Source organism: Mesocricetus auratus, unplaced genomic scaffold, assembly GCF_017639785.1.
Source record: "Mesocricetus auratus isolate SY011 unplaced genomic scaffold, BCM_Maur_2.0 Super-Scaffold_100021, whole genome shotgun sequence".
NCBI classification, from domain to species: domain Eukaryota; kingdom Metazoa; phylum Chordata; class Mammalia; order Rodentia; family Cricetidae; genus Mesocricetus; species Mesocricetus auratus.
The window spans coordinates 8,059,788-8,130,351 of NW_024429202.1; the positions used below are offsets into that span (position 1 = coordinate 8,059,788).

General features: G+C 50.8%; 3 long non-coding RNA genes across 3 annotated transcripts in view; 2 read left to right on the plus strand and 1 right to left on the minus strand.

The window, feature by feature from the left end:
• The window catches only part of LOC110341295, an 8,857-nt gene extending 1,539 nt beyond the window's left edge, over positions 1-7,318 (minus strand). Inside the window, exons 1-2 of the long non-coding RNA XR_002383181.2 lie at positions 7,117-7,318; positions 5,430-5,501 (exon numbers count right to left, since the gene is read on the minus strand). This is a non-coding gene — a long non-coding RNA (uncharacterized LOC110341295). The remainder of the gene's footprint in view (positions 1-5,429; positions 5,502-7,116) is intronic.
• A 9,254-nt stretch (positions 7,319-16,572) lies between these two features.
• Positions 16,573-20,006, plus strand: LOC121133304. Its single transcript, XR_005870126.1, has 2 exons — positions 16,573-16,773; positions 18,207-20,006. It is a non-coding gene; the product is annotated as an uncharacterized LOC121133304 (long non-coding RNA).
• Positions 20,007-24,130: 4,124 nt separating this feature from the next.
• LOC121133347 lies at positions 24,131-37,551 on the plus strand. The gene is made up of 5 exons (XR_005870184.1): positions 24,131-24,365; positions 33,540-34,203; positions 35,349-35,443; positions 35,539-35,675; positions 36,608-37,551. It is a non-coding gene; the product is annotated as an uncharacterized LOC121133347 (long non-coding RNA).
• The last annotated feature ends 33,013 nt before the right edge of the window (positions 37,552-70,564 follow it).

Here is a 70,564-nt window from a genome sequence, read left to right on the forward strand (position 1 = left end):
AGGCATGTGCTACCATACTTGGCCTTGGTTTGTAATTTTTGTTTTTGTATTTCAAGACAGGGTTTCACTACATATTTCTGGCTGTCCTGGAAATCATTATGTAGACCAGGCTGGCCTTGAACCCTCAGAACTCCACCTGCCTCTTGCTTTCCAAGTGCTGGGACTAAAGGCATGTACTGCCATACCCGGCTTCCCCAGTATGCATTTTATACTTATAATGTATTGAAATTGATAGTGGCTGCATCTTAAGTGGCCACATCTGATAATCTGGTATACATACGTGCCTGGCTTGGGTCTACCACTCTGGACTGTGTGGCTCTAAAGTTCACTCTTCTCTTTGCTTGTACATACATACACACACACACACACACACACACACACACACACACACATACACACAGCTTTGGTCTGAAGATAGACTTTATTCCAAGACTGTGGCAGTGATGTTCTACAGAGACGCCAGGAGAGGTTGGTGGGGACTTGCTGGTTAGGTGGGCAGTGGGGGCTGGGATCAGAGACCGTATTCCTGATGCCAGCTATTGTCAACTTTTAATCGCCCTAGTGATGGAGCTTGTTACTATTGCTGAGCAGAGGAGATGCTGGAGGCCCAGGGAAGGTAAATAACTTGCCTGAGTTTTTATACAGCTAATAAACATCCTAGCGAGAATTTAAGCCAGCTTTCTTGACTCCAATTCTAGTGCTCTTCCCACCCCACCACAGCTGCCCCCGGCTAGGGCAGGACACCAACAAATAAAAGCAAATCGTCTAGACTGAATACAAACAGGCAGAAGGAAAGTGGGACGCTGGGAGGATGTAGTGGTGGCCAAACCCAGGGCCGAAATCCAACTTCCCTATGCATGGTAAGGCTAGGCTAGGCGAGCAACGTCTCCAGGGGCTGGGGCCCGCCAGTTGAAGATCGGAAACCTAAGCACGCAAGGGGTTGCAACACTCAGCCTTGGACAGAGGAGTGGAGAAATAGACCATGGAGAAAAAGAGGAGAAAATAAAAATGCTGTCTTCCGATTCTCCCAGGGGCCCACAGAAGACCTGATCAAGGCTAAGACCTGCCCCACCCTGAACTCTGTTTCTATACTTTCCCTTTGTCCAAAGGAGCTCTGTGCAGTCACAGTCCCCTTTCCGGGGCCATGGGCCCACTCACCTCCCTCCCACAGAACCGGGCCATCCTGGGCACACATTGCCTGTTAGGACTATCATGGTGATGTGTCAAGAATGCTTCCTTTCCTCACGCTGTCTCCCAACAGCAGTCCGTCAGCCCTGCCTTTTCAGTCTGTGATGGCGTTTAGGCCTTGCTTTGATGAAGGCCCTGAACATCAGAAGACACGTTTCAGTACTTGTGGGAGTAGGTTTCACAGACATTGAACCTTCTGATTTTACTCTCTTGGAAGGCAGCTACTCCGCCAAGAGAGGGGAGAGGCAGAAGGAAGGAGAGAAAGGGTCTCCAGCCTCCAGTTGCTCCTACCACCCCAAGCCCAGGTCCCAGACATGCAAATGAGGTCACTGGGATTCTTTAGTTCTGGGGACCCACTCTAGTAAAGCCACCCTCTGCCCAAATATACAGCGATGAGCTAAGTGTGTGGGCTGCAGGTAGCCCACGTTTCTAGAATGAGGTGAGTAATTTGGTTCCGGTGATGTCTTTCCAGGAGAACATGGGTTTCACCTACAGATAGAGGATGAAGATGGCCAGAGAGAAAACAGCAAGCAGGCTGCAGGAAGAGGCTGTGGAATCTTTCCTACCCATGTTCCAGCATCTACTGAATGCCAGCCATGTGTACTGTGCCTCGGTAAGGCGCAAACACTCATGTGCTACTGTGGCTTTTGCCTATGCTAGCCCGGAGATGAAGGCTGGGTGAGGCAACCTTTGGAAGGTACCCAAGCTGGTTTCGGTCACCAGGGTTTGTTCTACTGTACCCACAGGACATTATCTGTCAGGATGGGGATTACGGGTGGCCAGGAGAGGAGACAGTAAATATTTATAATCTTCCAGATATGGGGAATGCAAGACAAAGACAGCATGGGTGAGGATAAACAGTGGTAGGTACAGAAGATGCAACTCTGAAGGGACAGAGTTAGAATTGAGGGGTTCATTGGGCAAGAGCACCTTCGGGAGCAAGGCTGGGCCTGGGTCTCCCTCCCAGTATGGAAGGGCTGGACCTGAAGACTTGGAGAGACTTGGTCTGTTTGTGAGGGAGGCTCCCTGACTGAAATGGGGCAAGCTCCGTGTCTTCCGGCTGCTCCTTGGTCTCAGAACCGCTAGTCTGAGAGAGGAGAAACAGCTGCCACCAGACACTTCTTTGACCATTAAGATGAAAACCAAAGGTTTGGGGATGTGGCTCAGGGGTACAGCATTGACGTAGCCTGTGCAAGGCCCTACATTTGATCTCTAGGACTGCAAAGAGGAATAAACAAAAAGGTACAAATTATATGTGGGAGGCAGAGGCAGGCTGGTCTCTGTGAGTTCAAGGCCAGTCTGATCTACACAGTGAGTTCCAAGACATCCAGGGCTTCTTAGAGAGATCTTGTCTTGATAGATAGATAGATAGATAGATAGATAGATAGATAGATAGATAGATAGATGGATAGATAGGTAGGTAGATGTATAGATAGATATTAAATAGATGAAGAAAGAAAGGAAGGAAGGAAGGAAAAAAGAAAGAAAGAAAGAAAGAGAGAGAGAAAGAAAGAAAGGACACAAACTAGCTTGGAGAAAATAACCCTGCCTTTGTGTGGCTTCGAAGATGGCCTTGGACACCACTGCATGCTGGTCCCAGAGGTGCCCTCTCAGAGCCTTCAGTCCCATCCTCCCGTCTCTCACACATTCACAGTTCCCATGGGACTCTCTGCATTTGTCATGAGCCACATAGTGCTCTGATTTCCCCGCACTTCCCCTGAAGGTTCTCCATCTGGCCTCTAAGCAGGGCAGATGCCAGCATGTGCCCATCCCCCCTGGGGTTTCACCTGTCCTCCTAAGGTCTGAGGACCTCATTTGCCATCTCAGGCTTCCTGTAGGAAGACCATACCCCTGCACCCCACCTCCCTTGTAGCTAGCCTAGCTATCCTGGCCCTAGATGTCCCCCAAGTGATGGCCTGATGGTCCCCCCCACAGGGACCTTACCCCAGCTGCCTCACCTATCACTACCAAGAGTGCGATTCAGGTCCCCCTAAGTTCCACTGAGACTTCTGATCCAGGTTGGAATCCTGAGTCTGCCACTGGGTCCTTTGTCCCCCTGAGCCTTGGTTTCGGGGAATAGATGTAGGAAGTGGACACAATAACACTTTCCCCGTGAGCCCGAGGGGATGAAGTGGTGGGCATGTCAGTGCTGTGGACACTGTCATTCCACTGTCCTAGTTCCCATGACAACCTCTTCTCCTCGGAGCGCCACTCTATTACATTTGGGCTGTTTGTTTTTCTCACTTTCTTCTCCGACTGAAATACTCTCACTGGGTCTGACAGCCATCTTTGCAAGTACGCAGCCTTCCTCTTGCTGGGGAGGGAGCCAAGTCGGGCTGGCTTGGACTCTGGAGCCCAGGACAGCAGAAGAGGGACAGTTGCATGTAGAGGAGTATCCTTTTTTTTCTTTTTTTTTTTTTTTTTTTTTTTTTTGCTTGTCGAGGCAGGGTTTCTGTACTGTTTTGGAGACTGTCCTGGAACTCGCTCTGTAGACCAGGCTGGTCTTGAACTCACAGAGATCCGCCTGCCTCTGCCTCTCAAGTGCTGGGATTAAAGGCATGCACCACCAACGCCTGGGGCACATGTAGAGGAAGAAAGGGATGGAGCAGGTCCTCCTGGGAGCAATGCTGGGTTTGAGCTGGGCTGGCGTGAGTGTGCATGGAATTAGTGAGCAAACAAAACAGGTCCAGGACACACACAGGTCTCTTCCTATCCCGACAGACATGCCAGGAGTGTCCACCCTGACAGGCAACACCCCGTGTCCACCCCTACACACACTGTCAACCCCCTCCCCCCCAAGAATCCTTTGTGGTCTCAGCAGACCTCGCAGGGCTGAAGTGGAGGCCTGCAGGGGTGAGTCCTGTATCTTTCAGGGGCTGGAACTTGCAGACAGGCTTATGGCACAGATATAGGGAAGGCCTTGAGATCTGGACTGGGGAGAAGGCTTTCCCTGGGACTTTAGGAGGGGTTATGTCCTAGGAGGGAGCTGGAATATTCTTCTGAGGGAAATGTGAAGTGTGTCTCCTCTTCCTTCCTCTCTCCTGGGTTTCCTTCCCAGGTCTGCCTTGTGTCTTGATCTCCTGAAATCCAGGCCTGCAGAGCCCCTGAGGCTGGCTGGGCTAGTGGGGAAAGTCTGCTTCTGGCAGACACCCTCAAGAGGTGTCCTCCCTCCCCCACAAGACTCCTGGTCATGGACCTTCCACATGAGAACGTCTGCACGAGCTTGCAAGCACACAAGTGTGACAGGGGTCACTGTTCTAGTCACGGGGTGGCTGCCTGGTTGGGTAAGGGCTCCCAGGGGCAGGCCAGGGCCCAGCAGGGAGTCAGCTTCTTGGACAAGCCCCCATGGGGCTGGGGGTGGGGTAGGGGCTGACCTGGCCGAAGTCCCATGACCCCATGCTGCCCTCTGGGAGCTGCTGACTGCTCAGTAATAAACACCTCGGGGCTATTAATAACCCTCTATCTGGAAGGGACTGAGTTGATAGCACGGAGGGTACTCTGGCCCTGCTCACCTGACTGCCCAAGTTCAAATCCTGGCTGCTGTTTCTAGATCCCGAGGGCTCAAATTCCCAAGTACAGCCACAATTTTGTCTCCAGGCAAAACTGCCTTTCTGAAACTGTCTCCATATGCAAAAGAGAAGCTATGATATCTGTTTCCTAGTGTTGTGTGTGCCCAGGGTCACTTCTTCCCCGCCCCAGACACGGACAGCGGTGCTCCCATTTTAGAGATGAACGCTGATACCTAGGCAGATGTGGCTAGGCCACAGGGTGATGGTTCACGCAGATGACTAGAGAGAGAGGCAGGGACAGAATTAGAAGTCCGACAGACCTGAGCTACTCATAGAGTTTTCTGACTGTGTGACTGTCTGCAAGTTGGCAGACCTCTCTGGACCTCGCTGTGACACTGTGTATAACTACACGACACTAACTACCGCCTAAGTGTAGGCGTGTATTCAATTAGCTAACGGACATAGAGGGGTCCAGAACCAGGAATGGCGGGACGTGCCTGTAATCTCAGCACTCGGGAGGCTGAGAAAGAAGGATTTTGAGAGTTTCAGGCCAATCTGGGTTACACAAAGCATTTGAGGCTATCCTGAACTATATAGTGAGATCCTGCCTCAAAAACACGCACCCACTCACAAAAGAAACCCCAAACCAAATCAAAACCTCAAATAGAAAGAAAACAGAGCAAAGGAGGGTTTACTAGTGTTGGTTGTATGGTTCAGTGGTAGAGTGCTTACCTAGCATACGTGACATCCTGGGCTTCATCCTTGGCAAGAAAGAGGGGCCTCAGTAAATACAGCATCTGTTGACTGATGGATGGAGAGACAAGTGGGCGAATGGGCGAGTGAATAAATGGACCTTGGCTGGCTCCTGTGTCCCAGACTGCAGAGTAGGGCTGTGCTGTGTCAGCCGTACTCTTGCTCCCTGAGGTGAGGGGAGGCTCTGCCCTCGTTCCCTGCAGGCTGACCTACAGAGCCAGAAAAGGCTCACCGGTCTAGATGCTTCCTTCCCCTGGTGTGACAAATGCCGGGGCAGGAATGACACAAGGAGAGATGGGGGTCATTTTCCCCTTTCCTCTCGGTATTGAGGGGCCATCAGGGCCTGGGTCAGGGGACCCTGCTTCGCAACTGAGCATCTCCCAGGGTGTGGCTCCAGGGTGCGGCTCCAGGATGTGGCAGGCAGGCTACTGGTACCCTGAGCCTTCTTGGACTGGGGAAGGGGTTTACTGCCTATATATCCTTGGAGTCTTTCCTCCTGGCTAAGACCACCCGGGTCATACCCTGAGCATCACCTGATGCAGCAGCCACATGAAAAGCACAAAATGAAGGGTGCAGGGAGAACAGGGGGTCCATGGGGAGAGGGAAGCTCAGTCCCACATGCAAGGCCCTCTAGACCATGACTGTGGAGGAATGGGCGTCCTTCTCCCACCACGGACCCCAGATGCCAGGGGTATGACGGTCCTTGGCAGTTGCCAAGGGAAAATTCCAGGAAGACTGGCCTGTTTTGAATGGCCTGCTATGGCTTCTGGGAAGGGGCAAAGTGGTTATTTGCACTCTTAGCCTCCATTACTTATCTATTCAAAAGCCTTCTGTGGTTGTCCCTGTCACAGGCCTTATTTCCTCCCATTTTTGAGTAGAGGGGACAGCTACTTTACCAGGGGACATCTATGACCTCACAATTACTCCACGGAGGCTGGGGCTGTGTGCTAGTCCCAGAGACCTTAATTCTGCCACACCACACCCTGGATCAATATTGAGTATCTAGAAAGTTCTTCCTCATACGTGACCTGAGTTCCTTCCTCTGTCTCTTGCGTAGTTCAACCTGGGCCTCAGGGCTCCCTGAGAAGCCGGCCCTTCTAGGTCTGAAGAGTGAAGATCCTGGAGGCACTTGCCAGATACAGCAAATAAAAACACAGGCTGCCCAGTAAATGTTCAATGTTTATCTGAAATTCAAGCTTAACCATGCATCCTGTATTTTGTCTAGCAATGCTCCTGGCTCCTGGTGGGAGTGCCTGAGCCTTCCTCTGAGGTAAATTTCTCAGGCACTTTGATGCTCTTCCCCCTGCTGTGAGGTGAAGGTACCAGTGTAGGCAGGCAGCCCCTGTTCTGGGTATGGCTTCAATTTCTGCCGCACCAGAGATCGGAGACCAACTGGGAGCTCTTCCCTCAGACTGGGAACCTCCTAAGCACCAAGTCTGTTACCCCTCAGACTAGCAGCTTCCTACTGCCTTCAGGGTGTGTCCCGGGGAGCTTCAGGAACCCCGTGGACCAGTGTGCTCCTCCCTTCTCTGCCCTCTTTCTGTAGTCAGCCATCTTGAAAAAGCCCTTAGGCTCTGGAAATATAAAGTGAAGTAGTTCCCTGGGAACCATGCTGCCTGAGCTCTGGCAGAGCCTTGTCACCCACGAGAGCTCAGAGAACTCTTACCTGCTCCCGGGGCCACAGTGTCTCTGCTGTAAAATAGCAATATGTTTAGCCTGCTAATCTAGGGGGTAGCAATTTCCAAATTGCAAATGGGATCTGTTGGTGGGTCAGGAAGTCAGGAGTTTGTAACCACTGCACCCTTCCATCCTGTTCCCTTTTGTGAGACAAGAGCTTGCTATTGTAGCCAGGTGGGCCTCAAACTCTAGATTTGCCCTGCCTCAGCTTCCTGAATGTGGATATTATAGGAGGCACCTGGCACACTTTTTCTTTAACCCTGTCTGTTCTGGAACTCACTCTGCGGTCCAGACCGGCCTTGAGCTCAGAGATCCGCCTGCCTCTGCCTCCTGAATCCTGGAATTAAAGGCGTGCTCCACTGCTCTTGGCTTATGGTATACTTTTTCTTTTCTTTTTTTCTTTCTTTCTTTTTTTTTTTTTTCTTTGAGACAGGGTTTCTCTGTGGCTTTGGAGGCTGTCCTGGAACTCACTTTGTAGACCAGGCTGGCCTCGAACTCACAGAGATCCGCCTGCCTCTGCCTCCAAAGTGCTGGGATTAAAGGCATGTGCCACCAACGCCCGGCGGTATACTTTTTCTTAAAGGCAAAGGAAAGCTGTATGGAAGGTTCTCCGAGAGCCTCAGAAGAGTGAGGAAACTGTTGTGGAAGGGGTCCCATGTGGAGTGTGTTCTTCAAAACATCTGGAAGACAGTATCTCGGTGGCAGGGGCAGCTGTAACCCCTAAGGTGGGACTCCAAGTTGAGGATGCAGACGCCTGGGCACTGTCCTCTCCCGAGCCTCTCTTCTAAGATGAGACCTGTCTTTCTGCTCTGCCTCTGCCTCTGCGGGTCTGTGTCCTCACTCTCTTTGGGCTGGACCCTCATGGGTGAGGGCCGCCAGGGGCCGGTCTGGTTTTATGGGCTACTGCAACAGGAGAAGGTTCTAGGATCCAGCAGAGAAGGTTCTAGGATCCAGCAGCCTGCCTGGCTGTGCCGGTCTGACTTCACCAGTAATCACATGGATTGGGAAACCACCACTGAGGCCAAGTGGAGAAACATACTCTCCCTTCCTGGCTTTCTCAATCCCCTCCACGCTGGGAGGCCAGGAGCCGCAACCCCTCCCGAGAAATGGAGGAGGTGGCACTTAGCAAGAGTTCCGGGGTCTGGGTAAGGGGGGGCTGAGGACCACAGCTGTAAACCTCTGGTTCTTACGGCCGGTCTTTTTCCTGGGGTCTATCATGTGTGACCCTCATCACTTCAGAGGGCCTGAAGATGAAAGAGACCCAAAATGGCAAGGAGCCAATAAAGACAGCTCCTTAGGTAGTGTTGTCACCTTCCCTGTGGGGCTGTTACTACGAGAGTCTGAAGTAGAGACAGCCCGGCTTAGGGAACCCGGTCTGAGGGAGACACACCTGTCTCCTGAGATTCCCAGTCTGAGGGAGACATAGCCCTCAGACTGCCCTCGAAGAAGCCCAGTTGGATGGTACCCATAGAAATTCATCCTCTTAGTCCTTACCTGGAGATGGTTGCTCTAGTGGGACTTGGAACATCTTCCAGGGCCCTCTGTCTTACCCTTTGCTGCCTAACTGTAGTTAGAAGTGCAGTCATGTTGGGACTGGGGGGTGGGGCATGCTCCCAGCCTGGCTGTAGTTAGAAGCAGTGATGTCTGGGGGGGGGCATGATCCCAGCCTGGCTGTAGTTAGAAATGCAGTGATGTCTGGGGGCATGCTCCCAGCCTGGCTGTAGTTAGAAGTGCAGTGATGTCTAGGGGGCGGGCATACTCCCAGCCTGGCTGTAGTTAGGAGTGCAGTGATGTCTGGGGGCATGCTCCCAGCCTAACTAGTTAGAAGTGCAGTGATGTCAGGGCTGGTGGGGGGGGGCATGCTCCAAGCCTGGCTGTACTTAGAAGCAGTGATGTCTGGGGGGCGGGCATGCTCCCAGCCTGGCTGTAGTTAGAAGCAGTCGTGTCTGGGGGCATGCTCCCATTTTCCTTCCTCCACTTTCACGTTGCCATCACACTCCTGAGTTTCTTGTCCCTGATAGATTACAGGTGTGTAAACACCTTATTAAAATCCCTGCTTAGTGGCAGAGAGATGGCTTAGTGGGTAAAGGCACTATTTGCCACTAAGCCTGATGACCTGAGTCTGATCCCTGCAACCCACATAGTGGAAAGAGAAAACTGTGCACAGGTGTGCACACACACACACACACACACACACAAGTGGGGAGGGAGGGAGAGAGAGAGAGTAAATAAATAAATGTAGTTTAGATTAAGGACTAGAAGGGATCTTAGCCCCTTGAGGCCCAGGTCAGAGGAAGAGATTGAGGCCCAGAGAAGGATTGTGTGTGTGAGTGTGTGTGAGTGTGGTGAGTGTGTATGAGTGTGGTGAGTGTGTATGAGTATGTGAGTGTGTGAGTGAGGTGAGTGTGTGTGAGTGTGTGTGTGAGTGAGGTAAGTGTGTGTGAGTTCACATGGTTAATAGCAGAGTCTAGTCCTACCCTGGCGGGTGGGACTCAGGAAGACTTGGGGACCTGGGGTCTTCCAGCACAGGTGTGGGTGGCACCACGGTTCATCATGGTGGGTACACACCTGTGTTCGGTCCTCTGTGGGAAGTTGCGCTCACTTCTATTCTCGTGTCTGGCTGTGGGAGAGAAGGCCAGGCTTGTGCCAGGGACATCAGGCTGGTCTTATTCATTCAGAGCTGAGTCCACTTGGCCCATCCCTCTTGAGCCAAGGGTAGAGGGCAATGAGTCACAGATGACTCAGGTGCTGGAGGCCACAGCCACACATGGCACGTGACAGCTGAAGGCAGCCAGGTCTGTTCCCGGACAGACAGGTGACCCAGGGAGCTGACACGGAGCCTTTGTTCCTAGAGAACAGGAGGAATTGGTCACAAGCTGGCATGGGGGGACAGGGAGCAGGGGGCTTGCCTGTCCTCTGGCATTATGATGCGTGGCCTAGCTAGGTGGGAAAACATGGTTCTGACCAAACCTCTCTCTCTCAGACAATCGGGTCATCATCATGGGAAAGAATTTTCCAGGCCCTTTGGAAGCTAGCATCTGACAGTCAGCTATATGCATATTGCCTTGTCACAGGGCAATTCCTCTTATTGGCTTGAGGTGGGGACTAAAAAGCCTTGCCCTATTGACTGAGTCCAAGGCCTGACCTGGAAGAAGCAGCATCTGTGGTTGGACAACATCCTGGGTTCGAATACTCTGTGTGCTCTGGACAGCATCGCTTCCTGTTGGGAACCTCCACACCTTGGGGTACCCTTTAGGCTTCTCTCATATGGGCTGGGCCCAGCGCCTCCACAGTGCCGTCTGCCTCCTCTTTGCTTTTGTGAGGCATCAGGACGGTGTTGCGGAGGACCGCAAGTGCTGGCCCTGCGGGGGTGTGGTCCAGGGTCCCGTCCACCTGCAGCCTGTGATGATTACAGGGTGAGCAGCTGGGACCAGACACTGTAATCTGCTGTTCTCCTCATGCCGGGCCCACTGTGACTTTCTTCTATCATGCTCGCTATTTTCTGAGAGTTCTCTGAAAGTAGGGCTGCCCCACTGTGTGGGCAGAGCTGACGGCGAAAGGAGAGTTCTGACAAGCAGGGTCATGGGGATGGAGAGAGGAGGACCGGGGCATGAAGGGGAGGCGGGAGACAGGTTACCTCAGAAGGCTCTGCAGACTGGCAGACTAAAAGGAGCATGCCCCGCCCCTCCCAGCCCAGTCCACCCTGGCCACCTCCTTGTCCTGTCACTTTCCGTCACGAGGAGTGGTGGGTCACATTGGGCCACCTTGTTCTCAAACCCTGGCAATGTCTCTTGGTTTTCCTGAGAGTAAAAACCAAACCCTTATAATGATGACATCAAGGCCCCTACACGATCCCTTCCAAGAGCAGCTGGTGTATCTACAGACACAGTTGACCCGCTCCTGCCCCAGGGCCTTTGCACAATCTTTCTCTTGGCCTGGTATGTCCTGTCTGTAGATATCTGAAGAACCTATTTCCTCATCACCTTACGGCGATGCCTACCCTGGAAACATTCTGTGTGCACGCATGTGTGTGTATGCATGTGTGCAAGCCATAGCATGCACGTGTCTCTGTTCTACCTGGTGCATCTCAGCTCCATAGTAGGTGCTCATTTTGTTCTGCGAGTAGAAGTCCTCTGCTCCTAATGGCTTCTTCCGGGCCTAAGGAGTCCTGCAAGCACAGTGACTCAAGGTCAGCCTGGTTTATAGACTGAGTTCAATGCCAGCTCTGGCAACTTAGCAACACTCTGTTTCCAAATAAAAAGTAAAATGTGGGCTTTGGTGGGTAGGTGGTCAGCTCTCACCCAGTCTGTGCAAGGCCTAGCATGGGGGTCACGTGTGGTGGAGAAGGATGCGATGAGGGTCTGGCTGCGAGGGTCAGACGGAGGATGTGTCTGTGGTTGGGAGCAGCAGAGAAGCAGATCTGAGGCTAGCGGAAGCCCAGACCTGGGCTGGAGGTTCCTATGTGGTGTCCTCATTTGTTTTCTATTGTGACAAACTAGGATCAAAAGCTACTTAGGGAAGGGAAGAGTTTTGTTGTTGTTGCTGTTATTTTGATTTTGGTTGTTTTTGGTTTTGGTTTTTGGAGGCGGAGTTTCTCTATGTAGTCCTGGCTGTCCTCGAACTCACAGAGCTCTGCTGCCTCTGCCTCCTGAATGCTGGGATTAAAGGTGTGCGCCGCCACTGCCCCACGTACTCTTCTTATACAACTCTGGGCCATCAGCCCTGCTGAGGGATGGCGCTCCCCACAGTAGGCTGGGTCCTCCCCTATCAGTTAGTTAGTAACTAGATGATGCCCCACAGTCACGCCCGCAGGCCAAGCTGGTCTAGGCAATTCTTCAGGGAGCTTCCCTTTTCCAGGTGAATTTGGTTGTGTCGATTTGACATAAAAAGCTAACTGCCCAGGTAGGGCCCTCACAGGATGTGGGGCTGGAGGAAGAGGCTCACTTTGTCTAGTGGAGTCCCTCTGTGGCTGCTGACAGACAGGCAGACGGGCTGGGTTATCCTGTTGGAAGTGCCTAGCGGAAGCGTGCCTGCAGGGTCTGATGCCTACGACTACCCAGAACGTAGTCCTGGGAAGCAGTGTTGCATGTGATCCCAGCTGGGACGTTTGTTCCAGGAAGAAAGAACTCCTTCTTGAGTTAAAAAAAATAAGTGAACAACATCAAAATCCAATGGTATGGATCATCGGAAGACAAGAAGGTGGGAGTCTCAGGAGGGCAGGGACAGCTGCCTCCGTGGCCTTCTCCTGGCCACACTGACTTGTGTGCGGAGAAACCCAACCAGCTGCACACAGGCTGCAAAACCCAACGGGAGCCACTGTGGTCATTTACCTGGGAGTGCTCCACCTCTGCACATCCTCCTCCTCCTCCTCCTCCTCCTCCTCCTCCTCCTCCACATACAGCACCCTCTGCATTCCTTCAGGGGTGTGTATGTGCATGCGTTTGTACGAGTGCAGATGCACATGCGCATATATGATCTGGAGGGCAGAGGTCAAGACTGTTACTCTCCACATATGCCTTTCAACAATTATTTTCATTTTAATGTTATGCTTACCGGTGTTTTGCCTGCATGTATGTCTGTGAGGTATGAGGGTGTGAACTAACTGAGTTGCAGACAGGTGTGAACTGCCATTGGGTGCTGGGATTGAACCTGCTTCCTCTGGAAGAGCAGCCAGGGCTCTTAACCAGTGAGCCATCCCCACCCCTCCTTTTTTTTTTAAAGAAAGCATCTCCCTTCATAGCCCTGACTAGCCTGGAACTTACTATGTAGTCCAGGCTGGCCAAAGCCCAGAGCTCTGCTGCCTCTGCCACCACAGTACTGGGATTAAAGGTGTGCGCTACCCCATGTGGCTGTCCGCTTTCTCTCACACGGAACCCAGCATCGCTGGTTGGCTGCACTCGCTGGCCAGTGTGTGTCAGGGATGCATCTCTCTAACCCCCTCCTCCAAGTGGTATGCTTAGGACCATGCCCGACTGTTATGTGGGTGCTGGGGCTCTTAGCTTGGCCTCATGTTTTCGAGACAGGCGGTTTGTTCATTGAGTTACCTTTCTGGCCCCAGGACAGGTTCTGTAAACAAACGGCATGTAGAACTTTCCCCTTGGGGCAACTTGTCCGGCTTGGTGTCCCTCAAATACCTGTGGCCCTCCCGCACCTTCAATGCCACTATCATCTGCATGGTAGTGCAGGGTGAAGCTTCCACGGGAAGCATTTTCATGGGGAATGTTCCTTTTGCACTGCCCCCTATAAGCAAAGCCACCAGCAGTCCCCGGGTCTGCTCTGCTTCAAAAATAATTTCAAGCCGGGCGTTGGTGGCGCACACCTTTAATCCCAGCACTCAGGAGGCAGAGGCAGGTGGATCTCTGTGAGTTGGAGACCAGCCTGGACTACCAAGCGAGTTCCAGGACAGCCTCCAAAGCCACAGAGAAACCCTGTTTCGAAAAACAAAAAAAAATTTCAAGTTGGTTGTGGTAATGGTGTGTTCCTATGGTCCCAGTTCTCAGGAGGTGGAGGAAGGAGGATTAGAAGTTCGAGGTCATCTTTAGCTACATAGCAAGTTTGAGGCCAGCCTTGGCTGCTTGAGGCATGATCTCAAACATCCTCCCCCTCAGATAGATAGATAGATAGATAGATAGATAGATAGATAGATAGATAGATAGATAGATAGAGATAAACAGGTGATAGATAGATTGATACATAGATGATAGATAGATGGATCTATAGATAGATGATTGATGGATGGATGTATAGATAGATGATGGATGATGTATAGATAGGTAGTTATATAGATAAATAGATGATAGGTGATAGATACACAGAAGATAGATGGATAGATAGATGATAGATGGGTGGAAGGATGGATGGACAGAGAGAGAGAGTTCATGCTTTGTCCCTTTCTTGTTACCATCTGGCCTGAGCTCTGTGGCTTTTTCGTTCCCTCTGGCTTGCCTGGCCCTTGCTCCTCTCAGCAGCGGCAGGCTGACAGCACTGGGCTTTTCACTCATGATGGACTGTCCTTCCCCACAGGGTATCAAGAGGCCCTGAACATCAGTACCTGTCTTTGGGGATTTGGGATAATGTTTGAGATGCTCTCTTCATGTAGTCCAGGCTAGCTTTGAGTTTATGATCCCCAAATCACACATTGGTGCCACCAAACCTGGCTGAGGTGATTGACTGAGAGTCAGGAAATATTTGCTAAATGCACCCTGCGTCTCCTGAACTTCCCTGGAATTCGTTCCTCTCTCACTGCAGAATCAGTTGTCACCTGCTACATGGCCAGGCCAGAGCCGCCCTCACGCTCGCTTCAGCTTTCTTAAGGGCTCACTCACACCCTTGCCCAGCTCATGCTTCCTTGAACCAATCTGTTTCACATCTGCCTTGGGAACTTCCCTTCTGGAACATTCTGCCTCCACACTCTTGCACAGATCCCTTCACTGTGCTTTTTAGAATGAGTTAAAAGAGGCCCTTGAGCACCTCCTTCCCCACAGCCTAGCATCACCAGGGCTCACACTCAAGAGCCTGACTGCTTCTCCCAAAGTCCTGAGTTAGGTTCCCAGCAGCCAGAGCTGCCTGTAGCTCCAGCTTCAGGGGATCAAATGCTGCTTCTGGCTTCTGTGGGCACTTATTCTCTCTCTCTCTCTCTCTCTCTCTCTCTCTCTCTCTCTCTCTCTCTCTCTCACACACACACACACACACAAAACTTGATTTGTTTAAAAATCAGCTTTTCTTTTTGGGATTTTCTGGAGGCAGGAAACTTGTCTGGGTGATTGTCTTGGCTGTTTGTCCCCACGGGTGCTAGGGGCATAATCATTTGATGAATGAATGCATGGATGGATGAATGAATGAAAGCTCCAACTCTGCCTTTGCTGAGCTTCTGGCTATTTTGAAATGTCTTATGTAACCAGGAGCTTGGTGACCCTGTTTGCACTTCTCATTCCAAGGATTTTCGACGCGCTTGGGCCATTTATAACCGAAGCTCATTTAGTCCAGGTGACTCCTCTTCTCCCTAGTGAGGCCCTGCAGGGGTGCACAGTAGGTCCACTGCACACTCACACGCGACTGGGATAGAGTCAGGCCAGGCCACCTGACTGTATTCTGATTATCTCAGTGACTTTAAGTGAGTCAGCATTACCTCGGGTCATTTACAGTTCTCATCAGAAAAGATAATGAGGTGTGTACAGATGGTCTCTAAGATTCTACTTGACTTTCGAAGACCAGAATGGAATTCACCAGCTCAAGGCATTGCTGTGGACAGGAGTTGAGATGGGTGACGGAATGGAGAGGGTAGCAAAAGGGGCCTCAGGGAAAGTCACAGGAGTCTTTCTGCTGGGGCCTCAGGGATAGAACTCTGCAAGATTCTGAGTAAGGTTTGGTTTTGGAAGTCCAGGCTATACCTGGGGCTGTGACCATGAGACACATAATCTAAAGGTTGTGGCTGCCCTCTCTAGTTCAGCTGTCTGACCCCCTGAGACAGTCTGCAGTCTTGGCGGTATGTGAAAGAATGCTCTTTGGGGGAACGTGTCCTTAGTTCGTGAGTCTCTAAGGAATCTGCATCCCCAACACTGAGGAACTCATGTGTAGAAGGCTGGGCTGACCTCATAGGATGAGTTAAAAGAGGAAGGTGAGCCGAGGGAGCCCCCGCTTCTGTCTCCCTGACTTCCACGGACCTTCATCTCTTATCAGTGACCTGCAGAAACATTCACCACCAAAATAAAGAAGGCTGCCCTTATGTCGCAAATGTTACCTCCTTGTAGCAGTCCTGCACAGGTGCTTCTCCATTTTTCAGTGACGCCTGGGAGTGGCAGAGAGTGGAGTCAGACTGCTGGCTGGGGAATTCCGGGGCTTCCCTTTGAAGTATCCAGCAGGAGGACAATCCGGCAAGGCTGACGCCCTTCCCCCACTCCTCCACAGCATGAGTCTGGGGTGCCGGGAGGAGTGTCTCCTGCCTGCAGGTGCTGTTGATTCTAGAGCAGGGTAGACACAAGAGGAAACGCAGTGCCCAGGCAGGACTCCCGGCTGCTTCCAGGCCTGCTGCACAAGGGGTACTTGGGGCTGTGGGAGTGAGCATTGGGGCATTCTCGGAGGTGGAGGCATCCTAAACATGGGTAATCCCTGAACAATGGAGTGTTTATAGCATTGTCTGCGACTGCAACGCAAGTGTGTGTTCCCTGATGGACTTTGGGCTTTACTGCAGGCCTCAGGCTTGGGAGACTTTTTGGAATGTGCCCCTTGCCTTCTAGGGCCACCTTTGGCCTCGGCTGCTGTTTACCTTCCTCTTGGAGTCTCTTTGCCGCCCCCCCTCCCCTTTGGCAGACTGAGCCAGTGCCAGGAAATTGTTGGTCAAAGGTGAGGTCACTAAGAGCCTAGAAAAACAACAGGTCACCATTAACCTTGTCTGCCTGCCAGGTGTCTTCTGCTTCACCCAAACTCCTCCCTCTCTCCCTCTTCTTGTTCCTGGAGAAGAGATCCTGGCAGATTTGGGGGTGTGCCTGGGGTGGAGAAATCCTGTAGGACTGACCGACTTGAGACAGGAGACACTCCTCACTACAATTTCTGGCTTGTGAGCTACAATCTGACTTCGAGGCCACCAGAGTTTAGATACTGGCTACCCAGTAAGAACAATTATGCTCATTTGTCAACATATTATCAGGTCAGACTTTTGATAATGTCAAAAGTTTTTATGGATGGGTGGATGGATGGGTGGATGATGGATGGATGGGTAGATGATGGATGGATGGATGGATGGATGGATGGATGGGTGGATGATGGATGGATGGGTAGATGATGGATGGACAGGTGGATGGGTGGATAGATGGATGGATTAGTGGATGGGTAGATAGATGGATGGATGGATGGATGGATGGATGGATTAGTGGATGGGTGGATGGATGGATGAATGGATATGTGGGTGGATGATGGATGAATGGATGGGTGGGTGGGTGGATGGATGGATGGATGGATTAGTGGATGGGTGGGTGGATGGATGGATGGATGGGTGGGTGTTGGATGGACAGGTGGGTGGATGATTGAGTTAGGTTGATAGGTGCATGAGTGGACCTATGCAGGAGCAGATGGGTAGATGGATGGGTGTGTGTTTGTGGATGCATACATGAATGCTTCAGTGGACTGGTGGGATGGATAGGTGGATGTATGGTTGGATGAATAGGCAGATGTGGATAGTTGGGTGTTTGGATCGTTGGGTGAGTAGATAAGCAGATGTGTGGAAGGTATAGATGGTTAGTTGGTAGGAAAGGTAAATGAGTGTGTGAGTGGGTAGATGGGTGGATGTATGATAGGTGGATGGGTTGCTTAACAGACTGATGAATGAATATGAACTGCTGGGTGGTGGATTGGATGGGTGGGTGGATATGTGATAGGAAGATGGATGGTTGAAAGGATAAATGAATGATTGGGTGAGTGGTAGATGGGTGAACTGGTGGCTAGATGTATGTTTGGATTGTTGGACAGGTGGATGAGTGAGGATGGATGGATTGATGGTCAGTGGGTTGGTAGATTGGAAGATAGGAAGATGGAAGGCTGGGAGGATAAGTGGTTGGGTATATGGGTAGACTGGTAGGTAGCTGGATAGGGTGTCAATGATGGGTGGATGGCTAGGTAGGTATTTTGGTGGATAAGTGGATGGATGGGACTAATGCCCTGGCTCTATAGTTGAGAACTCACATCCTCTGGAAACCCCCTTAAGAATATTCTATTGTATATATATTCCCACGTCCATCTTTGGTGTGTTAATATGATTTTGGTTTCTTTACTGATCCTCTTAGATGGTTTCAGATGACTGTGTTCAATCACAGCCAAAACAGAGACCAAGCCTTCTAACGCTCACCCCAGAATGCACAGTGGGATGCTGATCAGCCTGTGGGATCTGGACCGAAGGGACAGGGGAGGGGGCAGCTTATTTTTTACAAGATGATTCATTCTTTGTGTGTGTGTGTGTGTGGAAACTAAGCTCTCCATCCCCCTTGGCAAATCCCAAATGCTGTGCCTCAGGCCTGGGATTTCCTTCTATGCAGATCTGGTCATTCAAAACAGTTGACGCTCATTTGTTTATTCTCTCCAAAACAGATCGCTGTGTGCCTCCAACATGTCAGACTCCAAGCCTGATCTGACTCTAAGGTGAAGGTGGTGTCAGAGATATCGGGGCGGCACCCAAGCACTTAGGATTCCAGAGAAGAACTCTCAGAGAGGCAGCGGCACCTGAATACCTTGACAAATCCTTATTTGACCTTTTGTGGGGAGAGCTTGAGTTCATCTCGGTTTGTCAAGGCCTGCCTGGTGACCCTCTCATGTGCCTTCTCCAGCCCTGCTCCCATAGTTGTCAGAATCACGAATACTGACTCACCATGAGAGGTCCTTTCCCTGGAGACAGATGTGCAGGGCTCAGAGCCGGAGCAAGGCACAGTTAAGGCTCCGCCACACCCCTGGGGGCTGAGCCTACCTGTACTCTCTCATTGATTGCCTACCTGTCTGTCAGTCCCTTTGCTAGCCCAGAGCTCTTTTTTGTCACCTAGCACCTGGGAGTCTGGGGTGGATACTTAGCATAGCTGGGATGTCCCTCCTTGACAAGGCTCCCCTTTTCACAGTGACTGGAAACATGCCCAGGCTGAGAGCCTTGTTGGAGAGAGGGAAGGTGTGAGCATGGCCTGGTCAGTGGGCAGAGAGGGTGTCCAGGGAGAGCTCATGACTCTGGAACTGTGGAAAGCTGGGTTACACCCACCCTCCTTTGCAGGGCAACCGTGTAGAGGCAGTAGGATGAAGAGTCTATACAGCTGCCCTTCCTCTCGGAGTGGGCCTCAAGCCTTCCCAGCAGGGCTCTCAGGCCCTGTTGCCCCACCAGCCTCAAGGCACAAAGTCCAGTGGGGTGATTTTGTCATCTCTTCCCATGGCAGCCTTAAAGGGCCAGTGCTTTCCAGAGGGTTAATAATTACCTGTTAGGTCACCAGCAGCCCCAGAAGGTGGTATCCGTGAAGATGAGTGTGTGGGTGGGTATAAGGAGGTGACAGAGCAGTCGCCTGGCCCTAGGCAAGGCTGGAGGCTTCCTTGGAATTCATCCCCTCAGGGGCTATCTCTACCCCAGAGCTGTGCTCTCTGGCCGTGAGCCATGAAGAGGATTTCGTGTGTTTAATGGCAGAGAGCCCAGAGAACTTGTGAGCTCCGAGGGAGAGTAAAGTCTAGGGTGCCGCCCCTCACTCTGACAAGAGAGCAATCCAAAGAAAAATCGTGCCAGGCCTGGGATGCGCACCATGGAAGGGTGATGCCCAGGCAAGTGGGGTTGTATCTTAGGGCCCGAGGAAAGTAGGCATTGCTACTTACAGCCTGCATTCACACCATCGCTAGGCTCGGAGGTCCCCTGTCTCCCGCTCACCTCACAGGCTCCTCTTTTCCCTGCTCTCCATCTCCGGTCCTTAGCCTTAGGAAGCAGGGTGACAAGGACTAATAGTGCTGGGCATGTTATGTAGCCCATACAGTAGGTTTGTGGAGAAGGTATTCCTCTCAACGCTTTGGTCACTGTGATGAGCCCTGTCCTTCCCATGTCCCCAACAGGACCGGCTCGGTTGACCTTCCAGTGAGCTTTTGAGGGCTATCACATCCAGCCCACATCCCCTTCTCTTCCTCCTCGTAAGAATCTGGCCGCTCTGAGCTCATCCAGTCTGGACCATCAGCCCCTGCCTGGCCTGCTATGTCCATAGCCTCTCTGTAGTCAGACCAAGGCCTCTGACAGCCCTGGAGGAGGGGAGGGGATGGAGAGGGTGACATGAACAAGAAGGCGGGCACGAGAAGGATGTCAGTCTCAGGCCCTTTCCTGCTTTTGATCGAGAGAGTTCATCACAACGTCTGAGTGTTCAAATAAAAATATTGCTGCAAGCTGGGTGTGATGGCGCACGCCTTTAATCCCAGCACTCGGAGGCAGACACAAGCAGATCTTTGTGAGTTCAAGGCCAGCCTGGCCTACATGGCAAGTCCAGGATAGCCAGGGCCACATGGTGAGACCTTGTCTGAAAAAACAGACAAAGCTTTCCTAGAGTTAGGTGTCCTGTCTGGAGCACACTTATCCCAGCGCTAAGACTGAGGCAGGGGTGTATTGACAATGAGTTTTGAGACCAGTCTGGGTTTCATAGCAAGATTCTGTCTCAAAATAGCTAACTAAGTAGCGAAATCAATAAACAACTAAATAAATAAAACATTTCTCCCTCAATTCCAAGAGTGGCTTCTATCTCCCTAGCACAAGCCAGGACACCAAGGTTACCCAGGATAAAATTCATGCCCTCAGGCTTACACTTGGCTATCTCCCCAACTTCTGATGCATGTGTGCGCCTGTGGGTACTTGTGCATATGTATCCGGTGGGGGTGGAGCAGAGGTTGTTGCATCCTTGATCATTCTCATCCCACCCCACCAGTGTGTGTGTGTGTGTGTGTGTGTGTGTGTGTGTGTGTAGACTAGAGATCAGTGTTGGGTATCTTTTTCTCAATCGCTTTTTTCTTTTAAAACATTGATTAATTATTAACTAACGTATAAGTGCATATACGTTCCCAGGATCAAACTCAAGTTGTCAGACAGTGGCAAGGGTCCCACATCAGCTGAACCATCTCACCAGTCCTCCATCTTTATTTTCTTATTTATTTAGATACAGGGTCTCACGATGTAGTCCTGGCTGACCTGGAACTCTCTTTGCAGACCAGGCTGGCCTTGAATACACAGAGATCTGCCTGCCTCTGCCTCCCAAGGGCTGAAATTAAAGGCATGCACCACCACCATGCCTGGCTTCAATTTTATTTTTTCTGTGGAGTCTCTCATTGGACCTGAAGCTCTTCCTTCTGCCAACGATCTTCAAGGATCTGCCTGTGTATCGGTGCCTCTCTCCACGAGCTTTTTGTTTAGGTTATTGGGATTTGAACTCAGGTCCTCATGCTTGCATGGCAGGTATTTTCTGAGCCATCTTTCCAGCCTCTATTTTTCAAATGGTGTTCACCTCTTGTCTTCCCAGCTGGGAACACACAGTTTTGATGGGCTTGGAAGGGCAGGTTTTATTGGCCCCACTAGGCAGGTGAGGAATGGGTTCCCCAAGTGGGGATGTTACATCCACCGCCGGGTGTAATTACTGAAGCCAGCTCTTTCTCAGGCTTTCCCTGGTGTTGGCTTGTCCCTTGCCTCAGTCTTGTCCCTGCCCCAGGGAGTTGTCTCCTTTGAGCCTGTCTGGTTTTGGAGTTACAGTTTGCCCTTCGCTTAAAAACAGTCTTTTTTATTGTGGTTAAGTACACATAACAAAATTTGCCAGGATAACCATTTTCAAGTGCATGGTACCAGTGGTAATCAGCATGTTCATACTGTGTTAACCCTTATTGTCCGTCCTCCATTTCCAGAACTCTCCGTCTTATGAAACTGAAACTTTACCCATTCAACACACCTCTCCTGCAGCCCTGGAAACCCTCTGCCCTTCCGTTTGCCTCTGATCCCCACTAGTCCAGTTCCAGTTGTGGAAGCGCTCAATATTGCCTGCGTGTGAGCAGCTTGCATTTGTGGCGCACTGCCCTCAAGGCTGCCCTGAGTAGTGGCTGGAGTTGGAAGTCCACGCCTTTTAAGGCCGAGGAACATTTCCCTGTATGGAACGAACCAAGGGTTGCTTATCCGTGCATTCTTCTGTGGACACTGGAGTTTCATCTACTTTTCTACAATTGTGGATGATATTGACTGAACCCAGGTGAATATACAAACATCTCACTGAGATCTTGATTCTAATTCTTGGGAGCCATAGAGGCCAGGAATGGATTTCCCGAGTTACTTGGCGGTTCTGTTTTGAGTGATAACCACCACACTGCTTCCATGAAGGGTACCATCTCACTTTCTTACCATTTGCATGCAGGGTCTGATTCCACAGACTCACACCAGTGCTTGTTTGGGGCCAGCAGCCACTTATTCACCTCACAAAGGCTTTGGATACGCATTTTCCTGATGACTAGGAATAGCCAAGACCTTTACATCTTCTTCGGAGAAATGTCTCTCAAGTCTTTTGCTTGTCTTTGAATGAATTTCATTTATTTCTTGTCTTGTTGAGATTTAGGAGTTTTCTCTATGGGGTCAGTGAAATGATTCAGTGGGTTTAAAAAAAAAGTTTTCTAGTCATGCAAGCCTGAGGTCCGGAGTTCAATCCCTGGGACCTACGTAAAAGTGAAAGGGAACATCAAGCTTGCAGTCCTCTGACTTCACATCACACCATGACATGTGCTCCCCGTCACAGAATTCTGTCTTCAAAATCAATCCTTCATCTGCCATGTGATTTGTAAGGTAACCTCTTCTCCCCTTCTCTTTCAGGGTCTCCTGTAGCCTAGACTTACTTCAAATTCAGTATGTTCAATATGACCTTGAATTCCTGTCTTTCTGCCTCCAACTCCTGAGTGCTGGGGTCACAGGCAGCATCATACCCTGCTTGCCCATGTCCCCCTATTGTTTGAGTTGCCTTTCTGCTCTATTGATGGTGACAATTTGTCTTTTATTGACTGATTTGTTTTTATTTTTTGTCTGTGAATGTTTACCTGCATGTATGTGCTTGTATGTGATTTCCTGGTGACATAGAGGCCAGAAAAGACTGTCAGATCTCCTGGAACTGGAGTTACAGTCAACTGTGAGCCTCCAGGTGGGTGCTGGGAATTGAACCTGTGTTCTCTGCAAGAGCAGCCAGTGCCTTTAATATCTGAGCCATCTCTCCAGCCCTCTATTGACATCAGTGTAGTTCCTTCCCTTGAAACTCAAAGCATCTCACGTGGTTTCTAGATAAGTCTTCTTATGAGTGACATCTTTGTGCTTGGATGAGGTCACTCACTGGTCAGAGAGCTTCTTGGATCAAGACCCCAGCCTCACTGATGGTGTATTTCCAGTCCCAGCAAGATGCTCAGTTTGGTTTCACAGTGAACTTAACCTAAGTTTGAAGAGTGGTCATCTAGGGCTTCCATAGCCAGGGGGGATGGGCATTCAGGGACCCACTATCACTAGATGGGAGCCTTATTCCCTCGCCATGTGGTGTTGGGCAGGCTACTCACCCTTTCTGTGTTTCCAGGTCTACCATCTTTGAAATCAGAGTGGTAATAATATATAGTTTAGAATGTTGACTTCAAGATCAAATGACTCGTAAAATTCTGAGAACAGGGCTCAGCACATCATAAACATGATGTTGGTGCTGGCTGTTATTGTTATAATTTCATTATAGTGTCAGCTCTTTGGAGACAGAGAACACATTGCTTGTGTCTCTGTCACCCTGGCACCCGGCACAGTGCAGATGCAGGGTCAGCCCTCCGCTGATTCTTGTTGCTTGAATGAAATTGTCTTTTATGGGGCGGGCTGATCTCCTCCCTCCGCCCAAGGCATCTCTCCCATCGCAGTCCTGGCCACTTCTGCTCACTGCACAGTTGGGCCTGCCCCCCCCCCCCACTGCACACTGGTCTCCAGGCAGCAAACTGCCACCTTCAGCTCCACAGACCATCCTCTGGCAGGGCTGGCTTGGGGACTGGGCAGGCTGTGGCAGCAGGTCTGTAACCTCAGGTCTGACCACACCTCGTCCCTGTAAATAGTCACCTCTCAAGGGATGGACCTGGGTGGAGATGACAGGTCAGGGGGTGGGAACAGATACTCTCGTTTTCTTTCTTCTCCATGGCCCCATCTCACCCCGAGCCTGAGGTTGATGGCCTCAGGGCTGCTCAGCCTTGGTGTCTGCCCTGGCAGGGATCTGCTGACTGGTTCCCTTAATTCCTGGGGTTCAGAGAGAAGAGAAGCTACCAAGATCCTCAGAGGTGGAGGGATGCTGGCTTTGATTGACTGCCTTTGTTTTGTTTTGGGAGGATGACCTTCTTATTTGCCTGCCTCAACTTCCCAAGAGTGGGATCCAACCTAGGGCTTGGTGCATGCCAGGCAAGCACTCTACCAACCGAGCTGTGTCCCCAGCCTCTCAGACAGGATTCTCCATTGGTTCCTTGGCCTTGTCACCGGGAGAGCAGCAGAAATCAAGCTCTAAATCCAGGACAGAGGACATCTTTGCTCTCTCCTCACGTCCCACGGCAATGGGAGACTCTTTTGTGGGCTGCCCCAATGCCCTGCAGCCGCAGTCATTGCTACCAGAGCCAGCTGTGCCTCAGAGGTGCCAGGCCTACACAGGCCCAAGCAGTCAGCTACGCACTCTGTCCAGGCTCAGAGGCTCAGTGCTCCTTGGGTTCCTGATGTCCCCTGACGTCACCGTAAGTCCCATGACTTGCCAGGCAGGATCAGGAAGGACATTGTCCTTGTAGACTTTGGACTTGCCTTGGAGGATCTGTCAGTGTAGCAGGTGGTGACAGGTGGCCATGCACCGTCGGGAGGCTTGGAGGGCAGCCTGAGCTAGGGGTGGGGGACATCTTCTTGCAGGGCTGGCCTGGGTGTAGGTAGAGTGAGTCACTTCTTTAGTGGTGGGGAGAGAAGGCAGGACATAGACCCAGGTTTGTGTGGGAGTGGAGGAGGCTGGGACCCGCGTCTCACATCCAGATGCTACCATCTTCCCCTAAGTTGGTGTCTGAGCTGTGTCAGCATGCACTAGGGGATAAGCTTGTGTGGAAGCCTGTGGTTTGGGGTGTAAGAGGATTGTGTGCTGTGTGGGAAATGTGGATACTTGCGTGTGTGTGTGTGTGTGTGTGTGTGTGAGTGTGTGTGTGATACTTTCTCATGACTATGTCTGTGTTAAACCTGAGGTGGGCTGTCTAAGAGAGGATGTAGGGTGCTGCCTGGGATTGGGGACAGTGTGGGCCCTCTTGAGAATGTGGGTAAGTGGCTTGCCTGGGGCTCTGAGGGGATGGGTGTTGAGTGAGGTGCTGAGCTTGGGGCCTGGGGAGCGAGTAGAGGTCAGGGTAGAGAGTGACCACAAAATTACAATGTCCCTTCATCTCTATTTTAATTTAACCTCAGCCTCTGCCAGGACTCATGTTGCTGGGTAACTGGGGGAGGGGGCAGAATTTGGGACCTCTGTTGCCACCCCTGCTGCTGATTATCATCTAAGTGATGATGTCTAGGGAGGAGGAAGGCTGTGTCTCCAGTGGGCAAGGGCAGGCTATTGGGGCGAGAGGAGGTGCGTGTGTGGGTATCCAACTCTTGTCTCTGTGTTTATGATTCTCTGTGTGTGCGCACGTGTGTGTGTGCATGTGTGTGTAAACATGTGTGTGTGTGTGTGTAGAGAGAGAGAGAGAGAGAGAGAGAGAGAGAGAGAGAGAGAGAGAGAGAGAGAGAGAGAGAGAGAGAGAAGACTATGAGAGGAGGAGGTGAGAGTTTGGTATATATATGAATTATAGACGTGTGAACCTTTTCATGTCAGTACTGAGGTATGTCTGTGACAGTCTCCTTGTGTTCTCTCTTATTCTTTAATTTGGGAGAACTGACTGGAGTCACAAGTCACATTATCAAAATTGTGCAACAGACAAAATATTCTAGAGATCAGTTTTAATAGCCATGCAGATAAGTACATAGCTTTCTCTTCGTCTGCCTCTATCTTCCAAGTAATGGGATTCAAGAGTGAACCACTACATCTGCTTGGCTGCTGCTAATTTTTGTTTTTATCTTTTTATGTGGTGTTAGGGACTGAACCCAGGACCTCATGCGTAATAGGCAATCACCCTACAAACTGAGCTATACCCCTAGATCTCTCTCTTTTTTTAAGACAAAGTCTCACTGTGTAGCCCAGGATGTCCTTAAACTTAAGTCTCACTGTGTAGCCCAGGATGTCCTTAAATTTAAGCTTGATATGTAGCTCAATCTGTGCTGGAATTTACAGAGATCCTCTTGTCTTGGCTTTTGAAACTGGGATTATTAAGCAAGCAAATTCATACTTATGGTGCACTGCTTTAATCCCAGCATTCAGGAGGCAGCAACAGGTGAATCTGTGAGTTCAAGGCCAGCCTGATCTACAGAGCGAGTTCCAGGACAGTCAAAGCTGTTACACAGAGAAACCCTGTCACCAGGAAAAAAAAAAGTTATTTCTTCTAATAATTTATTTATTATAACAGTCTTTTGTTATAACAGAAAATACTTTCATTGGTATCATCTGAAAAATTGTATTTATTTAATATTTATTTTTCTCCCTGACTAGGATACAACCCCCCTCCCCCATGTTTGTGTGTGTGTGTGTGTGTGTGTGTGTTGCCTATGTTGGAACCCAGGGCTATGTACAGGCTGAGCAAGTACTCTGCCATTGAGCCACACCCCCAGGCATAGGATATAATCTTTATGAGGGCAGGGATCATTCTTTGTTTGTTGTTACGTTTTCAATGTTGGAAACAATGCTTGGTATGTAGACAGGGCTGGATGGTTTTTGTTTTTGTTTTACAAATTTAAGTGAAAGAGAAAACATTCCCAAGAGAACTTCTTGAAGGATGAGTGGGAATTAATGGGGTCAGGATGGATAAGGACTGTTCTAAGTGGCAGGGACAGTGCCAAGGTCCTGAGGCAGGAAGGGACAGAGTGCATCCTGCCGGCTGCCGATGAGGCTGGAGTGCTCTGTGTGTGTAATGTTTGGAGAATTATGAAATGCTTTTAAACGAAAGAGTGACAGGTTGGATTCACGTCTTTCGTCCTCTGCTGCTGGAGGAGCCTGCGTCCTCGGGCGAAGGCAGGAACACAGGCAGCAGGGTCGGGTGTAAGGAAGGTCTCAGGGCACGGCTCAGGAGAGTCCTGTGGCGAGGGTGGAGGTCTTCGGGCTCCAGTGACGGACTGGGCAGAAGAGGGAGATGTGGAGGATGGCTCTGAGGTTTCTAGCTGGCTTCAGTGGTTGGCACCATGGAGCATCATTATGTCACCGTCTTGCGGGTCCGGAATTAGAGTTTATGCTGGTGCCGGGCACTTAGCTGACCAATGGTGCATCCCACGTCAGATCCATGGTCCTCTGGGGTAGATCAGAAGGCAGTCCACAAGGCAATGGAGACTCCCAGTGGGACTTGATTGGCACACACACACACACACACACACACACACACACACACACCATCAAGACTTGCCATTAGCTGGCTAGAATGGGGTTCACACATCGAAAGTCAGCACACCCAGGAGAGACTGTGCACACACACGCTCACTGTAGCAATATTCACCACAGCCAAGTAAATGGCATCAGCTCAGCCATCCATCAGTGCATACACAATATGAACACACTATGAAAGGTTCAGGCATTATGCTGGCCTGCCCCGGTCACCTGGCAGAATGCAATCAGGCAGCACTCTGGTCAGCCCAGGGTTCCATGAGTGCAGCCTGCACGCAGGTGCAAAGGACCCCTTTAGGAGTCAGACCCTGCCCTCTTACGATCTCTTACCTCTCTATGCTCCCTTCCTCTCCATTCTCTTACACTCTGAATTCTCTTTCTCTCTTCCCACTTCTTCTGGTTTCTCATGCCTGTCTCCCCCGTCTCGCTCGCCCGCCGCTGTAATAAACCAGGTTAAAGTGCTCTCCTTGGCTCGTGCTGTATCGCGCCGGCCCCGGTTCCATCTCGCGCCTTTCGCCTTTCCTTTTTCTAGTTTTTAAACTTTTACAAAAGAACAACACTATGGAGTTTTAACTCAGCTGCAGTGAGGACTGAAATCATGTCTTTTTTGGGAAACGAGATGGAGCTGGGAGTCATCGAGCTAAGTGGAATAAGCCGGACCCAGAAAGACAGACAGAACAGAGTTTTCTTCCATATGCAGAACCTAGATTTTAAAAGAATTTGGCAAACTAGAAGAGGGTGATTTGGGGAGATGAGAGGGAGTCAGCAAGGGTACAGGGGTGGGGGAAGAAAGGATAATGAGGAGGTGTGACTACAATCAGAGCACAGTATACACGTTTACAAAAATCTCACGCCTGGTAGCGGCGCACACCTTTAATCTCAGGACTCAGGAGGCAGAGGCGGGCGGATCTCTGTATATTAGCCAGGTCGATAGAATGAGTTCCAGGACAAGCAGGGTTACATAGAGAAACCCTGCCTCGAAAACCAAACCAACAAACCAGCAAGATAATCATCGTCATCTCATAATGAGGGCCCATGAGACGGCTCCGTGGATACAGAAGCGTTTTCTACCAAGCCTGAAGACCGAGCTTGACTCCAGGGCCCCACATGCGGAGGGAGAGAATGGCTGGGTCCTTTTCTGACTTCCGCACACGTGCCTCCCGGTAAAAGAGATGTGATAAAAATCTTGCCGTGTGTTCCAAGGTTTTGTGTAATTCCTAGGCACCAGTAAAACCCTCTAGGGAAGGAACAGGAACACAGAGAGGGGTTCATCATGGCGTGAGTGTACCTCAGGGGTACACCCTTGAGTTTGTGCCTAGCTTGTGTGAGGTCCTGGGTGTGGCTCATCAAAAACAACACAATGTAGACTTTTTACTTTCTTTGTCCGCCTTTGGGTACACTGGTGCACGAAGCCCTTCTGAGCCCTGAATGGTTTTGTTTCCCATGAACCAACCTGAGACTTCCTGGCTTCATTGAGTTCCAGCTTTGGGCTCTGGAGAAGCTGTCTGAGAGGCTGAGAGGCGTCTCAGGGCCTGCCAGCTCCACCCTCCACCGGCGCCATACGCTGCCCCCCCCCATCAATTCCAGGCCTAACTCAATTGTTTCTGTGGTCTGCCATTGCTAAACCCTTCATGGAATGCTGGTTGGATTTAACTTCTTTCTCTCTTTAGAAAAAGGAAAAATCTACACCTAGTCCTATTTCATTTCCATTGTTGTTAAATTACACAGTGACAGTTACAAATAGGTTGAGGGACAGAAGCAATGACTTTGGGACACACTTGAAGCCTAATGGGCAGGGACATTGGAGAGCACCTGGGGGGCCCTGCCTCGGGACCACATGGAGGTGGGCCGTTATCCGTAGGCTTGGGGGAGGAGGTTCAAGGTTATCCTGAGAGCCCCTAGGCAAAGTCACCTATCAAAGTAGGCAACTTGGTGAACAGCTGTCCCTGAGTGACACTTTGTAGGTCTTCCTTCAGCATTTGGTAATCAATACAAAGTGCTACCAGTGGTGTGCGGACTCAGCATTGATTAGATCTGAAAAGTACGTTTTGTTCCTTAAGTAGCTACATCTATTATTTAATGAGTAAGACTCAGTTCCGTTCATTCCAGAACTATCTCTCCAGCAGAGCCCTGGGAAGAGATGAGGTGGGGCTGGTGGGAGGGGCTCACTACAGGTCTCTCTGCTCCCTGGGGGTCTGTACTTGGCTGAGCCTAGGGGATGGGCATGAAAGCAGGGGCTTTTGAATGGCTTTTATTTGTTTATTTATTTATCTTTTGAATGGCTTTTATTTGTTTATGTATTTATTTTGGTGTGTGTGTGTGTGAGTGTGTGTGTGTGTGTGTGTGTGTGTGTGTGAGTGTGTTGTTGCTGCTGCATTTTTGAGATAGGGTCTCATGTACTCCAGGTTGGTCTTGAACTTACTAAATTCCTAAGGATGACCTTGAACTACTAATTCTGTTTCTTTTATCTCCCGAGTGTTGAGATTATAGGTATGTACCACCATGCCTGGCTGGAGCTCCTATTATTATTTTTAATTAAATTTATGTGTGTGGGTGCGTTGCCTGTACGAACGTTTGTGTACCATGCACGTGCCTGGTGCCCACCAAGGCCAGAAAAGGGTGCTGGATCTCTGAAATTGGAGTTATAGAACCGTCTAGTAAGTGCTGAGAATGGAACCCAATTCCTCGGGTTCTTAACTGCTGGGCCAACTCTCCATCCCTAGAACTCAGGTTCTTAACTGCTGGGCCAACTCTCCATCCCTAGAACTCAGGTTCTTAACTGCTGGGCCATCCCTCCATCCCTAGAACTTCTCTTCTTAAAGATGGTGAGATTCCCAGAGAAGTAGAAAACTAAACCAACATGCCAAGAGGGAGGAGCCTTGAGGCTGCAGTTCCTGCGGTGTGTCCCCCTTTCTGGCCACAGGTATCGAGAGGACATGATGGTGTCGTCTCAGCATAGCCGAGCTGAGTTCTCCACAGTGAGAACTCCCCGGGAGAGGGTGGGGAAGCAGGTGGAGAAAGAGGGGCCAGCTGGCTAAGCTGTAGAGACAGGAAAGCTGGGACACCATGGAACCTGTCCCCTTGACTCACAATCGTCAGGGGGAGGTTCATCCCCTGAGCCTTCATTTATGGAATGTGTGTCAGGTCTGTCTCTAGCTGTGGAAACAGACTTCTTTTGGGGGGGGGGTAGTCTCACATTACAGCTCAGGCTGGCCTGGAACTTACTATGTAGTCCTAGGTGGGACTCAAACTCCTGCCTCAGACTTTGAAGTTCTGGGATTGCAGCGTGGGCTGCCAAGCTTAGCTCTGAGGTGGTTTGCACATGACCTCCCATGACAGTGGAGACATCTGCTTTCATCAAGTTCACACAGCAGGAAGTCTGGAGGTGCGAGACAAGATTTGGTGGAAGGGTGTTGAACTGGAGAGGTAGCTCAGCAACCAAGAGCATGTACTGCTCCCCGAGATCTCTGAGTTCAATTCCCAGCACCCACACTGAGCAATTCACAACCACCTCTAACTCAGTTTCAGGGGATCCAACAGCTTCTTCTGGACTTCACTGGCACCTGTTCACATGTATCTTTTAAAAACTGTTTTAATAAACCTTTAAAAATTGTTTAAGTTTTTTTTCCCCTTCCTGCCATGCCATGCTAACTCAGTGGGAAGCCTTGTTGCCTAATGGTCTCAAGATGGCTGCCGTGGACCCTGCTACAATTTTGCTCAAGGCAGAAAGGGGAAGGCCAAGGAGAGCGTGGACCTTATCACTTACCAGGAAAGAAAGGCATTTCTCAGGAGCCCCGTCAGAAATGCCTTCAGCTTTCTCATTTGCCAGAGAAGAGAGGAAGGCTAAAGGGAGGCGGGAAGACCGTCAGGTGGGAACAGGATGCACATGAGTATTTAGAAGAAGATTCCTCCTGAGCCTGGGTGCATTGTCAACTGGACAGGGGGCATGGAGAAAGGGACAGGAGAACAGCAGCTGAGAAGAGCGAGTGATGTCTGCCCTGCACGTGATAAGAGCAAAGAGAAGCCTAGCACTCAAAGAGAAACTAGGAGAATCGAGTCAGCCTGACTGGGGGTGGAACTCACCGAAACTTTCTTGGAAAAGGTGACCAACCCCAAGCAAGGTCCTGGACAAGGCCAGCTGATGCACAGCAGAATCAAAAGCAGAGAGCTGTGCATTACACAGCGTGCCTGGGAATGCCTGTGATAGATATTTAGTTAAAGCGGGGAGGCAGAGCGATGGAGAATGAGACATGTGGCGTGGCTGAGGCATAGGAGAAGAGTCTGGGAGAAGCTGGTTTTGGTTGTTTGCTTGGTTTTTGAGACAGGATCTCATATAGTCCAGGTTGACTTCAAACTTGCTGTATTACTTAGGCTGGCCTTGAACTCCTGATCCTCCTGCTTCTTCTGAGCACTGGGATTCCAGGCAGACACCACACACCCGACCAACTGTAGCATTTTACCCTGTATTGTTCTAAATGGGTTCCAGCCATGGAGGGGCAGAGTTCACTGTGCCTTAAGGACAGCTGGCTTCATGCTGGAGGGGTGAGCTTTGAGGGGTGCAGCCTCGAGAGGGAGTCCAGCCAAGCAGTCTCTGTGGTCTCTACCTGAGAGCTGCTGAGGGTCTGGAGTAAGACTTTCCAAAGTCAGATGCAGATGTTTTGATACCAATGTAGGCAGGATTCCAAGGCACAGACTTCTGCGACAGACAGATACCTCAAGAAGGCTGAGGTGCTCTAAAAAATGCACATTTGACTGTGAAATCATACACAGATTATTTTGTGTCCCAGAAAGAGAAGAGGTGGCCAAAGAAATCTGTGAGTGGCAGGTAGTTCTTAGCCAGACTGTGTGAAGAAGACTTGAACAGAGAGAGTGTGTCCTGGCTGGTTTTACGTCAATTTGACACAGTCTAGAGTCATCTGAGAGGAGGGAGCCTCAGTTAAGAAAGTGCCTCCATAAGACTGGGCTGCGGGCAAGTCTGTAGGGCATTTTCTTAGTGATTGATGGGACCCAGCCATGATGGATGGTGCCATTTCCTGCCTGCTGGCCCTATAAGAAAGCAGGCTGAGCCAGCCATGGGAACAAGCCAGTAAGCAGTGCCCTCCCTGGTTTCTGCCTGTCTCCAGGTTCCAGTCCTGCATGAGTTCCTGTCCTGTCTGTGTTCAGTGATGAACAGTGACGTGGAGGTGTGACCCAAATAAACCCTTTCCTCCCCGTCTTGCTTTGGTCACCGTGTTCCATCACAGCAACAGTGACAGACGTGAGATGTTTGCGTACAAAGGAAACTCAAGAGCAGGTCTGCCCGGTCCGCTCGGTCCCCTCTGAGGACCCTGGGAGCACTGGAGAACGGGAGAGGAGAAGATGAGATTCAGAGTTTTAAAATAAGGATGCTGGAATGTGCCGTCCTGGGCAAGGAGTCTTTGGCTTGGCATAGGAGTGACTGGGGAGCAGGCAGGAAGGCAGGAGGCACTGGGGGACAGCACAGAGTCACCCCGAGTAGTGTCAGAGCAATGCAGGCACAGGACCATTGAGAAACAGGTAACTGGTGTCCACAGAGCAGAACCCACACAGTGCAAAGGCACACGGAGAAGTCCCCTGCCACCCTCCTGTCCCTCTCCTCACTCAGGAGGTGGCCGTGCTTCCTCCTGGTTTGCATTTGTCTGAGACAGGGTCTTGCTGTGTAGGCCAGGCTCAGTTTGAACCCCCCCACCCCTGACTTCTCCTAGATCTGACTCCCAAGTTCTGGGGTTATATCCCGTGTGTGTGTGTGTGTGTGTGTGTGTGTGTGTGTGTGTGTGTGTGTGTGTGTGTGTGGTGGGGGAGACAATGTCAGGGCTTAGTTGGTTTATTTACATAATCCAGGCTAGCCTGGAATTTAGGCTCTCCCAGCCTTGGCAGTACACGCCCCCCCAATTGTGTTGCTCTCAGAGGCGAGCCCCACCACCGCTGGCCTTCCTTACCTTTGAAAAAGAAAAACTGTAGCACATCTTCCATCTTTCCTGCCTTCTGCTGTGTGTCTTCCAGGTTCTTACCTAGAAGCGGGTGTGGTGCCACCCCAGCGTTAGTGCCTGTGGGCTGTAGGGGGCACCTGGCGTGGATACCCTACCATTTATCCAGTCAGCTCCCAGCAGTGTTCAGTCTGACCCTCTTCTCAAGACCCGATACGACACTTGCCTCATGGGCGCATGTGTGTGTGAACATGTGCCTGTGTGTGTACACATGTGTGTATGTGCATGCATGCATCTGTGTGCATTTATGTGCGTGCATGCATGCATGCGTGTTTATGGCTGTGTGTATGTGTATTCACATGTGTGTATGTGCATTGTGTGCCTGTGTATGTGTGTGCGCGCACATGTGGCAGTGAGACATCGATGCTAGCTGTCGAACCTCTCCTCACCTTATTTTTTTTTTTTTGAAACAGGGTCCTTCACTGAACCTGGAGCTCACTGACTGGCAGATTAGTTGGCCAGTAAGTTCCCACCGTAAGCAGTAAGTGTCTGCTTACATCTACAACCCCCACCAGGGTTACAGATGCCCTGGCCTTTCTGTGTGTGCTAGGGACCCAAACGCAGAGCCTCATGCTTGCTCCGTGAGTTTAATGCACACGTTGACCAATGCTAAAGGGCGGTGGAGCTAAGCAGAATCGGCCAGGAAGGCTTCCAGGGTGGAGACTGGGGAGTGAGAGGAGAACCAGGAGACACGTGAAAGCCATGTGAGTAGGGATGCCCATTTGAGACAAGAGGCCCCTCATCCCAGCGCCCTGAGCACCACTTGGTTGGGATGGTGGGGGTGAGAGCTAACCCTGCTACTCCTTATAGTTCTGGTGAGGGTCTTGACATCTCGCTGATCCCATGAGCAGAAACACAAACTTCCAACAAGACTATCAGGACCCAGAAGAAGCACCACAGAGGGTACAATGGCCCCAGTGATTCAAGATGGCATCCGTCAGGCCTTGTATGTGACTCCAGTGCCCGAGTGACCGGTGGGAGGGGTAAAGGTCCCTAGGACGGAAGACTTCGAGACTCACTGACCACACCTTGCATTGGCAGTGATGTAACCATCTGCTGTTACAATGGCAGTGACAGGTAAGGTTAATAGACGTGTCATATCTAGCATAAGGGAGGGAATTGCTCACATTAGCAAGTCCATACAAGGAGAACAGAGGCTCAGCCAGGGGGAGGGGCACACATAGCAGATTCAGGGAGGCTAGGAAGGAGAAAGAGCTATAATACTTGTGTGAATGGGTTCAGGACACACTTAATTTTAAGACCATATCTCCTAGGCATGAAGGGCCAGAGCTGTTTGCTAAAAATGGTGAAACAAGAGTTTCAGATGTCACACAGTGGCTGAACCTTTAACGTGCAAGAGGCCCTAAGTTCAGTCCTCAGAGGTGTGATCCCAGACCTCCAACTCGAGATGCAAGGCAGAGAAAGGAGAACCCCAGCCCTCTGGAAGCCTGCAGCCAGCCAGCCAGTGGGGAGCAGCATCTGAGGCTGTCTCCTGACTCCCACATGTGTGTCAGCAAGATGGCACATACGCCTGGAACCCACATGGTAAAAGGAGAGGATCAGCTCCCTCAAGGTGGCCTCTAGCCAAAGAACCATAGTGTTAGGTTCAGGGGGAAACCCTAACCCAAAGGAGTAAGATTGGGAGAGATGGAAGAGGACACCCAATGCCTTCCCTAGGTCTCCATGAATTGCACACACACACACACTCACACAATACTTTATAAAATAAATTTTTAAGCCGTGCAGTGGTGCACACCTTTAACCTTAGCACTTGGGAAGCAGAAGCAGGTTGGATCTCTATGAGTTCCAGGACAGCTTGGGCTGAACATAGAAACCCTGTCTCAAAGAAACCAAAAGCAAGAAAGGAAGGAAGGGAGGGAGGGAGGGAGGGAGGGAGGGAGAGAGAGAGAGAGAGAGAGAGAGAGAGAGAGAGAGAGAGGGAGGGAGGGAGGGAGGGAGAGAGAGAGAGAGAGAGACAGAGGCTCTGTGGCAAAGATCTTTAATCCCAGCACTCAGGAGGCAGAGGCAGACAGATCTCTGTGACTTTGAGGACAGCCTGGTCTACAGAGGGAAACCTATCTTCAGAAAAGAAGACAAACAACCCCAAAACAACAAAAACACTCACGTGGTGGGGTGAGACTGATTGAATGGAGTTGGTAAGGAAGGAGACTCAAACATTTTTCACATTTGTGGACTTTTTGCTCTGTTTTGTTCTTTGTTAGTATGCCAAGTTACTCCTCAAAAAGGCATGGCCCTCACCTTGCTGCCTCAGAAGACCACCACTGAAGCAAATCACTTGTGATACTCAGTCAAAGCGGTGAGGTTTATAGCGGTGGGTCGCAGCGCTAACTAATCACTCCCAAGCAGAGAGCACGATCTGTTGGCTCTCCATCACCCTCTCCTCCCTTTCAGGACACTCCACCTCCTGGGGCTTTCAGTTTGGTGGCAGGAAGCGGGAAGGGTGCAGCCTTCAAGATAGATTTCCTGTAGTATTCAAAGTCTGTCCAACAAATCCTCGGTGTGAGCCAGCGATCCAACAGATCCACAGTGTAAGCCACGTCTATGTTAGCTTTGCTAGGAACCCTTTATAAGAGTCGACTGTAAAGCTGAGCTTGTAGCTGTGTTAGAATGTGCACTGAGCTTGCACAAGGTCCTAGATGTAGTCGCAGCCCCACAAAAAGCAAAACTAAACCAACATCCCTAAAACATATAGAAGGGGCAACTGAAATTGATATAACTCATGTATGAGTGTGTGTGTTGGGTGTGTGTGTGAGCATGTAAGTGCGAGCTTGGTGAGTGTAGGAGGTCCAGGAAGGCACTGAGTCTCCTCCTCCTCTTTCTTCTGCTCTTTTTCAGTGTGTATACCACCATGCCCTACTGTGTGTAAACCACCATGCCCTACTGTGTGTAAACCACCATGCCCTACTGTGTGTATACCACCAGGCCCTACTGTGTGCATACCACCATACCCTACTGTGTGAATACCATCATGCCCTACTGTGTGTATACCACCATGCCTACTGTGTGTATACCACCATGCCCACTGTGTGTATACCACCAGGCCCTACTGTGTGTATACCACCAGGCCCACTGTGTGTATACCACTAGGCCCTATTGTGTGAATACCTCCAGACCCTACTGTGTGTATACCACCATGCCCTGCTGGGTGTCCTCTTCTGTCTCTCCCTCCCTATTCCTTTGAATTAGAGTCTCTCCCCGAATCTGGAACTCTATGTTTTGGCCTGCAGCCAGCTAGTCCCGTTTATTCTCCTGTCTCTACTCTCCCCCGGGTTAGAGTGGCAGGCAAGTGTGAGACCACACCAAGCTCTTTCTGTAGGTGCTGGGATTTGAACTCAGGTCTTCACGGTTGTTGCAGCAAACCCTTTTAGCTGCTGGCCATGTCTCCAGCGCCAAGTGAAGTAAGTTTTAATGTGTTATATGTTTATCTAACTTAACATACAAAATGTCGCCATTTCGGCAGATGGTATTTGGTGTGTGAAGACTTATGGAGATCACCTCTGCTGATTTTCACGGACAGCCTCCCACTGTGGCCTGTGGGTCACATCAGATCATGTCTCCGTCTGGACTGGCTGTGTAACGCGGACCTGGCTGCTTATCTGTCTTACTACCTCCGTCCCGTGCCTACAGAGCTGGACCTCTGGTGAGGACGGGGTCTTGATGCTGCTGGTCTGCGCCATTGGTACCCGCCTGGCTCTGGAAGGGACTTCAGGAGATCAAGGAGGCAATGTGCTGCGTGTGCACTTCTGTGTGGGAGGGTAGCCAAAGCCTATGTGCGCCAGTGTTTTCAAGCTGTGGTAAATATTAACAGGGCAGTGGGAGCCAGGCCCTCTGGGAGGCCTAGGCTCCCCAGTGGGGAGGAAAGGAGATAAAGCTGTGTACCTTAGATAGGGCTTCCAACCCGGCCTCCGAAGCTGCAGCACCCAGCCTGCCGGGGACATACAGGGAGGACTTCTGTTCCCAGAACCAAGATGCCTCGCCTTGCCGGGAGATTCTCAGAACTCCCAGACCGCAGAAGCACCGCTCGCCTTTGTGTTTCCCGTGCCTCACCCCGCTTCTCCAAGCTCCGCCTCATGGCCCACAGTCTGCACCTCCTGTCTCACTCTCCTCTGGGCACAGTTCATCTGAACTTGAGGGCGCAGGAAACAGATTCCATTCAGATAATTTAAAAAAATCCTCCCACCAGGGTTGGGAGATGTACCTCAGATGGTAGTGTGCGTGTCTAGCACGCAGTTTGCTCTCAAGTACTTCAGAGGCTGGCGTGGTGGTGCATGTCCATGATCCTGGCATTTGGGAGGTAGGGGCAGGAGGACCAGAAGTTCAAGGGAATCCTCTGTTACATAGTCAGTCTGAGGCTAGCCTGGGCTACACGAGCCAAACAAATAAACAAACATCCCACAAAGTAAAGGTCTGTCTTTTAAGTGCCCCTTCCCTCTTAACATGGCGCAGTCACGTTTGCAGCAGGTGTATCTGAAGGCTCGCACTACAACTACATACAAAACAGAATGTGTTCCAACGCGCACAAAACTCTCTCTGAGAAGGGAAAGTAGGAATGCTGTGGGTATTTGCATAAACAAATACTGCAAAGACACAGAGAAACCAAAGCGATTGCGTACATAGTGGCAGAAGCGGAGGACAGGGCGGTACTGGGAAGGGAAAATTCTCAGGGTTTATTAACCTTGAGATTGAGCCGTGCAGATACAGTATCTAGTTTTAAAAAACAGGTGAGACAAAATTGCAATTGTTTCCTTCCTTTTCCTGGTAGATGTGGTATAGTCACTCATTTTCTCACAGCATGTGAGCTTCGATACTGGGCGATATCCTGAATGCCTGTGGGCTCAGTTTGCCAAGCACATCATTGATTTAAGTGACAGGGAAAATAAGTTCTTTCTAGGCAGTTTAGGAGTACCCTTTAGCTTTCCTGTTTATCCTCTGGTTTCCAGTCTGATAAGAAAAACAGATTTCTATTACTTAGTGCCCAGCCTGAAGCAGGCACACAACCAGTCCTCCAGAGCCTCATTCTGAGGGGACCTGGCTGGCCCTTAGGGAGGCCCCCATGTTCTCGCAGGGTCTTTCCAAACCCCACTCCTGTGGACCAAGTGGTGCTAAGGGGGACTCCCCAGAATTCTGAAGCACTGCTGCTCCCGTCCTGCCTCTCCCGCCCCAATCCTGGAAACTCCTTTGCTCCTCAGCCTGCACGGAGTGCAAACACTTGAGTGTTTCACTTAAGGGCTGCAGCAGATCCCCGGAACCTGTGTGTCCTTTACTGCCAGCCTCCTCTAGAACCAGAGAATGTGCATCTTGAGGGTCTAAGGAAAGTCATGTCTCTTTGCTAATAAGTCATGACACGCTTGTATCTGCCGCTCAGACTTCGGCCTCCATGACGTGGATGAGGCGGGGCCAGTGGGTCAGGGGGTGCAGCACCCTGGGGGCTGCCCTGCCAGCCTGCGTAGTTGAGTGAACCTTGGAGCAACGGATTGGACAGAAAGTCGTTTCACTTTGCCCCAGGCATGGTATTCCGGTTGCCTGCCTTAAGACAGGCAGAAGGCAGATGGGAAGCCTCTGGTGGTTCTCAGAGTCTCTGAGGTCGTTGACCCAGGAAGGCAGGGCGTGTCTGGGTGGAGCAGGCCAGGGCACACACTGGATTGTGTTTCCTTCTGCCCAGAGGGCACCCCTCTCAGCAGCCTGGAGGGCTCAGTCCTGGGTTCCGTGACACCCCAAGGGGAGGCAGGTGTCCTCCAGCATGCCTGCCATCTGTCCCCGCTAGGACTAGCCTTGGAGTCAACAGACTTCATCCTGTCCCCTCCCAGCTGGAGGCACCCCACTCTGAGGGTGCCTGCAGATAGGGTAACGCTCAGAGGCATCCTGTGGAGGGTTTTCAAGAAGCTGCCTTGCTGAGGGTCAATATTTGTTCAGCTCTTGGACTGGGGCGGTCCGTCACTATCTGTTGCCCCTCACATTCCGACCATCGCACCCCTATCTCAGGAACGTGTTCCCATCGACTTGGGGAACCACACCTGACCTTGGCAGTGGTCTGTTGTCCCCCTTCATTCCCAGACTGGAAACTGGGCCCAGGAGGGAGAGGAGGGAGAAGAACGCCACAGCAAGTCCCAGCCCCCTGTCCTGCTGCCACCAAGGGGTGTGTGTGTGTGTGTGTGTGTGTGTGTGTGTGTTGTCTCTACTTTTATGTGAGTTCCAGGGATGAACTTGAACTGTGCAGCAAGAACCTTTACCTGCTGAAGCCTCATACCATAAACATGCAGTTTAAATACGTGGGAAACAACATATCCAGTACATTTGAGACAGAGGGCACATGTTTAATGATTTATTTATTGAGACAGGGTCTCCCAGTGTAGCTCTGACTGATCAGGAACTTACTATGTAGATCAGGCTGGCTTTAAGTTCAGAGATTTATCTGCCTTTGCCTCCTGAGTGCTGGCATTAAAGGAGTGTGCACTCCAGGCCTCTCTCCAGCAGCTTCTCTTGCTGGAATCAAATCACTTGCAGTGAACACATGGCATGGACATGACCACAACCGCCTGTCTCATTTCTCTTTGAAGAATGACCTTGTGCTTTCTGGAATTCAGTGTCTTGTATACTAAGCCCCATTCCTGCCCTTTCCTCATCGGACAGGACGGATCCCATTCCTTGAGGTTAGCTTGGAAGTGAGAATAGAGAATGAAGGCAGAGATGAAGCCCAGGGAGGGCCAGCCATGCCTTCTCCTTGTCCAGTCCTTGACTTTGCTATTGCTTCACTCACTTCTTGTTCAAAGGTGGAGAATTTAGCGGGGCAAGTTCATTCCAGGGCTGCTGAGCTTTTCCTACCCCTCCCTATTTTCTTGAGGGAAGGCATGAAAATCTAAATTTCTATTTTTTACAGCAAAGAATGGTTTTTTTTTTCTTCACAAAAGGTGATGCCCTTGGCGCACAACTCTGTCTTGTCTCTTTGCTCTTTCTTGGAGCACTTTTTTCTAAACAAGAATGTTCTGGTCCTTTTTTACAGCTGCATAGTATTTCATCACGTGGTTGATTCATCATCCTTATTTATTCAACTCAACTTTTGAGTTAGGTAATTTCCTGCTGTAGCTTTGCAAACAGCGCCATGATAAGTTTCAGATATGCGTCATTTATTACATACAAAGTATAGTTGCAGAATCCATTCTTGGACTTGGGATCATTACTAAAGGACCTATGTGTTAGTAATTTTGATACATACTTCCAAGTTACCTTGTACCAAGATTTTAGCAATTAAGTCTCCACCAACAATGAATGAAGGTGATTATTTCTCTAAAGCATGGCCAAGGGAGTGTGTTAGCATATCTATTGTCTATTATTTCTAATTTGAACATGCTTCTGTTTACAGTTTGGCTGGGTGTGGGGAGTGTAGTGTTGTGTCAGAGAAGAGTTCCCTAGGACTAAGTGGCAGGGACATGACTCAAACTTCTCGCCTTATTAACGTGGCCCCTGGACTTCTAGCAGGAGAGAAAGGCTGGCATCCACGGGAGCTTCCAAGTTTAGACGTGAATAGTAAGGCTGAGTTTCACTCTGCCTGTGACCCATGAGCTGAGGGCCGGTTCATCGGCTCTGTGAGGGTGTCACCAAGACCCTGAGAGCTCATCTCAGGGAGATAGTCTCTGAGGTGTAACGGCCTTCAAACCTCAAAAACTATGCCATGTGTCTTACTTTTCCCGTTGCTGTGATAAAAAAAAATACCACAACAAAATCAACTTAAGGCAAAGAAGGGATTATTCTGCCACATTGTTCAAACTACAGTCTACAGCAGCGGGGTAGTCAGCAGCAGCGTCGGGCATCTGGTCACCTCACGTCCACAGTGCAGAGCATCCAGCAATGGACGCTCACGCACGCTAGTGCCCGGCTCCATTTCTTTACACAGTCGGGATCCTCTGCCCAGGGAACAGTCCTACCCACAGTTAAGATTAGTCCTCCCACGTCAGCACAAGATAATTCCTCCTAGGCGTGCCCAGAGGTCCGTCTCAGGTGATTCTCTGTGCTGTAAAGTTCAGACACTGCCCATCACACCCTTTCTTCCAGGCTGCTCCCTGTGGATCTGAAGACTCACAAGAGGGAGGGAGCCATGAGGGAGTAAAAGCTTAAGCCCCTGTTGAGCACTCTGGAATTAGAGCATCCCAGAATCCCTTAGGGCCTGAGACCCTGCTGAAGTCTTAGTTCCCATGCTATGTCCTTTGTTGCTCCCCTCCGCCCTTGGTTTTTTTGAGACAGGATTTCTCTATGAAACAGTCCTGGCTGTCCTGGAACTCACTCTGTAGACCAGGCTGGTCTTGAACTCACAGAGATCCGGCCGCCTCTGCCTCCGAAATGCTGGGATTAAGGCATGTGCCACCAATGCCCAGCTCCTTCCCTCTCTTTGTAGAGGCCCATTCACCCAAGGAGAAGCCAAGGCTACAGGACTCTATGGCTGGCTTTGTGCAGGCTCGGAGAGGATTTCCTCACCAACCTGCCTGTGTGTTTAAACACTGGGCCTCCCCCCTAGGCTGCCGCACAGGCCTTGCAGTTCCTCTGAGGCGTAGGAATAGGAGAGAATGTTTGAGTTGAGGACCCCAAGCTTAGTGTCTGGTGCAGCCTGAGACCCCAGAACAATCGGTTTGAGATACGTGAGTTGGCATCCAGGGATGTGTGGGATGAGGACACACGAAGAAGACAGTTTCCCAGCTCAGAACATTAGACGTTTGCGTTGGGGGGACGTGAATGCTTCAGGTTTCCATCCTGTGACAAGCATCACAGGGAGAAAGGGGTTTATTTTAGTGTACAGGTGCCGGCCGTCAGGAAGGGAGGGCCAGGCAGGAACGCGGGAGCAAGAACCGAAGCAGAGGCCATGGAGCTGTTTGCTGACTAGCTCCCCATGGTTTGCTCAGGCTGCTTTCTTATACCATCCGGAAGCACACGCCCAGGGTGCCACCGCCCACAGTGGGCTGGCCCCTCACACCAGCCATTAATCAAGAAAATGCCCCGCAGATGTGTCTATAGGCCAATCTGATGAAGACTACTGCTCTGTTGAGACTTCCTCCTCCCAAATACATCAGGTGGCAAGTTGACCAAAACAAATGAGCATGGTGGGTAAAAGATGCTTGTCGCCAAACTGATGACCTGAGTTTGAGCCCCGAGTCCCACAGACAGAAGGAAAGAGCTGATTTGCACAAGATGTCAGACCTTCACACACACACACACACACACACACACACACACACACACACCATAGCACACAAGTTCCCTCTCCCTGAAACAAATAAGATGTTAAAACAAAACAAACAAAAAACCCATCTGAGCAGAGGAAGCCTGAAGATCCAGATCATTTACTGGGGAGCTGGGGAAACTGAGTCATTGAGAAAAGACTCAACTGAGGGACCCCAACTGGTAGGTGGCACAGTATGAGTGGTAGCTGCCCCCCTAGGCCAACCTCTCTGGATAGACAGTGGGGCTCCAGCAGGGTGATATGATGGCGCTTGGCCTCCAGCCTCCAAACAAATATAACTCCTTCCCCTGTCCACTCGGGCTTGATGAGGCTGCTGCTCCTGCCATCACGGCCCGTACCTGAGCTGGCCAAGCTCAGGCAGGACCCCCAGAGGCCGGGGTGGACAGAGGGATACAGTCTTGACATGCCCAGATTGGTCTCTTGCCTGCCTTTAATTGAACTGGGTGATGATCGGAGCCTGGGAGAGAATCCCTGGCCCCCTCGTCCAGGGAGTGGGGGGGGAGGAGAGGGCAGGTAGAGACATGGTTTTCCCAGAAATCAGCCTAATCCCTTGAATGTCTTAGGAGAGATCTTAATGAGGTTGCTGCACACGGTGAGATCAGGGTACCCTTCCCTGCAACACATGGAATTTCTGAGAGGCCCCTCCCCCAAGACGTGAAGCTTCCTATCTGGCAGCCGGGACTCCCAGGAAAAGAAAGCGGGAGAAGGGGCTGGGGTCAGGCGGGTCACTGGGCTTCCTTGTTGCCCTGCACGGCTGTCCTCCTGCCAGCCTCCTGCTTCCTTCCACCGTCTTTCATCTCCGTTCCTGTCTGCCTGTCTGCACCCCCCCACCCCGCCCCCCATTCACGCTGAATGACTCAGCTCAGCCTCATCTCAAGGGATTTCTGCTGGGAACTGAACTTGGTACACTTCTGCCATCCCAGCACTGGAGAGGAGAAGCAGGAGGATCAGAGATTCAGAGTCACCCTCGGCTACACAGTGAATTCAGGGCTAGCCTGGGCTACCTGACACCATCTTAGTAAAATCAAGGCTACGTTCAGTAGACGGGGACACCCCCCCACTCCTGTGGTTTAGTAGGGCCTCATTAATTAACATCTCGTATGTGTCAGTGTCTTGCTCTGGTTCTCTCTAAAATATGGATTTAATCACTCACTTCTTTGTGACATGATTCTTACATGAGGCACCAGGAAGGTTCAGTGAGGAGGGCAGGGAAGGAAGCCAGTAAAATGTGTTTTAGAGCGTGGGCACTGACGGTCACTGGTGCTTCATTCTGGAGACTGCACTCGACCCAGCCATACCCACCGAGGGGGCCAAGGAGCTGGAGAATTAGCCACCCAACCTTGTGGGCATTGGCTGAGGCACAGAGAGATGCCAAGTCCCTTCGGACCAGCACCTCTCTGCATAGACACAAGTGAACTCCAGTGTCGACCAGCAGAGCACCTTGGGGGGGGGGCGGTGCCCAGGTCTGAATATGCTGGTACCTGGGCAACCCAAGAGGAGCTCAGTCAACTCCTGCTCAAGCGAGTTCACTGCCGAGCGACAGAAGCAGAGGGGTCAAGCCTCCATTCCAGTGCAATGTGTGTTCCAGAAAAGGAGGTATCCATCTACACGCAGTGGGCCTTTAAAGGTGGGGTGTGGGCCAGTCAGGAAGCCCAGAGGAGGAGTGCCCAGTTTTGAGGGATGACCCCTCCATGTCGAGAAGAGAGCCTGGGCAAAGTTGCTGTGGGGTAGGGGAGGGGCTCCCGATGCTGCTGTCAGCTGACACAGCTCTGCCACCATCTCTACCCTGGTAGAGGGGTCAGCTCAAGTTCAAACGAATTTCAAAGATAGCAACTAATCTTAAGGCTAACAAGGGAGGGCTAGCTTAATGCTAACATGGGAAGATTTGCTCTTCCAATGAGCCTAGTTAAAAATGCGTCACCCACACTTAAGCAAGTCAGTGGTCTGAGACTGATGGGCTCACCCGTACCAGAACCTCACTTCCATCTGTACACCCTTTCATCCTCTGGAAATGCCTATTGGGGCACATTTTCTTTCCTTTCTATTTTGTGTATTGCGGTGTGCACACATGTATGTAAGCATGTTTGCCTATGTGTGGGCACATGTGAAGGCTGCAGGTTGATGTCAGGGATCACCATCGTTCTTCCATCTTATTTAAGGAAGTGGGGCCTCTCAGTCAAATCCATAGCTCACCAGCATGGCTAGACTCCCTAGTTAGCTAGACTCCCTAGTTAGCTAGACTCCCTAGTTCCCCCCAGCTTCCGCCTTCTGAGGCTGTAGTTACAGGACAGGCTGCCTTGATCACCTGGAACTTATGTGCGTCTCCAGAAGTCCAGACTGCAGTTTGAGCAGAAAGTGCTTTAACCACTGAGTCATCTCCCAGCCCTGCTAGATTCAAAGTCATGCACATAAAATAACTTACGCTAGTCTGTGTGCAGATCAATAAACATACGTATAGTAGAGCATGTGTCATGTCCAAGATATCTTCAAACTGGCATTCTTCCTGCCTTAACTTCCCAGATGCTGGGATTACAGGCGTGTGCCACCGTGGACTGGGAAGCTGACTGAAATGGCTGGTGGCCACTGTCTCCATTCCCAGGACATGTCCAATTTCCACTTCTTGTGGAGGCTCCCACAGAGGGCTCTTTCTCGGTGACACCCCTCTCCCTTTGCCATATCCTTGCCAGTGTGTTCCCTTGGGAGGCAGGACTTGCGTTGGGAAAGGAACCAGACCAGTTAGATACGGCTTCAATTCTCTCATCTCTGGTCTGCCCATCTACCCTGGGCTGACCCAACCTAACAGAGGCAGGCTTGGTTAGAACTATTCCTGCAGGTTGGGGAGGAAGCCATTCCTTGCTTTCTTAGTCCCTTGTCCCTCACTGCTGACTCGAGTGGGTCTACTGTGGGCCCTTGAGCTCTGGTCTGGGGCCAGCAGGTCCAGTGTGAGTCCTGGGCATTCTTGTTTTCTGACTCACAGGCTCTCCAGCAACACTGCAGCCCCTGCCGCCCCCTCCTGGCCTGCCCCTCCCTCCCAGCTACCATCCATCCCTAATTACCTTAGTCATCTTTCCACCCATGCTGTTGAGCTAATGGAGAAGGCAAACAAATCTCAGCAAATGTGGAAAATTCCTGCTGATGAAGTGAGAGGCTCCAGGTTTGGGGGTCCCGGGAAAGGGGGCCCTTCAGTCTAGAACAACTTCTATTTAAAGGGGGAGGTGGGCAGCTTCCTGGTCATCACCTTGCCCTTGGGTTTATCCACCAAACATGGAGGTGGGCTTGGCTTGGTGTGGTTCGGGGATGGGGATGTTGGGGTCCTGGGGGACAGGGAGGGACAGCCTAGGCAGGTCCCTTGAGGATCGTTACTCAGTTCAGGGGATTTGTCCATGTGGACTGTGGGCTCTGGATGCCCAGCTGGCCCACGCTCCCTCACACCTGAGGCAGGTTAATAATTACCCCTGGGGAGGATGAGGCCCCAGCAGCCATCACTAATGAGCTTGCTAAGTGACAGCTGGGCCCTTTCCCCTTCACCTGCTCAGGAAAACAAGGTCTGGCCAAGGAATTATTTAACCCTCTTTTGGAGCCCGTGCTTCCTGGGGGCAGAGCTGTGTTCATCCCTGGGACCGGGGCTCTCCCAGTCCCCGGAGCCTTCTGTGGGGCTTGACCAAGACCTTCACTCAGGTCGTGGGTGGTGACATTTCTGGTCCTTGGGATGCCAGGCTGCTACTCTGCTTGGTCTTGGAGGTGAGTGGCAGAGTCTCAGAACACACATCAGGAGTGAGTGTTCTAAATGAGCCCTGTAGGACCATTTTTCGTTCTTTTCTTTTCTTTTTAACCTAATTTTAATTCATGTTCATGTAAACAGCCACCCAGGCCTGGTCACTACCATACTTCACAGCCAGGTCCATAGTTTCACGGCAGGGTCTTGAACGGGTGGCAAACAAATTTATGGGAAAGAACTCAGTATATTGCCCCACCATCAGTGAGTCAGAGCATTGTCCTGGGAAGGAGGGCCCAAGGCCATGTTCCTTGGAGAATGGCTCCTGGAAGGTGTGTTTCCTCTAAGTCCACCAGCATCTGAGGAGCCCATGGAGCAGACTGTTCTTAACGAGGGTCCCAGGTTAGGCAGCCCCTCTTTCCACAGCTACCTGGGGAATTTCCCAAGCTCCCAGTTGGCTGCTCTGGCCAGGGCCTTCATTAAGGAGGATGCTAGACAACGGAGGAGGAGGAGGTGAAGCCTGGGGTTCACTGGGCATTCTATCTTTTGGGAGTGCGAATGCCACCAAGCCCCCCCACTCCACCACTTCTTAGCTCCTTGGCGGTCACGAAGTAATCGGGAAGGACCACTGACAGTCAGCTATGTCAGACTGGCCTTTGAGCAGAGAGTATGGCTCTTACTGGGGGCTTTTTAAAACCTTCCCTCAGGCTGCTTGTGCACAGTCTTGAAAATTCTTTCTTACAGCTAACTTAGCTTGCTAACAGTTTAGGCCTAGCTCTAAAAGAGTAAGGCTTAGCCAGGTGTTGGTGGCACATGGCTAGAATCCCAGCACTCAGGAGGCAGAGGCAGGCGGATCTCTGTGAGTTCGAAGCCAGCCGGGTCTACAGAATGACTTCCAGGACAGGCTCTAAAGCAATACAGAGAAACCCTGTCTTGAAAAACAACAACAACAAAAAAGTAAGGCTTCTCTTCCCCCTTTTAACATGGTACCATTTCTCAAGAGGCAAGGTTAGCTGTGTGATTTCTCAATTCAAAAAAAAAAAAAAAAAAACAAACTAACCAGGGAGGGCAGGGGTCTGGTGGCGCACGCCTTTAGTCCCAGTCCTCAGGAGGCAAAGGCAGATGGATCTCTGTGAGCTTGAGGCCAGCCCAGAGCCGGAGGCACCCTGGAGGCACATCCAGAATCTTGTTCTATTGTCTGTGTTCTCATCAAGCAGGTAGTTCTGCCTTTAGATGCAGGAAGAGTGCCACTAGCCCTGCCTACCGACCGCCTCTACACAGACGTCCAGGGCCCTGGAGAGAGACACCTTTCTGAGATAGGGTCTGTGTAGTGATTGTCATAGAACAGGCCTCTCAGAATAAATTCTAACCATCCCACAGATGCCTACGAAGTGCCCACTGTGCTAGAAGGTGCTCAAAGGCTCTGTCTCAGGGGGATGAGGTGCGGGGGCCTTCCAGTGGGTAAAGTGTCCTCAGGGCAGTGACGGCTAGGCAGGCGAGGGCTGGAGGGTCTCAGACTCACCCAATGGGAAGTGGGCAGGCAGAGCCAGTTCCCTCCGGCGGGGAGTACTCACGTCCTGGGAGGTGACTGACCGGGTGGAAGGAACCACTAGACAGTCACCTCTTCCATGCCAGAGAGGTGTTTATGGTTCAGCCTCCCCTGGGGGCCATGGGGTAGAGCCAAGTTTACAGTTGCCTAGAACTCTATAAACACATCCAGCAAGTGTGTGCGCATTGTGAGTACTTGTGTGGGTGAATGTCCGCTATTCCTTAGCCTTCACATCCCGGCCTGGGCTGACCTTGACCCCACTCACCTGGGGAGGCAAGAAAGGCAAGGCAGGGCTGGGTAGCCTGGTCACGCCTGTGGAAGGGGTTGGTAAGCACAGACAACAGGTGACGTGCAGACTCCTTGGGGGAGAAGCCTTGTGCAGTGGTGTGAGGAGAGGGAAAGGAGTCTGGGCCAGCCAACAGTAGAAGCAAGGTGTGTGTGCCTGCGTGCGTGCGTGCGTGCGTGCGTGCATGCGTGCGTGTGTGTGTGTGTGTGTGTGTGTGTGTGTGTGTGTGTGTGTGCTCTCCAGCCTGTGTGTGCGTGTGCAGGCATGCACATGGTCAGACAGCAGGAAAAAGTGAACCCTTGGGCAGGACTGGAGCTTGAAGTCTGACAGAAGAATAGCAAAGTAAGCATTGGGAATCTTGACAAAAGGTCACAAAGAGAGCATTGCTCTCCCCTGCCCAGCACGCCATGCCTTTTTCATTTTCAGTAGCAGTTGTGACACATAGCGGTTCACAGGAGCCACCACTGGGATGCCTGTGTCCCTTCACGCTCTGACCAGCACTGAACGAGGGTGGAATGTTCGCCCACGCTAACTCTCAATCAAGTCTCATGGGTGACCATGGCTAACAGGTCAGGAGTGGCCAGGACGGAACACATTGGAGGGTGATTCAAAGAGCCAGCTGTGGCTGTAACCAGCTGGTGGTCATAGGTCCAGGCAGGGGACAGAGGTCAACTAAGAACTGTTTTCCACAAATGCAGCTAACTGTCTGGGAAAAGAGCTGTGTGGTCTCCTGGGAGCGATGGAGAAGAGGCAGGGACACTGTTCTGTGCACTCAAAAGATAGTTCAGCTCTGCTCACCCGTGGGCTGGTCACCCGTGGGCTGATCAACAATGCCCTCCTAGGCACGTGCATGTACATAGACCTTATGCTCAGTCCTGCCCCAGCAGAAAGGTATTAGTATACTCGCTTGCCTTGTAACATGTTGAGTATAAGTGAGGTATGTATATCCTTGCACAAAGCTGGGGCCAAATCACAATTTAAAGGGCAATAGCCGCTGGGTGTGGTGGCTGCTTCTGGTAAGCCTAGCCCTTGGGAGACTGAGACGAGAGGACTACTGCAAGTTTGAGGCCAGCGCTGAGTACGGAGTGGTGACAGCCTGTCTCAGAGAGCAACAAAAGTAAAAGCGCTTGCTGCTAAGCCTGATGTCACGAACTGGATCTCAGGTGAGGCGGGAGGAGAGGACCGACTCCACAAAGCTGTCCTCTGACTACGAATTCAGCCGTCACAACACATGCCTGCACTCATGTGTTTTAAAATGAAACCAAATCAAAAGCCCCAAATACAACAGCAAAACGAGAGAGCCACGGTGCCTATTTTCCCCCAGCGGGCTATAGGTTGAGTGAGTGGTTGTCAGGGGAATCATGGGCGAGTGGGTACAGAGTTCCCTAATGTGGCTTTGCACTGGAATCACCTGAATCTGTGTGTGTGTGTGTGTGTGTATGTGGGTGTGCACACCTCTGCACACTTGGGAGGCCAAAGGAGGATACCAGGTATCCTCTTCTACCACCTTATAGCTTATTTTTTGAGGCAGGGTTTTCCCACAATCCTGGAGTTTTTATTTTTCAGCTAACCTGGGGGCCACCAAGTCCCAGGGATTCTCCTTCTCTGCTCCCTGTAGTGCTGGGATGACAGGTGCTCACTTGTGTTACGATAACTCTTCCTGCCAGCCTGGTCCCAATCTAGCTAGGTTGGTAGAACATGTGATTCTTAATCTCAGGGTCGTGGGTTCATGCCCCCTGTTAGGCGCCATAATGCTACGATAACTCTTCCTGCCAGCCTGGTCCCAATGTTGCATCAACCCCAAATAACACATGAGACACTATATTAATTATAAAGCTGTTGGCCTTTGGCTATGACTTAATTATTAACCCACAACTACTAGCCTATATATTTTTGCAAGGGCTTATCTTACTGAGGACACCAGCCTCAAATGTCCTCTCTTCCTGGGATCACATGGCAACTCTCTACTCTTTACTACATTTCCCAGAATCCTCCTCAACTCCTAGTCCCACCTATCTTGCTTCCCTATTGGTCAACAGTGCTTTGTTTACCAAGCATTAGGGCAAACATATACACAGGAGGTCTTGCCCCATCATACTTGAGACCATGCCTGCATTTTTTGCAGGCTGCTGGCATCTGAACTCAGGGCCCCATGGTTGTTCGGTGGGCACTCTTGCCACTGAGCCCTCTCTCTGCACCCCGCCCCCACCATGCTCATGCCAGCCCCCACAAGATGGCGACAGCTGCCCAAATCGGCAACCGAACACTTCGAAGTTCCTCAGGTGATGATGATGGGCAAGCAAGCTTAAAGCCCCGAGTGAGAGCTAAGAATGAAGATCTTTAACCGTCACATGAGCTGTAGACAGCTGAGCCCATTGACATGGCCTCCACCTCCGGGGAACCGGCAGTGGGAATGGAGGTGGGCTGGGAAGAGAGCTAAGGAGGAGTTTCCCACTCGCTCCTCCCCAACTCCTGCTTCCTCATCTGTAAGGTGAAACTCAATGGTACCTAACCTCATGGGGGTTACTATGGACACCAGAGGAATCAATAAATGCATTATAATTGCTATAACAGGTGTCAGGCAGCCAAGAGGTGTTGGCTGACTGTTGGGGACATGGGTGGAGAAAAGCCCCACATATAAAATTCTTGAAAAAATATTTAGTTTATTGCGTGTGAATTAGTGTTTTGTCTGCATGCATGTATGTGTATCATGTGCGTGCCTGAAGAGGGCATTGGATCCTCAAGAGCTGGAGTTGAAGACAGTTGTGAGCTGCCATGGGGGTGCTGGGAATTGAACCTGGGTTCTCTGGAAGAGTAGCCAATGCTCTTAACCACTGAGCCATCTCTACAGCCCACATGAAATTTTTGGTGACATGGCTCCTGGTGAACTTGAAATCTCTCAGCCCGAGGAAGAGGTTTAAGGTATGGCATCTGTCTCTTGTCATGTTGTCTCCTTTGCTTTAGTCATATGCTTCATTTCCTGTTTCAGAAGATGCCAGCCCCAGAGCATCGGGAAGGTGTTGGGGGATGAGATCTGGGCTCCACCCTTCTGGTTCTCTGCCAGGGTGAGTGGGATAGTAGGAGCTCCTAGAGCCTTCCCCTTGGGCTGAGAGGCCTTTCCCTGCCAGGTGTCCAGTGTCCTGGTCTCTGGGAACAGTGAAGTTTGCTGTGTGCCTTTAAGACTTGGAGGCTGGGGGACCTGGCAGAAGAAACCAGTGGGTCCCTTTGAAATGAAAGTGACATCTAGTGGTCTGAAAAAGAACTACCCAGCTGACCCCCCCCCCCCCAGCTCCAGGCTGGCCCCTGGGGTTCCCTTCTTGGTCCCTCTCCTCCTGGGCTACAATCCTACCTGAAGGATCTAAGCCCCAACTACAGGCTCTTGGTGGTAGGTGGGTCTCTTGGTCCGGCTGCAGCCTGCAACTCAGGTGGGGCACCTGGGCTAGCCCAGACACCCAGAGAGACCAGCCCTGGGCAGCTAAGGGAACACTTAGGGTGTCAGCGCTGAGGGCTAAGGTCCCGGGGTGAAGGTGGATCCTTGCAATTCATGTCCTCTGATTTGAGGTACCCGGTGCTGAGGTCAAGCACACAGACGTATAAATGCTGTGTAGGCCTCAGTGCTGAGTCATCAGGGACTTGCGGCCAGGCTGCACTTATGCAATGGCCCTGCCATGAGCCACTGGTGTCAATACAGGCCTTCAGCCACTCTTTCAATAGGCAAAAGGCTTGAGGGGGCACAAGTACCAAGGTGGGGTGTGGGAAAGGAGCCAGAGGGAACTTAGGGAGGCATAACCCATTACTCTAGACATCCCTGACATGAGGAGACCCAGATGAAGGGAGCGCAGCCTGTCCCCAGGGAACTCCAGGCTGAGGGAGGCATGGTCTCATGCTTAGGGAACCCCAGTCTGATGGGGTACAGCCTGTCCCTCAGGGACCCCCAGTCTCTTCCTTAGAGAGACTGAAGATGAGGGTGTGGACAAGAAGGAATGGGATACACCTAGAACAGACCTAAGGGCCTCTACAGTGAAAAACAGGGCAGGGAATGACAGAGTGACGGTTATGGTGACTGGGCTCTGAAGGGGGCAAGTGGCATCGGATGAAATCCAAGTGACAGAGGGGACAGGCCTTCCTGCCCTGTGTGCTGGCCTCGGTGCGTGGTTCACAGGATGAAGGGTCTGTCCACCTGGGGCTCCAGGCCCAGGTAAGGGAAGAGGGCAGGGTGCCCTCTTGGCTTGGGACGCCACACCCTTCTCTTCCCATTCCACAGATTTTATTTTTACTACTTTTCTGTGAGTTTGAAATGACCTCGAAACACTATCAAAAGCCAAAAACATGTCTGAACAGAAATGGAAGACTCACTTCTGCCCTCTCAGGCTCCCTTTGGAGGCTACCAGTAACCGACTTCCTGTATATTCCTCTAAAGATAGCCTAAAATATATATATTTATAAACTTCTCTCCCACACAAACGGCAGAGTCCCCCACGAGGCCCTGCATCGTTTCTCTCACTTAGCAGTCAAGAGACTCAGAATTGCTCACTCTTTTTCTCGACTCCGGGGTATTCCCTGCAACAGATGGTCCCGATGTTTATGTGTGGAGTGTGTGGAGAGGGTGGTGGCTCAGAGCACTGACTTCAGGGACAGGCTTCTAGAGTTTAGGTCCGTGCTGTGGTATGTACCAGCTGGTGGATATTCAGCCTGTTGCTTAATGTCCCGGTGACTCTGTTTCCTCCTTTATGGGCCAGAGAGAGAAGCTAACGTTGACTCCGAAGCGTTTTTTGTGAGGGTTCCTTTAGATAACTGGTCTTTCAGGGCTCTTGCCCAGATCAGGAACTCAATAAACATGAGTTACTGCTTCAAGATTATTTTGCCAGACCCCTTCTGAGAAGGCTGGGCTGTTTGCAGGCTCTTATTATTATAAACAGTACTGTAAACAGACATCCTTGTCCACATGCCATTTGGTCCTCGTGGGAATGGGACTGCTGGAAAAGTCACAAAGGCCAAGCTCATTTTTAATTTCGAAGGCAACTGTGAATTGCCCCACATACGGGTGGTCCTTGCCACACAGCCACCAGCCATGTGTGGGCCTGTTCCATCTGAACACTGACTTCCTTACATTTCTTTGGGCACAGAAGCCTGTCATGGGGCTTTGGGGGGATCACTTGGCCCTTCCCCCATACTCCTGACTATGTCATGGGTGTTCCCAAGGGAGAAACCAGCCTGCTACTGGAGTGGTTCACAGTTAAGCTAAAGTCTCCCAAGAGTTGACCCTGCCCAGGTCTCTCTCCATTCATTCATTCATTCATTCATTCATTCATTCATTCATTCTTCAGATGTTAAGTCAGCATTCCAGGGCTCTTAACAGGCTTATAAACTATTTGAGGTTGCCTTTGTTAGGGCCTGTTAACACATCAAAATTGTTGGCTAAGTCTGATAATACTTCAGATTATGCTTGTCACCATCTCATTCCTGAGCAGGGGCTTGCAATTCCTATTCACATTTTTAACATTTTATCTCACTTGGGAAAAAGAGACAATGCCACGATTCAATTAGCTAGATCATGACAAGCCAGACTGTCCTACCTGGAAGATGCTTCCTGCTATGGCTGACCTATCAAATAGCCTTTCTGATTCCATTTATGGAAAATCAGTTGATGATTTTAAAAAGGAGAGAGAGAGAGAGAGAGAGAGAGAGAGGCACAAGCACCTTGCCCTCCAAAATGGAAACCTCGGTGCTTCAGAAGAAAGACAATGCCTTTTACAAAAGGAGTTCCTGCTGAGATAATTTTAGCCGGTTTCCCTTAAAGCCCCTTTAGTATAATCAGGCTGAGAGCGAGTGATTGAAGGCAGCAGCAGTGAGCGGGGAAGCCGGCTTGCTATGTCTTTCACCAATTCTGATTCCTATTCCCTCCCCTCCCGCCCTTTGGGCTTGCTCCCACTGTCTCCCACAGGCCGAGGCTAGATGACTCCTTTGCGGTTCTCACTGCTCAAGGGTGTCATGACAGCCTTTCTAGGACTTTCGAGGGCTAGCCTGGCATCAGAGCCTTCTGTGTCCCCCTCCGCTGTTCTGCCCTTGCATATCTGATAAATGCCAAGGACGATGTCTACATGAGATCTGGTCAGGAGACCATCTAGCCACTCAGAGTGGTGGAGGCAAACTCACTCCATCTCAGAGGCCCCGTGGGGGTCAGGGTTAAGGTGAGGGCCAAAGAGGCTTCTTTTTACCTTCCCCAGCTGTTTAGTAAACATTGACTCCTCTCTAATTAAAAGTTCCACACGCAAGCAGACACAATCATATCTGTGATTTAGCGATGGTTTCACAAAATGCTTCTGCAGCAAGATGTCATTTTCGTCTGGCTGTAGTGCATTCTGGGATGCCGAGTTTGGTTGGTATCCCTGGGAAGGGAAAAGGAGGGGTGGGTCTGGGGAGGGGGGGAGGTGGTGAGGGGAGAATGGGAGGGGTGCAGGGAGCAGAGACGGCTGGGGTGCATTGAATGAGAGAAGATGAAAGAAAAAGCAGCAGCAGGTTCCACGGCCTTTCTGCGATGTCACCCTCAGCATGGCAGGGACCCCCTGCTTTCTAGGTCTGGATGTTAGTATCACCTGTCCATGCGGCAGACATAGACAGAGTCACAGACAGGTACATGACTTCATCCACTTGTTTATTTTTTTTTTTGTTTCTGCTGAACCCTTGAAAATTAATTTTTAAATCATCATCACCACCATCATCATTGTGTGTGTGTGTGTGAGAGAGAGAGAGACAGAGAGAGACAGAGAGACAGAGAGAGACATGCCACATGAAGTTCATGTGGAGGTCAGATGACCACTTTAGGGAGTCGATTCTCTCCTTCACCTTGGGTTCTGGGGCGAACTCAAGTCATTGGGTCTGCCCAGCAAACTGTCCTGCTGATCTATCCAAGCCAGCCCTGCTGAACATTTTCAATTTCACTCATGACCTGCACAGTTCATTTATTGTCATCACCCATTAACATTCTACTGTATGAATACATAATTACTTTTATTTTTTGTGTGGTGTGCATGTGCACGTGTGTATACGGGAATGTGGAGGCCAGACGTTGAAGACAGGTATCTCTCTTACTGTAAGGATTCAGGCACTATGCTGGCCTGCCCCTGTCACCCGGCAGAATGCACTCAGGCAGTGCCCTGGTCAGCCCAGGCTTCCATGATTGCACAGTCTGCACGCAGATGGAAAGGACCCCTGTAAAACAAAGACCCCGCCCACTTACACTCTTTCCCCGCTCTTCTCTTTCTGGCTCCTCTCTTTCCCCCGCTCTTTCCCTGGGACAGGCCGGACTTTTCCTGTCTCCCTCTTCTCTCCTGTCCTCTCTCTGTCTCTTTACCTCTTTTCTCTTTCCTTCCTCCCCCCTCCCCTTTCTAATAAAACCTCACTAAACTCTGTCTGCCTGGAGTGTTTGTCCCTCTGCCTCGGTCATGGAATCCACCGAGGATCCTCACGCCTTATTCTACCAACTACCTCTCCACTTACTGTTTCTACAGGAATTATTTATTTTTATGTGTTTGCCTGCACGTACGTATGAACACCACATGCATGCCTGGTGCCTGCAGAGGTCAGAGGGGGGGACTTCGGAGTCTCTGGAATAATCTGAAATTATGGTGTTTGTGAGCCACTATGTGGGTGCTTGGAACTTAACACTGGGTCCCCTGCAAAAGCAGCAAGTGTTCTTAACCATCGAGACATCTCTCCATCCCCAATGAACCTTTCTTCTCCTGAAGAAAATAAAAAAATTTGTCGGGTGTGGTGGTACACACCCCTCATCCCAGCACTTGGGAGGCAGAGGCAGGCAGATCTCTGAGTTCAAGACCAGCTTTGTCTACAGAATGAGTTCTTGGACACCCAGAGTTATATAGAGAAATAAAAACAAAAACAAAACACAAGAAAAAGAGAAAAAGGAAGATTTTTTTACATTTATGTGTATGTATGTGGCTGTGTGAATTTATGTGTGTCACACGTGTGCAGGTGCCCTGGAGGCCAGAGGGCATCAGATCCTCTGGAGCTAGAGTTACAGGTCTCACCATGTAGACCAGGCTGGCCCTGAACTGGCAGGGATCCTCCTGCCTCTGCCTCTTGAGTGCTGGAATTAAAAGTGTGTGTCATCATGCCTAGGTTTTTATTACCTTTTCAGTGTGTATACGTGAGTGTCTGAGCATGTGTGTGTGCACCATGTGTGTGGAGGTGCCTGTGGGGACCAAAAGAGGGTGTTGGATCCCGTGGGACTGGAGTTATAGGCGGTTATGAGCCTCCTGACCTGGGTGTTAGGAACTGAACCCGGATCCTCAGCAAGAACGCAGGTTCTCCCAGCCATTTCTCCCACCTTCCACTTGCAGTTTTCTAAAACGACCACCATATTTTATTTATTACACGTTGGGGGGTGTGTGAAGGTCAGAGGACAACTTCAGGAAGCTGGTTCTATCCTTTGACCGAGAGTTCTGGAGATCAAATTCAGATCCAGAGATTTTGCCACTTGCTGAGTGGTCTTGCTGGCCCCTGCTTCCAGCTTTTTAAAATTTGTGCCTGCCCCCAAATTTCAAAATGCAGAGAGGTTAGTTACACTATGCTGAGCCCTCCCAGACACTCCAGTCTCGTGACTGAATCCTGTAAGTGACATTTATTAGAACCACTGTCACACGTGTCTGTCTGTCCATCCATCCACCATGCCTCTTTGTGGAAGTAAAACTGGTACGTCGTAACATCCACACATACAGCATTCATGTAATGGTGAAGAAGGTGTATACCATGTGTGACCACCAGGGCCATCCAGTTTTAGAACCTTCTGCTACCCCCAAGTTTCCTTTGAGCCATTTGTGGTTGGTCCCCACTGTGGCCCCAGCCTCAAGCAACCACTGACTCACTTTCTTCTTCTCTGTGTCGTTTGACGACCTCCAGAAGTTTCGTATTAACAGAGGTGCCGTCTGGTGTGACTGGCGGCTTTCACCCCACACTCTGAAATTCATCTGTGTTCTAGCATGTGTCAGCAGGTGTCCTTTTGTATCTGTGACTAGTTTCCTGATGTGTGGTCATATAGCAATGCCCTGTGTGTGTGTGTGTGTGTGTGTGTGTGTGTGTGTGTGTGTGTGTGCGTGCCCCTGTATGCGCCCATGTGTGTGTGGAGATCAGAGGTTGTCATCAGATGTCTTCCTGTTGCTCTCCCCATTTTAGAAGCATTTTATTTGTTTATTTTGCTGGGGTGCTGGTGCATGTGGGAGTCATTTCTCTCCTTCCACCATGTGTGGCTAAGGGGACTGAACTCGGGTCCTCAGTGCAGGTGGCATCTGCCTTCACCCACTTAGCCATCTTGCTGGTCTGCTCTCCACCTTTTGAGTGGAGTCTCGAGGTGAGCTTGGAGCTTGGTGTCTCTTGGTCCCAGGGATCTGCCTGTTTCTGCTGCTGTCCCCAGCACTGGTGTTACGGGTGCATTAGGTTGCTTGGCTTTTATGCGGGTGTTGAGGATCCAAGCTCAGGTCCTTGTGTTTGCTGAACGGCGTATTACCCACCGGCCCACCCCACCTATATCCCTGTAGGTTTTAATCACAGGGTCATAGTCTAGCTTAAGGTGAGCTTGCGCATTTATGGAGTGACGGAAAGACGGCAGACGGAGTGAGAATCAAGGAGATGAAGACGAAGTGACCAGGAACAGCGAGGGCGAGAAACAGCTATGCTCTCTCTGTGTTCCCTTGTGTCAGTCAAACTTAGGCCTCTTCCTCTTTGAGAAAGTTCCAAACTGCGCCGTTCTCGGCCACCTCCTCCCTAAACGGTGCATACGCTGGCAGTCAGCTTCCTCTTGCGCTCATGCTTCACTGTCCTGGTTGGTGTCTATTTTGTGGTCACCGCCTCGTTAATTCCTAGAATGCTCACAAAGAGCTCATCTTTGTGGCTTAGTGTTGGGGAACAGTAGCCTCTGGTATCCACTGCCACAACATCTCGCTGCACTCTCTGATGGAAGGAATGAGAACTTCTTGTGTCTCTTCACTGCTTGAGTCTTTTAAAAATTGTTATTGCAGTGTTTATTTCTTAGTGTGTGTAGTAGTAGTGGCGGTGGGTGGTTGGGTGAGGGGTGTCGGTGGGGAGTTGGGTGGGGAGATGACGGTGGTTTACAGGATAACTTTTGAGAGTTCATTCTCCTGGTCTGCCATGTGGCCTCCAGAGATTAAATTCAGGCTGTCAGGCTTGGTGGCAAGAGCCTTTACCCACTGAGCCATCTTGCCAGGGGAGGGTCATTAGTCTTCTTAGAGCATTAGACACCCGGGAAGGAGAACACACAGGTACCCCAAGCCCAGGTTCTTTGATTAGGTCTCTGCCCGGGAAATGGCCCTGGGCCAGGTCAGGGTGGGGGTTGCCAGACTTCCGTGCCAAACCACAGCTGGGAACGCCAGCTTGACTAACAAGTTCATCCTGGGCCTGGGGAACAGTGCCGCTGTGGGAACCTATTGGGACCCCAATAAGGGGACCTAAGCATGAGGGAGAGCATTGCCCCTCACCACTTCTTACAGCCCCAGCACTCCTAAGACTGTCTGCACCTCCAGAGCCCCCACAGGGTTCTAGGAGTGCTGTGTACACACCAGTGGGCATGCAGACTGTGTTGAAGACACATTGCCTTACACTGTCATGGCTTTCATGGACCTGATTTTGTCTCCTTGGCTCCTCATCCGTGCAGGTTATGGCTGAGGACTTGTGTTCTCCAAGGCATGGCTCTCACACCCGCGTGGCGACCCTGGGAAAGCATGGGGTCTGAGCTCCTAAGTCTGCAGGTATGGGGTGAAGCCTGAGGATTTGCACACCCAATGGTGTCCCCAGACGGCGGAGCTCAGGGTTCTGGTCTGAAGATCGCTCTGGAGAACTGACATGCTAAAGTTTTGCTCTGTCCTGGGAGGATTTGATCTAAATATCCGCTGTGCAAAGCTCCCAGAAGTATTCCAATCAGGGTGGCCTTGATGGTGACAGCAGGGAGCCCTTACTCCTGTGGCTCTTGGCCAAAGGGCAGGAGAAGGCTCGCCCAGGGGAGAGCAGATACAATGTCCAGTCTCCAGCTTATCACAGAGATCAAAGGGATCGGTGGGGAGGGCGCCCGGGCTCAGATCCCAACACGGGAAGGAGGAAGCGGCTCCATGAAGAAGTCACCAGAAATCTGAAGGGCAGGCAGTACCAGTGGTCAACTTAATTCTGGTTTGGGGAGTGACATATGTAAAAGGAATTCTGAAAATGACATGGGTCAGACAAAACAGTCAGCCCGGCTTCTCTGAGTGTTCAGGAATGTTCCAGGTCCTTCCAGTCCTGTAGTGAAGCTGGGCCCAGCTAAGGGCCTTAGGTGTTCTTTGCAGGCTGGACTCTCAAGTCAGCCCTAGAAGTCGGTCTTTTTTTCCATCTGTTTTACAGAGGAGGAAACTCAGGCACAGCTTAGAAATGGTTGATCCCATGATTCCAACCCAAGTCTTAAAATTTTTTTATGTGTATGAATATTTTGTCTACATGTATGTGTGTGAATCATGTGTGTGCAGGTGTCCACAGAGGCCAGAAGAGACCGTCAGATCCCCAGGAAGTGGAGTTGCAGATAGTCAGTAGCCATGGGTGCTGGGAGCTGCACCAAGGTCCCGTGTAAGACAATTAGGTGCCATCGCTCCAGCCCCCAGTACAAGTCTTTTGACTTCAACTCAGATTTTGGGCCAGTGTGGCAGGCCCTTCCTTCCCTCCTCCTTCCCTTTCTTCCTTCTTGCTTTCTCCCTCCTCCTTCTGCAGCTGGGCGCCTTGCTCTGGCAGACATGCCAGGCTACATGAAGGCTGCAGCTGCTTCTTGCTTGGGCCAAGAACTCCATACACCCTGGCTCAGTGGTTTTCAACTTTCCTAACACTGTGCTGACCTTCGACCATAAAACTATTTTCGTTGCTGCTTCACAACTGTAATTTTGCTATTGTTATGAATCATAATGTAAATATCTGTGTTTTCCAAAGTTCTAGGTGACCCCTCTGAAAGGGTCATTTAACCTCCAAAGGGGTTGAGACCCACAGGTTGAGAACCAATGCCCTAGCCTGCTTGTCTGAGTATCTCCTGTCAGATGGAATGGGTTTGAGTGTAAGAAAAAGTTGATTGTGCAGGCTGATCCTCCATGATCACGTTTAATTCTCCTTCTGCACCTGACAAAGCATGTGTTCAGACAAGTCAGGTAAGTCCCAGAGAAGCTTGCTCAGAGAGATTACAGCTGGGGCTGGGGCTAGCCGGACCACCTGAGACGGAAGGAAATCCCCACCTCTCAAACCATTGCAGATGGCTGTGTGAGCAGCCCCACTGGAGGAGAAGCCATTGAGCAGACACACAGCTCTGTCCCCTCCTGAGGTGGGTGATGCATCCCAGGTTTGTGGTCCGGCTATCATTCCAGCCAAAGGTCATTGCTTGGTAAAGAATTTAGGCAGAGAGTGAGATAGATTATTGATTAGATATTAACCTTTCGGTTTGCCTGGGTGAGGGCTGTGGGTGGTGGGGGTGAGAATGAATAAAGATGAGGAGGAAGGCGGTGGGGGGGTGATGGCTTTGCTGTTGTTCATTTCTGTTTTTTAGAAAGAGTCTTCCGAAGTCCAGGCTGTCCATTAACTATGTAGCTAGGATGACCTTCAACTTCCTGATCTTCCTGGACACACCTCCCGAGTGCTGGGATTACAGGCGCGCACTACCACACTTGGTGGGAGATATTTTGTATGGAGCGTGCGTGCGTGCGTGCGTGCGTGCGTGCGTGTGTGTGTGTGTGTGTGTGTGTGTGTGTGTGTGTGTGTCTTTTCTTCTCTAAGGATGAAATTCAGGGCCTCCAGCACACTAGCCGAGTGCTCTACCATGGAGTCACACTTCAGCCTGACGTTGGGGCTTCCGTGACCTGGTGACAGAAGATGATGATGACACTAATAGGGGCAGCAGGGCGGGAGGTGGGACTGGAGGGCTCAAAGCTGGGCTGGGGTGTGGCTGCAGTTTGTGAGGGGGCTGGGAGGGAGAGAGCTGCCCGTCAAGAGACTTTCTTTCTTCTGGTCTCTCATCCCCGCTTCTGAAGGTGCCTGCGTGCCGAGAGGTTACCGCAGGCCTGCCTAGGCAGCAGAGCTGGGAGGTCTTTCCTGCTGGGTTCCCTGTGGAAGCCTGTCCCCACCTCCAAGCGATGGGTGCTAGTGTCACCAGCAGGAGAGGGAGCAGTCAGCATTAATGGGAGTTATACTCAGGAGCCAATGGGAGACCAGGTCAGAGGACTCTCTTGAGTTCATGGAGTAGGTGGCAAGTTCTGGGGACCCAGCTCAAAGCTGGAGTCTTCATGATAAGGGATTTGGGAAGGCCTCTCGCAGGGCACCCTGTGGAGAGAGAAGAGGGGCAGAGATCCCACTTCCCAGGTGAAGAAACTGAGACCTTTGGACCCAGGAAAGGCTGTGGCAGAAATGGGTTTGGGCTCTTCAAGAGCACATTTGTGTATGTGTGTGTACATGTTTATGTGTGTGTGCATGTGCAAACGAGTGTGTGTGTGTGCATGTGCATACAAGTGTGTGCTAGCGTATGTGGCATGAGAGTGTATGTGGTGTAGCGTATATGTGTGTGCACCTGTGTGTATGTCTGTGTGCATGAGTATATGTGTGCTCTCAGTGTGTATGTGTTTGACTCTGAAGCTCTGTTCCTTTTCTGGATCATGGAAACAAATGATGAGCAGGGACTAGAAACGTGGCTGCCAGAGCTTGGGCTGGGTCCATGTGTGGGAGGCATGGAGGGCAGTGCTTTTTGGTACAGGGGTGCAGGTGGACAGGAAGACTAGTTCATATAGTCTTATAGCACAGCAGAATAACTATGCTTGGTGACGATCAGTTAGTGTTTCAAAATAGCCAGTCTACACGAATGTTTTGGAAACAAGGAAATGACCACACTGAGGTGAGTGATGTTGCCTCAATATGGTTGTTATGCATTCAACTGAAATGCTATGTTATATCCATAACTATGAACCATTTCTCTGGGTCAATTAAAAATAACGTATTGCCAATGAGATTTTATTTACTGTTTGTGCGTGTGCGTGGGTGTGTGGCTGCACGCACATGAAGGTCAGAGGACAACTTTTGGGAGTTGGTTCTCACCCTCTACCGTGTGGCTCCCCTGGGCGGCACGCTGATCATCAGGCTTGGTCCCCAAAGAAAATATTTTATAAAGCGGCAATGTTCGGTTGCTCATGGGATGGTGGGCAGGCGTGAGTTAGTTTCTGCCCCCCCCCAACTGTTCTGTGTCTTCTGTGTGATCGGGTGTATGAGTGTGTGTGGCCAAGTGTCCAGAGTCTCAGGAGTACTCACCCAGAAGAGTGTGTTCCATCTGCAAACCCTTGCCAGGCAGGGATGGTGACAGGAGCCCCGCAAATGCTTATTGAGCTGAGGAATTAGAGGCTGCATTCTCTAGGATCAGCTTGCCTTGGGCTGTGAGGAGAAGGTCTGGAAGGGGAGGTGTGGACCTGAGGGCTGCTCTCCTGGTGGCTCCCAAGACAGAGAAGGGCCAGGCAGGTGCTCTTTGGGGCCTTAGGTAAAGTTGAAAAATGGCTCCAGGGTTGATGTTGAGTGAACCTGTGGGACTCTGTAAGGTAAGCAAGGTTAGAGGTATGTAATCAGGGTTCAGAGAAATGGGCTTGAGCAGAGGAGGGGAGGGGGGGGGAAAGGGAGGGAAGAGGAGGGCAGGGGGAGGGGAGGCAGGGCTGAGTGTCCTGAGAAATCTGCCACCAGTTCCCTTGGTCCTAGAAAGACGTTTGGATATTAGTCATTTGTGCTATTTTTTAAAGCACTCTTTCACATTTATTGCTTATTAGTGTGATTGTATGCAGACGTGCTTATGAATCTGTGCTGTCCCTCACAGGTGGCGGTCAGAGGACAAATTCCAGGAGTCAGGCTTCTTCCAAGTGACCCAGGGATGATGACAGTTGTGAGCAGCCACATGGGTGCTGGGAACTGAACCTTGGTCCTCTGCAAGAACAACAGGTTTTCTTAATCACTGAGCCATTTCCTGCCTTCTTTTTATTTATTAGATTTTAAGTGTGCGTGTGTGTGAGTGGTGTGTGTGTGTGTGTGTGAGTGTTGTGTTCACATTGGACAGTGTGGGCATGTGTGAGGCAAGAGGCTGATGTTGGATGTCTTCCTCAATCACTTTCCATCCTTTTTTTTTTAAAGCAATATCAATTTTTGTTAGTAAAGATCTTTCCACATTCCCAAGGCAAACACTAAGGTCCAAGGAAAACACATGGACAGTGACATTAGAGGTATGACAAAAAAAACACAAAATATACATGCCGATAATTCCACCTCAGTTTCTGAACAAGGTCTCTCACTGAGCCTGAATCGCCCTGTATTGGCCAGGCTGACCAGTAGGCCCTGGAGATCCATCTGCCTCTGCCCTAGCATTGGGGTCACAGATGTATGCTATACTCAGCTTTTCAAGTGAGTGCTGGGATCTGAACTCAGGTCCTTGTGCTTGTGCACAGCAGGCATCTTACCTACTAAGCCATCTCCCCAGGCCACTCGAGTCACCTTCCTGAATAGGCCGTCTTCCTTCTGCTCCAGACCTCAGAGGCACGGAAGTGTCCTGTGGGCCAAGTGACTTCAGGTGTTCTCTTCTAGGAGGCAGTTGCCTAAAGATGGGGGATCACTGTACCCAGATGACCTCAAGGTCAGCCCAGGGGAGGGAGAGGCTGGGGTTAGGGTTAAATGTTCTCTCCAGGAATGGTGCATGGCACCATGGTAGTTCAGGGCATTCTGTGACTAGGGAAGGCTGTGGCGATAGAGGTGGGGACTGGCTGTGGAGTAAGTGTGGTTGGCTACAGCCCTTCCAGCAGTAATGCTTGTCCTCTGTGCAGTGGGAATAGGGGCAGCCTAGGTGTGGAGAAGGATGGGCTGTACATCTCTCCACGGGCTAATCTTTCTAAAAAGCTCGTAGACCCAACATTGGCTGCCCTGTCCTAGTCACCCCCCTCTCTTCTCTCCACGCAGTTCTGAGAAGTGGTGTTCCATGGATGGATGCTGCCCCACGGAACGGTCAGGCCCCGCCTTCTCTGTTTCCCAACTGCTGAATGGTTGGTGGCCCAAGAGGTCACTTGGTTGCTTCTGTCCTAGCTGACCAGAACCCTCTGGACCCTGTGGGTGCTATGGGTTTCTTGGCCAGGGTTCTGGCCTCTACTCATGGTGGGAGGGTTGCAAGAACCCAGCAGACCAGATTTTGCAAGCCTGAAATAGTTTATGACCAGGCTGAGGCAGGGAGGAAGGAGGGCATGGCCCCAGGAATGCGGGAGGAATGTCTGGGAGGCCTATCCAGTCACCCACCCTCCCCGGCTCCTCAAGTACAAGCCTCAGGCCTATCAAGGCTAAGAAAGAATGATTTGGGTCTTCAACATTCCTGGGGCAGGGTGGTGGCAGTCCAGTGAGGAGATGGGGGAGGGAATTTCATCTTCCTCCAGGGAGGCTGTCGGGGTTATCCCTATCTGTTTACCTCATTACCTCTCGCTTAACTGTCCATGGACCGGCATCTCCATCTATATATGTGGCAAGAAGAGCGGGGAGTTACTTTTAAGCTAGGAATGGGTTCTCTGTGTCTCCACTATCAAACTGGAAGCTCCCCTGGGGCCAAGGCTGCTGTTTGCCCCTCAGTTTAGGAGTTTCTTAAGGTAGGAGGCTATGGATTTTCCAGGAAAGCAGAAGTTCTCGGAGTTCCAGACAGCCAGAATGGGGCAGTTGTTGGAACCCGAACAAGATGCAGCTTCCACGCCCCCAGCTCTGTAGACTTAGACAGAACCACCTATGGACCTGCCTGCAAGTCCGGTGGCACTCAAATGGGTCACTCCACCTTTCCCCCAACCCTGACTGTGTGCAGGAAAGAGACGCCGGGCACAGCCACTCATCGGGAAGGGACACATAGTCCTGCTGCCACCCTGGCCCTGTTTCCCTTCTGCTTGTGGCTAGGGTCCTTCATGGAGAAGGTGGATGGCAGACTGGGGTGGACAGGCAGCAGGTGCCCAGCTTCCATTCACCAATGACACCTGCACATTCCTGCGGTGGGGCCGGTCACCTTCCCTCTCATCCATCTCCCTCTGAGTAAGCCAGCTGGTGGGGTGGGGACAGCCAGGCAAGCACAGAAAGAACTGGAGGATGGCCAAGGTCACAAGGACCCAGTGTCATGAATTCCCACCATGGCCCTTGTGTGGAAAACACAAATTTTCCGAATCCCAGCTGGGCACACCGCATTCCTCTCGCAGACAAGACTCTGCCCTCTGTTGGAAGGCCATCCATGTCTTATATTCCTGGACCAGCCCCCTGGGGTCGGCCTGTGCCCATAACAAAGCACAGCCTTGGCAGGGTTAGACCAGTCTGTGGCAAGGGTTAGGCAGGCACTGAGATCAGAGTTGAGGACCAGGCTCTGACCAGGGTTACCAATCAACTTGCTTTCTGGGCTAGGAGAATTGCATTTTGTCTACACAGGATTAAGGTTAAGCCTGTACTCAAGATGAGGGGTAAACCTATGACCAGGAAGAAGGAATCAGCCTGTATTCAGACTTCAGGGTTGATCTGCATCTAGGACCCGTGGGCAGGCTGTACCTAAGACTGGGGATCAGTCTATACTATATGGGATCAAGGATCAGGCTGTAACTGGAATTAAAGGTTTGTGGCATTGAGGAGGAGGAGGAGGAGGAGTCTGTTTTACATTGTAACTTAGCCTACATTGGGCCCGGAAGAGTCCAGCCCTGGGGTCTACAGTTTGGAGGAGGAGGGCTTCTCGGATGACCTTTTAGCCACACAATGTGCAGACGTACCTGTGAGTTATTTAAGTAACAGCGGCGTGCCCTGTCCTCATGGGCTTGGCTTCAGCTTAGGTGGCAACCAGAAGCACCAGCCCAGCCCGTGGGGATGCAGCTCCTGCCGGTGACTGTGAGATGGTGTCATCACGCAAGTGTCGTGGCCGGCAGATACGGAACAAAGGACTGTGTGCTTCTGTTCAGCCTAACCTCCCGAAACTCATTCAGCAAGGGCTCATTCTGCAAACATTTCCTGAATAGTTGTCATGCTTGGGGTCAGGGCTTCTCAAACTCGAGTGCACAGAACAATTACCCAGGAAACTTGTGAGAAAGGCTGGTTCCCAGGCCCGGCTCCAGGCACTCAGTGGCCAGGGTGACTCCAGGGCTACTCAGGAGTGTGCCCTTTCCATGGAGTCCCCAACAATTCTGTTAGAGTAGTTTTAGAATCTTAGCTAGGAGAGCTGACTTTAAAAAGGGCTCTATGAAGTTAGTAAAAAGAATCGCAGGGGCCAGAGAGATGGCTCAACAGTCGAGAGGATTGGCTGCTCTTTCAAAGGACCCGGGTTTGATTCCCGGCACTCACATGAAGGTTTACAACCATCTGTAACTGCAGTCCCATGGGATCCAACATCATCTTCTGTCCCATTAAAGCACCATGAATGCATCCTGTTCATAGACATACATGTTGGCAAAATACCAATACACATAAAAATAAAAATAATTTAAGCTCAGCGTGGTGGTACATGCCTTTAATAACATCACGCAGGAAGCAGAGTCAAGTGTATCTCTGTGAGTTCAAGGCCAGTCTGGCCTACATAGTGAGTTACAGAACATCTAGGGCTGTGTAGAGAGACACAATTTCACAAAGTAGAAGGAGGAGGACAAGGAGGGGGGAGGAAGAAGGAGGAGGAGGAGGATGAGAAGGAGGAGGAGAAAAATAAGAATCACAGAAAGCACCTATGATTCAGGTTGATGGTTTTGCCGGCGAGATGGGCACTGAGGGCTGCTAAACAGAAAAGCATCCTAAACTTTTCAGAGAAGAATCAAGAAGCTGTAAACATCTGTCTTGCTTGGAACTGAAACTTGGCTCATCTTGTTGCAAGGATTCATGGAACTTTCCTGTCTAGCCATCCCAAAGCCCTTTCATGTGATCGGCAAGGTAGAATTCAGGCAAGCATGCAAAGATTAGCTCTGAGAATAGAGGTGTCAAGCAAAGTATAATTAATGCATTAAATGAGGCCAGAGCTAAAAAAAAAACGTGTCTGAAACTGTGTTCACACAATGGCGAGGAGGGGAACAATGTGTGGCCGCTGTCGCCATTAATAGCTCACCGATTGTCAATGCATAATTGCAGTTGACCTGCTCCATTGGAACCTCAGCTGTGTGCTGTGCTCTCCCCTGTGTGTGTGTGCGAGCATGTGTGCGTGCATGTGTGCATGCATGTACATGCATGTGTGGATGTTCTTGCATGTATGTGCACATGAGTTTGGAGACCACATGTAAACCTTGGGTGTCCTTTATTTTCTTCCTTCCTTCCTTTCTTTCTTTCCTTCTTTCTTTCTTTCTTTCTTTCTTTCTTTATTCCTTCCTTCCTTTCTTTCCTCCTCCCTTCCTCTTCCTTCCTTTCCTTCCCTTCCCTCTCTTCCTCTTCCTCCTCCTCTTCCTCTTCCTCTTCCTCTTCCTCTTCCTCTTCTTCTTCTTCTTCTTCTTCTTCTTCTCCTTCTCCTTCTCCTTTTCCTTCTTCTTCTTCTTCTGGTTTGGTTTTTCAAGGGTTTCTCTGTGTAGTTCTGGCTGCCCTGGAACTCACAGAGATCTGCCTGCCTCTGCATCACAAGTGCTGGGATTAAAGGTGTGCGCCACCAATGCCCAGCATCCTTTCTTCCTTCCTTCCTTCCTTCCTTCCTTCCTTCCTTCCTTTCTTTTAAAAACACATTTATTGATTGATTTGTGTGTGTGTGTGTGTGTGTGTGTGTGTGTATACATGTGTAAGGCAGAGGGCAAAAAGTTGGTCCTCTTCATCATGTGGGTCCTGGAGATCAAACTCAGGCCATCCAACTTGACAACAAGTGCCTTAACCCATTGATCCATCTCACCGGTCCTTGGATGTCATTTCTTACATGCCATCCAGGTTATTTTTCTGAGACAGGGTCTTCCAAATGGCACAGAGACCTCTCAATTAGGCTAGGTGGGCTGTCCAGTGATCCCCAGTGCTGATATTACAAGCATACGGTACCACACCTGGTTTTTACACAAGTCATGGGGATTGAACTCGGTTTCTCAGCTTGCACAGCAAGCACTTTATCGGTGGAGTCATCTCCCTGGCTTCCCACTCTCCCTTGTACAGTTCTGCCAGCCCCAGACTTTGTTTGCAGTTGATTAGTTGTGACAGCAGCAGATATTGTTTTTCTTTCCAAATATTGCAGTATCGATTGCATTTTTGCAGACAGTCCTTCTCTCTTCCCTCATACACACCTTGGCCAAGAATCCTGATGTTGGTGATGGTGAGCAGTTAAGAACATTTGTTGCTCTCCAGGGACTCAGGCTCAGTTCCCGTGGTGCCTCACAGCCATCTGCTCCGGGGATCTCTTGGGACGTCCAGCATCACCAGGCATGCACACAGTGCACGTGTGTGCATGCAGGCAAATACTCAGACACATAAAGTAAGTAAATAGAGAAACTTGAAAAGAATCCTGATGCGCCTTGAGAATGTCACTGAAAACAACACGCCTGTCAAAGACAACTCCCTGTTCTGGGACTCACTGCTTGGACTGTGCTTCTGGAAGGTTCCATAAATCACTTTAAATATTTCTTTTTATTTTTAATTATGTGTATGTGGGTGTGCCTGCACGTGGGTATGTGCACATGAATGCAGGTGCCTGAGAGGCTCGGAGGCGTGGGATCCCCTGGAGCTGGAGTTGTGGACGGTTTTGAGCTATCTGATGTGGGTGCTGGGAATCAAACTAGGTCCTCTGGAAGAGTGGCAAATGCTGAGCCATCTCTCCTAGTCTCTCTCACACATAAAACTTTTTTAAAAATTGTTTTAGCCAGGTGGTGGTGGTGCACGCCTTTAATCCCAGCACTCCTGAGGCAGATGAAGGCAGATCTCTGTGAGTTCAAGGCCAGCCTGGTCTACAGAGTGAGTTCCAAAACAGGCTCCAAAGCTACACAGAGAAACCATGTCTCCCAAAAAAAATGTTTTAAAGTATAGGTAATGTATATGTCTCTGTGTGAGTACGCACACATGCGTGCAATGCCAACTGAGGCTGGAAAAAGGCATGGGATTCCCTGGAGCTGGAGTTACAGGCTGTTGTGTGCTCTTAACTGTTGAGCCGTCTCTTCCGGCCTCCATGAATCCTTATTTCACATTTCCTGTCAGAGTGGTTGGAGATCTCTATGGGGTGGCAGGCACAAGGAGGGGTGTGCTGTCCAGGCTAGGTCTCAGAGCCTCACGGAGGACACAGCCTTCCGTCTAGTCCTGTAATTGTAGACCCTCACACAGGGAGAGATGGAGGCAGTCTTCCACCTTCCGGAAAGCTGTGGGCCCAAACTCCTCCGATACTGGCCGGAAGTGCTCACATCATCCCATCCAGTTCTCTGTGTTGGTTTCAGGCCAGTGTTTCCAGAGGTACACGGGACTATCTGGCCTCTGAGCCTACAGTGACTTCCCTATTCCCAGGACACTCGTGTACGTGCGTATGCACACACATACACACTTCATCCAGAGATCACTCTCCAGGGTGTCTATTTCATTCATTCATTTATTCACTCATTTATGCATGCATGCATTCATTCATACCTTCTTTCCTTGACCACCCATCTGGTTCCTTGAACGATACTGGGTACCAGTTTATGAGGTATCCAGGTGGGCAGGCATCCTTCAGATGTATAGGAGGGGTTCTTGGTGCAGTCTCAGGTCAGGGGATGTACAAGGACGGGAATTTTTCATGATAAGGTAACCTTTTGTCTGAGTTTTGAGAAGGGAGTGGACTGAGGTGCTGGGCTGAGACAATATAGCCTGGAAAAAAGTGTCTCCTGAGCAGATTTTGATGCCACCTGCTAGAGGTTAGATCATGAGGTTGAAAGGAGGGAGGGCATGAGCAGAGGGACTGGAGAAGCCTGCGGGGCTGATATCACAGTAGTCTGTGTAGCAGTGGGGGGTGGGGCAGTGTGGAGCCACAGAGGTCCAACCTGCTGACTTGGTACCATCAGGGGGTATCTGCTTCTGACTGACAGATCCTAGGGATATGGGTTCAGAGTCTCTTTCTCTCAAGGAGAGTGCTGGGAAATGCCCAGAGCACCAGCAAGTCCCAGGAGCCACTCTGCGGTGCAGTGTGGGGAAGAGGGAGGGCTTCCAAGTTATACAGCCTGGCTTTGCTCCTGAGTTCCAGCAAGCCGCTAAACCTTCCGGAGCCTTGATGCCCGTGTACAGAGTGACGGCCATCTGACCCTGGTGGCCAAGTGGTGGAGAGAGTGAGCGCTGGTGTTGCAAACCATCAGTGAGGGCATCTTAGGATGCAGGCGGACACCAGAGCCTGGTCTCCCTTCCTGGGGTCTGGCTGTTGTCCCATTGCTGCCTGAGTAGCTGTGACTTGCAGGTCTGATAACGGAGTCAGGAGAAGCTATCTCCACCATAAACATGCCCCGACTTTCTCCAGCTCTGGTGTCTCCAAATGTTTGGCCTTGCAGCTGGCTGGCCCTCTGGCCCCAAAGCATCCAGGGAGGAGAAAGTTATCTGGCCCGAAGGCCTCAGAGTTGTGCAAGGCCATGCCATTCCAAACAAACGGAATACCTGTTGCCTCCGGGCAATTCCCAGCACTCCTGTGCAGCAGGTAGCCAG